Raw genomic sequence first — 72,089 nt, forward strand, 5'->3', positions numbered from 1 at the left:
AAAATAAGAAGCAAAAAATCTATTCATTCTTTGAAAATCTGGACAGTTGGGAGGTATGGTTCAGCTGGGGCTGCCTAAGTTTGCTGCCCTTCCCCCTCACAAAACCATGGTCGAATGGAGCCTCCCCCTGCAGCCATTCCAATGATCCATTACTTGGCTATTTCACTCCATTTACCATAAACACTAACGTGCATACTGATTTACTTCTATGATGATTTCAACTTCATTTGAAAGTTTTATTTTGCATTTTACAGCACAAACACTAAGACATCTGCTAAACAAACTTGGCATTAAAACTTCTCTGCCATTGAAACTCACATTCATTGAAACAACATTGAAACCCACATTCAAAGAAAATACATTTTACCCATGGCAGATAAAGATTAATTCTGGGCTGTTTTCAAATCATAGGCCCCTTGCATATGAAACATACATGTGCTCTTTGATAGCCCTTCCTATTGCTTTGAACATTTTTCCAGTAAACAATGAAACAAAACGCATGCACCAATGACAAAACTGCCCAATTCAGAACATTTCCATCATAAAAGTCTACTCAAACTTCTACAGTCCACTATTATCAGTAAATATGCACAGTTATACAGTCCACCATTATCAGTAAATATGCATAATCTCTGAAGTAGTAAAAAAGTAATCTAAATAATTCCACATTAAATAAATCTGTAATGAAGAGGTTGCTGCTAGCAATCACCTTTATATTTCATGGTTTCATCGAAAAATAAAGTGTCTGATGCCCCTGAGGAATAAATTGCCTAAATTACATTAAAAATAAGCTAGTAATATTGCAATAGGAAATGGATGGCAAACTGATAACAGGTTCATAGTTAGTATCTTAACTTTCAGTATGGCAGCATTCTCCCCTTATGGGAGTAGAACCAACAACCTTCTGCATCAAAAGCAAGTACACAAACTGTTATGCTATTAGCAATGTGAGCTTAATTAGCATAATCAGCACTAAACGTCTCTTCCCCTGCAGCTCTCAGCTCCTTGTAAAATCTACTCAATGCTCAACTGCATCTCAACTTCGCAGCACAAGAAATCTGGAAAAAGCCAAATTTATTGGGGTGGGTCAAAAGGGCAAAAACCAGGGACACATTAAACATTGCTTGTATAATCTTGGAAAGCTGCTAGAATAAAATGCTGTGTTACCACCATACATTTTACTGCCAAGGTCCCTGTGCAAAAGAGTCAGAACAACATACCACTATGCCAAATCACCTGCTTTGTGAAAGAAAAATGCTGTGTTACCACCGTACATTTTACTGCCAAGGTCCCTGTGCAAAACAGTCAGAGCAACATACCACTATGCCATATCAGCTGCTTTGTGAAAGAGAGGAAGACTGAAACTTAAATGGCTATCATTTAATGAATTCAGTTCTCACCATAGCTGTCAACCTCTTAGCACAAAACACCTGGACAAACGAGGGAATACAGCCCTCAAACATATTCAGTGAATTCAGTTCTTGCCATAGCTGTCAACCTTAGCACAAAATACCTGGACAAAGCCAATAACAGGGTAATACAGTCACAAAAATAAGGACAAATTTCAAATAGTCATCTTATAAACTTAGAAAATTGCTATAATAAAAGGTTGTGTTACTATATATTTATTGCTAGAATAAAAAGTTGTTTTACTATGCATTTTCTGAAGAATATGAAGTCTGAAATTCAAATGCCTGTCAATTTTACTTCTGATGGAACAAAAACAATTTTCAGCAGAGGCCCAGGGAGAAATACTGTAGACACATGTCTTTGTAAAATGGCAGGACACCAGAGCAAATCCACACAAACACAGGGATAAGATGCAGACTCCACACAGAAGGCACCCCAGCCAAGAATCAAACCAGAAAACCTATAGCTGTGAGGCAACAATACTGCCACTGCACCATCAAATATGTAAGGAACTAAACATTCAGAAACCTGAAGCCTGAAATTCAAATGCCTGTCAATTTTATTTAACATTTGTTAATCAGGACAGTCTGACTTGGAACAAAAAAACAATTTTCAGCAGAGGCCCAGGAAGAAATAATGCAGACATGTCTTTGTAACATGGGAGGACACAAAAGCAAACCCACACAAACACAGGGAGAAGATACAGACCCCACAAAGATGGCACCCCAGCCAAGAATCAAACCTGAAAACCTGCAGCTGTGAGGCAACAATGCTACCACTGCGCAATCAAATATCAAGCATCACAGCATTTACAAACCACAGATATTATGAAGAAGAGATCAGATCAAATATGAGGCAAAAATCTGCACTTTTTTTTTTTTACAAATGGTGGTGGGTAGGGAATTCACCTCTTTAACACCTGCATACAAGGTACAGGGTTCAAGCCTGAGGTATTTCCTACCATACCACCATAAAACCTGGGGCATTTTCACACACACACACACATTCATTGCACTTGGGCATTGTCACACACACACACACTTTTTATTTTAAGTTGAGGGGGCTGCAATCCGGCACGGGCCACCCCTGGAGCTGTTTTCCCTTACCTTTGCAAGGTACTTTGTAATCATAGGCTGTTTAGTGCCTATGATTAATTTCTCCTTATTGACAAGGAAAGCTGAGTGCTTGAATCAGTTTTAGTCTTCCTAGTGCTTTCCAGCAGGTTCTAGAGCAAGTGCTAGTCACAGGGGGTTCCAATTTTAGTGCTACTACTGAGAAACCAGCTAGTTCTAAAGGAAAATTTGAAGAGCAGACTTTCTGGCACCGGGAATAGTTTAACTGTAGCCTCGCAGTGCTGCACGATGTAAAAAATGTGCAAACATGCGTTTTTAAGCCAGAAAGTTGAAAGGGATAGAAATCAGCCCAAAAAGGCTAATAAAATTACAATTTCAGAGCTGGAAACCACTCCTCGAGTGTTAGATAGGCAGTACAATGCTCACCAGTCCCACTGGTAAGCAGTAGGACTTCCCTCTACCACAACAAGGTCTGGATAGCTCTGAACACAGAAAATAAAGTCCTGAGACAAGCAAAGCCTGGGATATGGACTGGCTAGAAAAGGTGGGAAACGAGCAAACAAGATAGCAATTTTTTGTTGCTGAAACAGGCTAAACAATGCAAAAATACAGTAAATAAACACAGAAAAAGGCTAACACACTTGAGTGTGTAGTCCTAAACAATAAATGCAATTAAAACTCTACAAAATTAGCAATTTAAAACTTTTTAAATGAAGCAAGGCAAGTGCACAACAGAAAAATTATTTAAGAGGCAGTAACACAGCAGAATAAGTAGCTAGTCTACATATACAGAGGTCTATATATACAGAAAAGCAGCTAAAACACACAAACACTTCAGATGCAGTGCAACCTAGAGCACTTGAGTTGTAGCAATATTAAGGCAATTACAGTTATAATAAATGCTCTAAAATATACTCTATATTTCCAAAATGTTTGAGAAGCACAGTCAGAACACAAGGAGATTCAGGCAACATTTTTTATTTTTTTTTTTTTTGTTTTTGCATTATGTAAATCACTTTCCCAAGCCCCTATTATTTAATTCAGGCTTCAGGGGGACTATGTGATTTAGACCAGAGCCCTTGTGAGTCTAAGAATCTATCTAGTTGCATTCCATTCAGTATTATTAATAACATCACCTAGTCTTATATCAGTCCTGGTAACCTTCAATACCTGGAATGCAAATTTGTGTTGATCCCCCTCCTGTGCTACATGTTTAGCAAGTGCACTATACTCTAGTTCCCTACTAATACAATACAAATCTTACCCATTCACTGAGATGTCTGCTAGTCTTGCCAACATAAAATTTTCTACATGTCATGCATTTAGCTAAATATACTAAATTTTTGGTATTACAATCTGCTTTAACATTAAATGTAAACTTATGCCCAGAGTCAGGATGTATAAAAATCTGATCTTCTATTATACTATGTTTTTTTACTGTGGATTTTTTTTTTAATAATTCTCTCCTTGAGCACTCTTATTTTACATATTACATGATTAATTATTGTTAATTGATGGGGTATTTAAACCTATGGTTTTTAGTTGTTTTTTTTTTGTGATCTGAAGAAGCAATTGTTTAAATTGTGAAAGCACTCATCTCTTTTTTATTAAACTGGCTGACTTTATTTGATTTTGGAGTTTCGTGTATCATCAGCCGTGGAACTGCACTTTGCATGTTTTTGTTCTGTTGAAAGTTTGGTTTTGTGCAGCTTACCGTTGTGAGGTATTCATCATTTTTTTCTATTTTGTTGCATTTTTTATCTCACATGGACATGGCTGAAGGAAATGCTAACGTGAATACACTACCTATGAGATCTTCTGGTGAGAGACTTATTAATTTTATGTGCTTGGATAACAATCCCTTATTGGATACTGATTTACAAACAGACATCCCTCTTGGCAATGAGGTTCAAGGTGAAAAAATGAAGGTTCGGAGTATAATGAAGCAGATGGAGAATGACCTTTATCAACTGAAGAGACTTCAATGTCAGAGGCTTCACTTTGAAGCATGCATATCATTGAAGGTAATACCAAGAGGGTTACGGGTATTTAATATGCCTACCTATGGTGACACTGATGCTGAGCTGCTTGCTAAACGGCAGAAAATCAATTTGGATACCAGTTACAGGTATATCCAACTTTTAATTGACGTTTTTACACCTATTGAGCATTTCTTGATTAGTAAAATACAATTAGCGCAAACTGAGCTGTACAAAGAGGCTGGTGCTGTTTTTGCTGATGTATGTTGCAGTGAACTCATTGACCAGGTATCGGCTTATGAACAACAATTGTTAACAAATAAAAAGAAGAAACTTCAGCAAGACATTCAAGACTTTAGTAACAACTGGGTCTTTACTTGGCCTAGAGAACCAATGGCGATATGCAATACATCAAGGGCGAATGAGATGAATGAAAATCCTGTTACTATAGTTACACCTATAGCCGAACAGCAGAAGGAAGTCCCGCCCTTCACTTTGAGTGTTCCATCACACTTGGTATATAGCACGCCGATTATGGATAAGGCTCTTGCCATTCTGGAACAGCAACCTGTAGACAGAGTTCAAGAACTGGAGCCTGTTGTTAGAAGTAAAGCGGGCTCCGCAATGGACAAATTTTTTCCAGTCTACCTCTTCCTTTCAAGAGGCAGAGGGCGAAGTTAGTCGAGAGTACTTCAAGGGGAAATGGTGTAAAAAGAAAACAACATTTTCAGGACAGCAATCATACCCTGAAAAGGACGTGGAACATGAATGATGCAACCTAGTATGGAATATTTCTGCTCGGGTACTCATGGAATTTGAGCACAAGGTACTAAATAGAAGTTTGTCATTCATTCCTGCCCAAATGGCTGATTTACCAGAAACTTTACTAGACTTCAGACTATTTATATGTAATTTGTCTTTGAAAGTTATTTTTAAAAATCAAGAATTTAGTGATGCTACTTGTCTTTTTAAAAAGCCTAGTGCTTTTATACCTGCAACTAATCCTGCTTTTGAAGTTTTTCTTAAACTGTGTGAAGAAGATGTTTACAACTATTTATGTAATAAGTTTGTGAATCTTTCTTCTGATGAAAAATTGGCCAGTAGCAATTTGCATAATGACAATACTATAGTTATTCACCCAGCCGATAAAGGTGGGTTAATAGTTATTATGAACAGGGCCTACTATTTTGATACCATTAAGGATATGTTGAATGATACCAACACTTATAAGATGATTGATGTGGAGGCAACAGAAATAATGAAGCTTAGAATTCAAAGAGCCCTTATGGAAATATTACGGATGGGAATTATTTCTAAGGAAATGTTTCAATATTTGATGATAGAACAACCATTAGTTCCATATTTACATGGGTTACCTAAAGTACAGAAAGACCCACAAACCCCTAAATTTAGACCTATTGTTCTGGGTACCGGTTGGTTAACAGAACCCTTTTCCATTTAGATTGAAAAAAAAGTTAAGACCTGTTTTAGATAGATATTATTTAGTATTAAGAGATAGTAAACAATTTCTTGAAGAGCTTTATATGTATTTGAATTCTGTAGAGTTTCATGATTTTTAATTTTTGTTACTATGGATGTTGCTTCTTTATTTACCATGATCCCTAATTTAGAAGGGATAGAAATGATGAAAGCATTTGTCTCAAGAAATAATGAATACAGTATGCAGCATCTTGACCTTATATGTTTTTTACTGGAAATGACTCTAGAACATAATGTGTTTATCTTCGAACATCAGTATTATTTGCAAGTGGCTGGCATAGCTATGGGCACTCCTTGTGCCAATAGCTACACCAGCCTTATAATGGCTGAATGGGAGTCTCAATATATTAAATGCTTAATAGGAAAGCATATATTATTTTTTCATCATTTTGTAGACGATCTTTTCCTTTTATGGAAGGGAACTGAAGTAGAACTTTTACAGTTCTCTGAATATGTGAACACTAGAGTCAGTTTCTTGAAATTTACCTTTGAATATTCTCCAGATATTTTGCATTATTTAGATGTACAAATTAAGAGGGATATAGAAGATGGCACCATCTCCACAAATGTTTATAGAAAGGAGTGTTATGTACCTTCTTATTTGCAAAGAGATAGTATGCATCCGGGACACATATTTCCTAATATTATAAAGGGACAAATGTTACATATTTCAAGGTGACAGCTGATTATGTTGATTCTGAAGAGAGCTTAACAATGCTCACTAAAGATTTTGAGCATAGGGGCTATGATAGTTCTGAGGTTCAGAAAGTGAGCGAAATAGGAAGGAGAGGAAGAATTTTGGTAAACCTTATTTCTCCTCACCACAGAGTAGATATAGAGATAGAAAATTTTGTTTCAGTTTAACATACAGTAGTGAGGTCAATGTTTTTAAAAATATAGTTAGTAAGCATTGGCATGTCTTACAAACAGATGACAGTACAGCTAGTGTTCTTGGCATTAAGCCCTCTTTTGTTTATAGGAACAAGAAATCGTTAAGAAGACAGTTATGTTATCCTAAACATGAAAAATATGATATAAATCAAATACTGACAGGCACTAAGAAATGTGGTGCTTGCAATGTTTGTACAAGTATAATAGAATATCCGATTTTTATACATCCTGACTCTGGGCATAAGTTTACATTTAATGTTAAAGCAGATTGTAATACCAAAAATTTAGTATATTTAGCTAAATGCATGACATGTAAAAAAATTTATGTTGGCAAGACTAACAAATGTCTCCGTGAATGGATAAGAGACCATTTGTATTGTATTAGTAAGAAACTGGAGTATAGTGCACTTGCTAAACATGTAGCACAGGAGGGGGATCAACACAAATTTGCATTTCAGGTATTGGAGGTTACCAGGACTGATATGAGACTAGGTGATGTTATTAATAATACTGAACGGAATGGAACTAGATGGATTCTTAGACTCAGAACACACAAGGGCTCTGGTCTAAATGATGTAGTTCCCCTGAATCCTGAATTAAATAACAGGGGCTTGAGAAAGTGATTTACATAATATTTGTGAGTTTTTTATCTATTATATAGAGGGTGTTGATCTGTATGACAACAAAGTTTACTGTGACTTTGACTTTGGGAAGAAAGTATGTGTACTGGTCAAATTGCCGACTATTGGAGACTGTTTTGCAACTCCGTTGATGTTTTAAAAGTCACATTCCTTTAATTCAATCTAAAACAGAGGAAGTTGGGTTTCAGTGGTGGACAAATGAGCTTGAAAAATAAGGAAAAAGAAGAACCACCTTGGGAGGGTCTATAAATGAAGACTTCTTAAGAAACTATATAGTAAATATCTGAAAGCTAGAGATAATTTCAGAAAAATATTGCAAGCTTCCCACAATAAGTCTAAGAAGTCACATGTGATTCATACTTCTGATAACAATAAAGCATGTAAGACAGTTCAGAAAGGAAACACCAAAAAGTTTCAATATTTCAGAAAATGATTATTTAATTTCAGAGTCACAACATCTGGTAAAGATGTTTCTAGAAATAGGTACTCATATTATGTCCCTGAGTGACATCCCTAGTCCTAGCGAAACCTTTGTAAAACAAGATCTATGTCCTCACAAGGAAACCAGACACTTCTGACCTTCTCGCACACTTATTAATTTCAAACACAAATATTAACCGTTTTCGTCCTGCAAACAGGGCCTTCCTCAGAATACACATTCAGAATTAGTCCACAAGAATTTATACACACCAACAACCAATTACCAAAAGAGCTCATGAGTTAAATGCTAAAACCATTTAAACAAATATACCACATTTTAATACATAGTAGAACACTTCCTATTAAAAATAAATAGAATGTGAAGTAAAACAGTAAATGTCATGTCCTTTACTAGTTAATAGGTTGGAAAACTATTAGTAAAAACTTGTTTAACCTCCATATAATATAAAATAATGTGAGAATGCAAAAGGTGGTGATAAATATCGTGTAAAGTGTCATTTAACTACCCTTGACTTTAGATGTATCCAAGGCTGAATACTAATATGTTCATTTAACCTTGTGCCATAAGAAGCCCTTCAATGTTTATTTAGCTGTTTTTATTTATTTTTATAAATTTACAAGATCTATGTCCTCAAATTACAGTTAACGTCTTAAATAAGGCCTTAAGGGTTGTCATATCCTCAATAGCAGCAGGTCCATATGGGTTAAATAGTTTCTTTTTGTCAAATATGTTATAAAGTATTAAAGGATGTTAACTGGTTTCTTTTCCAAGGGTCCCTAAAAGCAGTTTATGTCCCAGACATTTGTTTCAGTTCATAGGAGGGAAGATGTTGCCTCGGTAAATATTGGCAGACCAATAAGCTTTACCTGTACGTTGGCTAAGTGCTTGGAGAGGGTCCTAAAGGAACTACTGTCTGCTATGTAAGCTATGAATAGGCATTGACCTCTAGCATCACAAATGCACTGAAAATCGATTATGAATCACAAACACATTAAACTTTTATCAACAAGTCTGGGACACTATGAGTACCGGACCCTCTGTGGATATTTTACTTAGACCTAACAAAGGCATTTGACTCTGTATCCCACTGTGACATATTCAGATTGCTGGCCAAGTACTAGGTCAAATGGTACATTAGACAGTGGATAGCGAATTAACTAAGTAAAAGAAAATGTAGACTCAAAACTGGAGATTGTTACTCTGAATATAAAATCATGCGTGCTGGAGTTCCATAAGGATCCTTTTTAGGTCATATTTTATTTACTGTATTAATATTTAGTTCCCCATCTGTCTGGTGGGAGAAACATCAGCAAATTCATGGATGACATGAAAATCGAAGCAGTTGTCACCAATATAACTGATCAATCCAATATTCAAAATTATTTTTGATAGGTTAGACACCTGGTCCAAATATTGCTGTATGGTGTTTAATGGCAAGAAATCTAAAGTAGCTCATTATGGCAGCAAAAATCTATTGCGTTCTGTCCTTATGCCCCCAATACCATTCTGGACAATTAGGCCAAATAAGAGATCCTGGTGTCACTACTGATAGTAATTTCTCATGTTGTGTACATCTGATGAAAGTAGTTAAAAAGTTTTACTTTAAACTAAAACTTATGTTTAGAACTGTTTGTAGCAGGGACCCTGAAGTGTTATTACTAATTTACGAACCAGTAATTAGACCAATAATAGAATATGGAGCCTCCATCTGCATTTTCAATCAGACTTTTATAAACAGGATGAAATAAAATACAGAAGCTCCATGTGGCTTATTTACAGCATCAAAAATTTCAGGCATCTGGACACACTAAGAAAAGTTTCCCTATTTACCATTAATTTTAGACTGGAAGGGGAGAAATAATCTTAGTATATAAAAGTAAGCACAATGACCAACTAGGATCTACCATAGGAATCTCCTTTAGTGTGAATTCAGTCAAGACTAGAAATTTGAATAACTTCATGGTTGTTGCAAGAACAATCTCCTTCTTCCATATGAGCATTTTTTACATAAGGCAGAGAAACTGGTGAAACTTTCAGACTTTGAGATTAAAAAGGAAGGGCAGTCTATGTACCTTTGAAAATAGTCTGGACGAATAGCTGAGTGAAAGGGTGTTTGACCCTACTATAAAAGATGGTAGACTATTTGAATGCCTTTAATAGGCTCGGAGTCTGTTAATACAAAATACATTGAAAGATTTACAAAACAGTAATATGGATTATAAATGTAATCTTGTGGAGTCTAGCAGGTGTAATACTATTATATAAAAAAGTTCAGCAAATTTTCTGAGCAATTGCTATACAACAGCGTTGCTTAGTCGCCTAGTTAAATAATGGGAAGAGTCAGTCAACATGGCTTTCATCCATCCCATGGTATGCATGCTGCTCTAGCAGCCCTGCCTGAACATGTCAGGAAAAATCCCAACAAGGAATCAGCTTGAATGTGTTGTATTTCTGGATTTGTTCATAGGTTCATAGGTTCATAGGTGGGTACTAGGCTATCGGCCCAAGGGCCTACGTAAGTCTAGCCAACAAGGTTCCCTGGCTTACACCACCCAAGAAAGTTATTTTCCTGTGCAACTGTTGAGCAGAGAGACAGAAGTGATCCCTGGGGTGTATTTCCTATTTCCTATCCACTCATCAACATTTTTCTTGAAGAGTACTAATGAAGAACTTTGCTTGACATAGATGGGTAACCTGTTCCAGAGTATGGGAAGTCTCTGGGACAGGAATCTATCCCTCCAGCATGTCCTGTTTATTGTGGTGACAAGGTTTAGGTCCCTAGAGTGTGTAGCTCAAAGGGATTGGGATTTCTTTAGGTGTAGCATGTCCAACAGCTCTGGGTTTGACATAGCTTTATATGTTAGGCAGAGATCACCTCGGAGTAGACGATATGCTACGGAGTAAAGCTGGAGTTTTTTGAGGCAGTCAGTGTAGAGCATTTGTTTGAGGCCAGTAATCTTCTTTGTAAAGTACTTCTGTGCCTTTCCAGCTGCTGCAGATGTCTTGTGAGGGCGTTGTACTCTATAATGGGTCTAATGAGTGTCGAGTAGATGGGAACAATGACCTCTTTTTTCCTGGATGAGAACCCTTTTATGATGAGGTGTGCCACGTAGAAGGACCTCCTAATGACTGTGGTGATGTGAATATCAAAGGAGAGACTGCTGTCCACCTGGGTGCCAAGGTCTCTTATCACGCATTCGGTGTTAAGTAAACTGCTGTCTACGTGGTAGTTCATGGGTACAGAGTTTTTACCAAAGGGGATGACACTGCAGTTTTTGACATTGAGCTTGAGGCTATGGCTCTGACACCAGGCATCTGTCTCAGTGAGGCCCTTCTGCAGGATGTCCACATCATTTGGGGACTTGACTATGGCTCCTAGTTTGCAGTCATCTGCAAACTTCATTAGCCAGAGGCCTTCTGTGTTAGCCTGTACTTCAGAGAAGTAGATACCAAACAGGAGAGGTCCCAGGATGGAACCCTGTGGTACTCCACTTGTCACTGCTTTGAGGTCAGATTTGGAGTCTGCAACTTTCACAGTGTGGGTTCTGTCAGTGAGCCAGTTGGCAACCCATCTTGAAGGGTACAGATGACAATTGTGACGTAGGGATTTAAACCTAGTTTAGTGAGTTTAGCTATAATTCCAAAATAGGGGATGGTGTCGAAAGCCTTGCCGAGGTCAAGATAGGCTATGTGAACCACCTTATCCTCATCTACGGCTTTGGTGACTGCCTCAAAGAAGTTGATCAGGTTCAGGAGGCATGATCTGCCTTTCACAAACCTGAACTGGGTGGGATCCAGAGTCTGGAGGTTACCAATGTCTTTGTTTATGAGTTCCATGATGATACATTCCATGGCCTTGCAGAACAGCCTCATCAGGCTAATAGGTCAATAGTTCCCAGGACTGGTGGTGGCTCCCCCTTTGTGGAGTGGGATAACTGTTGCTGTGCACCATTCAATGAGCACAAAGCCTGATGCGAGGCTATTATTGAGCATGATGCTTAAGTGGGGAGCCAGTTCGTTCTGAAGTTCATGTAAAACGCAGCCTGGGATGTTGTCTGATCCCATGGATGCTGTTTTTTTGGCTTTAGAGAGTACAGCTTTTACCTGCATAGTTGTGATCACAGGGACTCTGCATTCTTCCTGCATAGATATGGGCCCTTTAGGGGGTGAGGGGGGGGGGGGTAAAGTTAGCACTGAACCTATTTGCCAGGATGTTGGCAATATCAGTTGGTTCTGTAATTTTCATTCTTTTGTGCTGTAACTCAGAGCAAATCTGGGTATTGCCATCAAGATTCTTGACATAGCTATAGAATGCTTTGTGGTTGTCCTTGGATTTAGTGGCAATTTTGTTTTTGTAGCAAGCTTTGGAGGATCTTATAAGGGATCTCAGCTTCTTACTGAGGCTGACCAGGGAGCTCCTCCACTCATGGGATTTTACTCTCTTTTGCAACAGTTTCTTCCTTCTGTTGTACAGTTTGTTTATGGCAGGGGACTACCAGATTGGCTTCCTTTTTTTTGGAGGATAGCATCTTGGTTCTGTTTGGGATAGCATGATCCATGCACTTGAGTAAGTGCTTATAGAGTGCATTTGTGTAGGATTCAGCAGTTGTAACTGTATTGTCCATCTGCATGGGTGTCATGAAGTTCACCACGTCTGTCTTAAGAAGCATGAAGTTGGCTTTGAAGAAACTTTTTACCATGGTTTCCTTAATGGGGGATGGGGGCGGGATGTGGATATCAAGGGTGATAAGCTTATGGTCGGATTATATCAACGAGGAGTTGACTTCAGGTGTGGAACACTGGTCACTCATGTTGGTAATGACTAGGACTAGGATATTGTTGCCCCTGGTGGGGGTGTGGATAAGTTGATCTAGGGCATTGGAGTTTATGAATTCCAGAAAGCATTGAGCTAAGGAGTCGGTACACGAGTAATTTTCCCAGTTAATGGTGGGGTAGTTGAAGTCGCCCATTATTAAGGTGTTTGATTGAACCCTAATATTTTCCAGTACATCAAGAAAAGAGGAGTGGGAATCCTGGGGCATGGTGGGGGATCTGTAGCAAGCTACAATTTGGATTGCAGTTTTGCCCAGAGTTAGTTGCACTTGGATAACCTCGGATGCATTATGCTGAGCAACTAGCCTGGGAGTGTGGATATCCTTAATGAATATGGACACACCTCCGCCTTTGGTGTTTCGGTCCAGGTTACATGGCTGAAAAGTGTGGTATGAGTTATAGCCTGGTAGTGCAGGGGTGCTCTCTGGAGCCTTGAACCAGGTCTCAGTCACTGCACAGATATCGATATTCTCCATTTTAAAGAGTGCCTCGAGTGAGTGCATTTTGAGATTTAGACTTCTAGCATTGAGTAGCATTACCCTCAGTTTATGTTTGCCTGTTCCTGTTCTGGTGGCAAATTTGAAATTTGAACCCTGCCTAAAAAAGGCACTATAGGGGCAGCAAGAGCCTTAGCCAGTATCCGAAATCCCAGCAGAGACAGGTGCAGGCCATCTGTGGCAAAGCATCGTGGTCTGTCGACCATGTCATCCCAAGCAGGCAGATACTGGATCCCCTTAGAATGACACCAGAAGCTTAGACAATTGTTGAAGTCAATCATTTTGTCCTTGTACTGAGGTATCATTCTGCAAATGTTTTGGTGTTACTATGTGTGGATTTTGGTGGTGTAGATTTAGTTGGACTATGTGATGAGTGTGGTGTGGTGCAAATGTTTACCTGTTATAAGTTACATGTTAAAAGTTTTTGACACAGTGAAGCACACTCTATTACTAAAATGCCTGAATAAAACTAGCATTAAGGATGCACAGCAGAGATGGTTTAAAATTGATTCTGTGATCACTGACAAACATTGAAATAGAATTGTGCATTATTTTTTTCTGGCAATATACTATGGCTGGGATTCCACATTTCTATTGCATGTCACCACCTACAGGACCACACCTCTTCAGTTTGCTGAAAATGTCAGTGTTCTATAATCAGGACTAAATATCTGATCTGTAGAGGACAAACTTCAATATATCTTTTACTGGCATCCAATAGTGGCTAGCAAATTCAAACCAGAACCTAAGGTCTCTAAAATAAAAACAATGATTTCTTTAGTCTACTGAAATGCTGCACTAACTTCTTGTGCTTATAAATTAAAGCTGATCATCTCAGATAAGAGAATCACTGCTCCTACTGATGACTACAAGTATCACAGAATTGAGGAACACTAGCATTGTCACCTCACAGCAAGAGGCTCTCCGGTTCGATTCTCGGCTGGAGTGCCTTCTGTGCAGAGTCTGCATGTCCTCCCCACAGTCGAATTCATTTTAAAATACATGCAGGCAGGTGTGTGTGTGAGTAGGTGTACCTTCCTTGAAGGTTGGGCACCAGGCTGGCAACTCAACACTGTAAAAATTCACTGCCAGTCATTAGCGTACCGGAGTTCCACTGTGGCGACCCCTAACCGGGGAAAAGCCGAAAGACAGAAAGTAGATTTTGTAAAACAAAGTAAAAGTAGTCCATACAAAACAAATTATTGGTAATACTCTACAAGGTATAATTATCCTAATTCCAAAAGTCAGAATTCTTACTACCTTAGTTATTTGGACCTGTTTTCCTGACTGACTATTCTCTGTAATATCGGCATACAGTTATGTACACATTGTATAAGTAATGCCCAGATGAAGAATCAACAGACGTGATATGCTTTACTCCAACAAGTGAACACTAGGTAATCACATGGCATGCATCCTTTATTGGTAGCTCCCTCTTAAAGTTACACCTACAGTATCACTGATACATTTATCTATCTATCCATCTATCTATCTATCTATCTATCTATCTATCTATCTATCTATCTATCTATCTATGTGTGTGTAAAGCCTACGTCTGTTGTAGTAAATTAAAATATAGCACTTGTTGATTCTGAATTCTTCTTCTTCTTTCGGCTTTTTCCCGGTTAGGGGTCGCCACAGCGAATCACCTTGTCCGCACATTAATTGGCAGTGGAGTTTTACAGTGTCGAGTTGCCAGCCCGGCGCCCAACCTTCCACAGAAGGCACACTCACACGCACACCTAGGGCCAATTTTAGAGTGTCCAATCCACCTGCAGCATGTCTTTGGGATGTGGGAGGAAACCGGAGCACCCGGAGGAAACCCACGCGACCACAGGGAGGACATGCAGACTCCGCACAGAAGGCACCCCAGCCGAGGATCGAACCGGAGAACCTCTTGCTGTGAGGTGGCAATGCTAACCACTGCACCACCGTGGCCGCCCCACTTGTTGATTCTGAATAATACACTATAACTAGATAGTATGCCATTTGGGATAAGATAATTCAAATTCAAAACATCTGAAAATTTAGAAACTTTAGTATCAATGTGGAAAAGAAGTCATTTTGAAAAATTCACAGCCACTTCACATTATATATAGTCACTACAGAGATTTGTTTTTTAAATCAGTCTCGCTAGACCTTGTCTAGCTGCAACCTGATTATTCTTCAGAGAATTCTATAAAATAACACATTGCTTAGGAATGATATGTCAAAAACATCATTAAGAGCATTTTTAAATGACATCTTAAATGTGCTGAATTTCTGTAGCAGCAGAAGGATTATATTTTTGTTCTCCAGGAGGATGGTAATGGTATATCTGGTTATAAAACAATATCACTTGGTGATAGGTATTGAGAAGCAAATATTTCTGATTGACAGACTTTCTCAATTTAGAACATGAACAAAGATTTCTGATAGAGCTTCAATTCTGTATCAAGACTTCCTACAGAATAAGATCTAGGCTCCCCTGCTTGACATATAACTTTAGCTAGGATATGTATCTTCTGAACATTAGCTGTAAAATCAGTATGCATCGTTACTCCTTCTATAGCAGTCATTCATTCATTCATTTATTTATATTTCCTTGCCGCTCTACCATAGAAATACTTTCACTTACATTGTTTCTGTTTTGAAAGATTGATGACGCTTCTTTAATTTTTCCTGAAATAGCAAAGAATAAGTAGCTGGTAGTTTAACTTTAAGAAGTATGCTCATCAGTAACTGTACTGGAAACAGGAGCATACTCTGTAGAGAAGAATTTCTGTAGAAATATAGCAGTTAAAATCCTCACAACGTTCATTTTTTTCATGATGATTGCAATCATTTCTACTATTTTATCTGCTTGGCCATGGCCTTAAACATATCTAGGACTAGAGCTAATAAATACCCACCATTTAGCATAATTGTGAATTCTTGATATATATATATATACAGTGAGACATTATTGCATACAGTTTTCCTGCTATTTAATATTTACCAAAGATAGGTTTCAACAAAGTAATAACTTGTAGTTGCATACTGTAACACAGTTTGTCTATTTATTTATTTACTTATTCATTCATTTATTCATTTATGCATTCATTGAATCGTTTATACATGACAGAACGCTTATCTTATTGAATCATTTCCAAACACAGCCTGGGAAGACAGGGACATTTTCTCTGTTGAGTACATAACATCATGAATGTTGGCAAAATCAATATTTACAAAATTGTATTAATTGTTTGAAAACTACAAAATAGACTTTTGTCTCAACTAATAGAAAATCATGCAAGCTATAACACTCACTAAATAATAATACATACTATTTACAAAGCATGTCTAATGTCTCATAACTAATAAACAACAGCTTAAGAAAATAAAACCTTACATGTTTTACAGTTCATATATTATATCAATTTAAATTTATAAATACATGAAGTATCTTTTTGCATTTATATAGATCAGACCAATTTCAGCCAAAATTCATAGTTTGTAGTAGTATGCCTCCCTTTCAAATGTAAAACATCAATTTATTTCTTATAGTTGTGATATTAACAAAACCAAAAATGAGAATGAAAAAGTTTTTTTTCTAATTCCGTTATTCTTTTTCTGACAGTTGTCAATGTCCATCAGAATAATAATATCTGGTTTCTACTAACACATAAGAAAACGGGAGAATTAAAAAGTGCCAAATGTTTTGATATTCAGAAACTGTCCATAGATATTGAAAACATTCCTGAAAATTAATCTGAAATTCACATATTATATCACATTCACAAAAGATATGTTGCCGCTCAAGTTAAAAAACAAACTTTTCACACCTCCAACAAAAATTATTATCCTTAGTTGTTAATGTTTCAATTATACATGAAGTATGAAAAGCTTGATGGTAAGATTTTCATGTAAATATTTTCCATAATAGAGGTATTCCTGTTTCACTTAGTGGTTATAGTATTACTCCTTTCTCATCAGAAGTCAAATTTATGCAATTTATCTACTTTAGAGAAATGCCATATGACTCATGAGTTTGAATTTTATACTTCAACACAAGCTTAAAAAATACAAAAGTACTGACTTAGAAAATTACTGGTATTTTATTACAACTGAAAATTCTGTGTCAGGTGTATACATACCTTGTGTTTTAGATATGTCTGAAGTATTCACTCTATGCCCATTGTCTTACCTCTAGTTTATATATAATCACAATACCATCCACTGGTAATATCTTTGCATTTAAAATAAAGGAATATCATTGTATTCGCAATAAAGTTTAACTAAAAAGAAAAGGCTTTCTATTTTGTTTTGTTATTTTATCATGGTTAGATACTTCAATAAATACTACTGTGGAACAAAATTGATATTTAGAAAATAACCATTTTTTATTCAGGAAGATTAAATATTATATTTTTAATGTTTCCAATATTATACTTACATAAGAAAAAGTAGGCTTAGGAGCAGAGAATTACAAATCATTAACTAAAATTAACATTTCATTGCCTAATATATTTAGATTGATTTATGACTTTAAACAATTATTATTACATAGTTCCTTTGTATGTATTATGTAGTTCCTATGTATTCCTTTCCATTATGCTAATTATGTCACCCCACTGAACTGCTACCTTTCATATGTAGACCAAGGGCAGGTAATTTAATATTTGGTAACCCTATTCCACTTTTTGCCATGTTCTAATATGATTGAACTTGGACACTATAGAATACATTTAAAAATGTTTTTTCCCTTAATCTGCAAACTGCTTTGCTAATAGTTATCCCATTATTTTAACATTTATATATGCTGCTAATAACAAATGTACCCAAAGGAAGATGTAGACTCAAAGCACTATAAAAAGTCACTAAAATATAGTTTAACAATGGGACCTGAAACAAAAGAAATTAACTTCTGAAGAATAGCTGAAAACTTAAATTACTTTATAACCATGTAATAAAAGGATGTTATCTTTCAGTTTCAGTGCAACAGGAGACATAACATCTAGAACTAGAATTTTTTGTATTGTCTTTAAATGTGGAGGAATGTAAACTATTTTACTACTTCTACCATTTGCCAAAGATCTGACGTCTTTGTGTTTTCACAGGTGGATGCTAAATGCTACCAGCTGCAGTGGGGGTTTTAACCTGGGAAAGTCAGATAACAAGAAGTGATGTCATGCTGCAAGCTACTCCAGCAGTATTATTTGAAATATTAATTTAAGAAATCTATGAGAGAGAGACTGGGTATTATGTGTTTTGTAAACCAACTACTAAAATTACCATTTAGGTGTGAAAAAACAGGAACACCTCTCAAACTATAAAAGTCACACCTGACCAACACACTCCACTTCTTATTAAAATATATTTAATGTGACACTTGTTTTAAAAAACATACAAAAGATGTAAACATAAATGTTGTGTCTTTCGGCTTATCCCAGTTAGGCGTCACCACAGCGGATCTCCGGTCCGCTAATGTTTGGTAGTGGATTTTTACGTGCTGAGTTACCAGCCCTGATGCATAACCTTCAATGAAGGCATGCCCATTCATGCATGCCTCCACACAGAAGACGCACTAGCTGAGAATCGAATGGGACAACATCTTGCTGTGAGGCGACAGCGCTACCGCAGCACCACTACCGCAGGAAAAGATGTAAACATAAATAAAAAAAAATAAAAAAAAAAAAAATATATATATATATATATATATATATATATATATATATTCACTTCAGAAAGTCAAAACGAGACTAAGAAGCCAAATCCACATAACAACGAAAACTAAAAACCACAAAATTCAAAACATCGAATAGCGTAGGCTTTGAATTTTGTGGTTTTACTACACACACACACACACACACACACACACACACACACACACACACACACAGACACCATCCTCCACACAAACACACACAATCACTCTATTACCCACACACCCCCTACTTAAATATTCTCACTCCGAGGTCGCACTACATACAAACACACACAAAACACCACCACACAAGCTACATTTTCCTCGCACACACACCTCACAGCAACAAAACACATTGACACACACCATAGCCCCTACCCAAACCCCTTAACACACACACACACTTACCTGAATACATGACCACAGCAGAAGTTTAGAAGCATGAAATTCAAAACCTCCGGTATTCGAGGTTTTGAATTTCACGCTTCTAAACTTTCACTATTATGTGGATTCAGCTTCTTGGGCTCGAAATACTGAAATTTGAGATTCAGTATTTTGAGCTTCTGAATGGAACCCATATATAAACATATATATATATATATATATATATATATATATATATATATATATATATACACACACACACACACACACACACACACACACACACACACACACACACACACACACACACACACACACACACACACACACACACACACACACACACACACACACACACACACACACACACACACACACACACATAAAAACATTGTATACATTGTATGTGTTCTTTTTCAAATCTTGACCACAGCAAGTATATGTGTATATATAAAAACATTATATGTATTTTTCAGATTTCAGCTTCAGCATAGGTTGCAGGTTAATCATATCATAATACCGTAGGGAAATTTTGCACACAGTTTAATCTGCCATTTAATCTTCCTTAGTTCAAGGAGTGTTTTCTGATCTCCACCTCTGTGCTTGCTTTTGACTTGTTCTAATAAGGCAAATTTAAATCCAGCACATACATGAGAAGAAGACAGATGTCTAAAAAGGGCATTGTTAATATTTTTGTCCTTATTTGGTAAGTGTGCTCATAAATTCTATTCCTAAAGGCTCTGTCTGATTTGCCCACATAGAAAACTGGACACTGGCAACACTTTGCTAAATAAGCAAGCCCATTTGTCAAACAATTGCCTCTGTTAAAACTAATCCTGGACTGTACTTTATTCTCTAATGTGATTGAATCTGCCTTCAAAACTTACTGGCATTGATTACAAGATCCACACTTGTAAGTTCCCTTGATATTACAAGAGCTCAATTTATTACCTTCCCATTCAAAAAGCTGTTTAAAATTGAAAGATGTTTTATACACAAGAGTAGGTGACAAATCCACTGCTCCTAAAACATCAGCGTTTCTAGAAAATAATGCTCACCTTTCCAAAAAAATCTAACTTTCTTAGCTTGACCACCATAACCCAAAATCATTGCCTTCTCATATGTACTAGATTGACATTTTTGTGAGGGTTGCAGCAATTCCTCCCCTAGAAGAGGCTTATATTTGTTACCCCATTGTGACAAAATATTCTCCTTTGTATCATTGACAAGGGGCATGGGGTATCCCCTAGCTAAAATATCTTAGCTATCAAATCCAACTCAGCTTTAACATCTTCAAAGTCAGAGGTCATTTTCAGTGCTCTAATCATTTGACCTTTGACAATACTCTTTTTTTTTTGATGGGGTGGATGGCTGCTACTTTATTCCAAATAAGAATTACTGAAAGTGTAAGTAAGCTAACTAGGGTCCAGTAATTTCTCTTAGATTCGGTCAGGAATATAGTAAATTTAGTTTAGATGTTTTCTGTATTTATTTGAGACTGTCCTGCAATGTTTTAAGTATTTCCTGTGATTTTGAACTCTAATGTAACTGCGATTATATGTTGAGTATTTTCTTGTTCTTTTATTATTTATTATTACATATATTTAAACCTTTCATTGTAGATGACATTTGTGAGACATATTTAAGGTCTGAGAGTACTTGTAAATTTATTTGGTGACACTGTGGGGCACTCCTAATAGCCTTGCTCTTGGTCAAACTACCATTTGTATTGATAGTAATGTTATACAGTAAGATTGGACACCCTTTGTTAAGGACATTAAAGTAGCTGATAAGGACATGGCTGGTGGCAGTAATAACTACATTATACTCTGGGAAGAAAGGATCATAGCTAGTAAACCTGTGCCAGCCTTTCCCAGGTATGTGTGTGTGTGTGTGTGTGTGTGTGTGTGTGTGTGTGTGTGTGTGTGTGTGTGTGTGTGTGCATGCATGCGTGTGTGTGTGTGTGTGTGTGTGTGTGTGTGTGTGTGTGTGTGTGTGTGTGTGTGTGTGTGTGTGTGTGTGTGTGCATGTGTGTGTGTGTGAGATAAGTTGGGGGAAAAGGGAGATCTATACCTAGCAAGCAGGACATCACTGCACAGGAAAGGGATACCCAATGCTGCTTATGAGTCTAAAGGAACTCATGGTGGGCAGCCTAGACTGCCCCATCAGAGTCTGCCAGTAGCAGGAGAAGCCACTAGTCCAGGTACACATCCAGACCCAAGGGTTAAATGTTTTAAATGCAACCAGTGGGGCCATGTAGCATATAGATGTCCATGAAGGCAAGGTGGGGAACAAAAGGTGGGACAGCCAGTAAGTGAGAATGACAGAATGCCAGCAGTGAGTTGTGTGGAGACAACAAGGGTACCTAACTACCAAAAGAGGTTATATCCTATCTTAGTAGATGGAAAAGAGGCCACTGCTAAGAGAGACACAGTTGCTGGCCTAACCATTGTGAAGCCTGCAATGATTAAAGAGGAGCACTACTTGCTGGGCAATCTACTCCAGTCAGAACTTTAGGAGGGACCCCATTCCAAATACCTTTCGTTAGGGTTCACCTTAAAAGCGAGAGCAGAAAAGGAAGCAAGCAAGTAGGTGTGTTTGAGGATATACCTGCAGATGTCATGATAGGGAATGAGTTTGATAATGCAGTACTGTGTGTGCATGCAGTTACATGCAGTCAGGCTTGGAGACAAGCATGTGGGTCTGGTAGCCTGGGGGAGACCCATATAGACTGCAAATTTGAAGCCAGGAGCAGTGTGGTGGTTACTTCAGAGAGGGAGCTACCCTGTAGCAGTGAGACTGAAGATGAGCCACAGCTGCTTGTGGGTAGTGATGTTCCCTTGGACAGACTGGCTGCAAGGGCAGAGGTGAGTAGTAGTAGTACCCATGCTGACAGTGAAGCAGCTGTCAGAGAATACCACAATTCCTGTGGAAGGGAAGCTGGGAAGGGTTACAAAGAGTTGAGACAGGCTCAGCTCTCTGACCCTACATTACAAGGCCTGAAGGAAGTAGCTAGTGAAACACCTGATTCTCAAGAGAAGGGGGAATCTGTATACTGGGTCAAAGGATTACTGTATAGAGAATGGACCACTGATGGAGGGCTAGAGGGTGAGAGAATACAGCAGTTAGTAGTGCCCAGAGCCTACTGTCTGGCACTTCTAGCCATAACCCATGATATTCCCTTTGCATGGCATATGGGTATAAAGCATAACAAGAGATGCATTTTGCAGGACTTTTATTGGCCTCGGATTTCCAAAGATGTAGCAGGGTACTGTGAGCAGTGCCAAAAAGTATCCAAGGCAGGAGACAAGGGGAAAGCTCCTTTGATGCCTTTGCCTGTGATTGAGGAGTTATTTCAGAGGGTAGCTATGGATATTGTGGGGCCTCTGAGTACTCCAAGTTCCACTGGGAAAAAGTATATCATGGTGGTAGCAGATTATGCTACCAAATGCCCTGAAGTGGTGGCTCTCTCCTCCACTGAGGCAGAAAAGGTGGCACGTGCTTTCTTAGAGATATTCAGCAGGGTAGTTTTCCCAAAAGAAATATTGACTGACATAGGTGCTAATTCTATGTCAGACCTGCTGGCTTGTCTGTGGAGGTACTGTGGGGTGAAGAACCTAAAGATCACCCCCTATCATCCCCAGACTAATGGTCTGGTTGAGATGTTAAACTCTACACCCAAGACCATGCTACAGGCATTCGCAGACCAGTTTAAGAGGGAGTGGGACAAATATTTGCTCCATCTGTTGTTTGCTTACAGAGATATGCCCCAGGAATCCACGTTTTTCACCCTTTGAGTTGCTGTATGGGTATAGGGTGAGGGGACCTCTAAATTTGATTCGTTATGAGTGGGAGGATGAATGTGAATACCAGAAGGAGTTTGTTGTGGTATATGTCTTCGACGTCCAGGGAACGCATGGGCTTGGCCCAGGAGAACCTGGCAGAAGGCCAACAGCAGTAAAAGGTCTGGTATGACAGAAATGCTTGAGCTAGAGAGTATGCTGTAGGGCAGCAGGTTATGGTTTTCATTCCTGTCAGAAATAACATGCTGCAGGCAACCTAGGAGGGACCCTACATGATGGTAAGGAAGGTCAGTGATGATAACTACATGGCAGAACTGCCAGGCAGGAGGTGGGGCCACAAATTGTATCATATTAACATGATGAAACCTTACCATGATAGGGAGGCCCTTGTGCTGAGTATTTACAGTGGATGGCAGGAGGAGGAGTCTTAGGGGGATCTGGTGACTGATCTTCTCAGTGAGGCTCGTACTAACACCTCAGTGGAAGAGGTAGTAATGTCCCAGCAGCTATCCCCTAACCAGGTTCGAGAAATCAGAGCAGTGTTACAGGAGTTTGGGGACATGTTCACTGGGAAACCAGGATGCACCCACCTGGTGCAGCACCGTGTAGATACAGGACCCCAAAGGCCTATTAAGCAGGCCCTGTATAGGGTGCCTGAGAGAGTCATATGGACTCTGAGGGAGGAGATAAGGGAAATGTTGGAACTAAGGGTAATTCAGGAGTCCAGCAGGCCCTGGGCCTCCCCAGTGGTGCTGATACCAGAGAACAATGGCAGCATCAGGTTTTGTGTGGACTACAGGAAATTAACTACTCACACAGAGTCAGATGCTTACCCCATGCCTAGGACAGATGAAGCCCTAGAGCAGCTGGGTGGGGTTAATTAACATACCACCATTGATCTTACCAAGAATTACTGATAGGTGCCCCCGACTCCCAGTGCTAGAGAGTGGTCAGCATATGTGAATCCTTTTGGCTTGTATGAGTTGACAATGATGCCCTTTGGGATGAAAAAAGCCTCAGCGACTTTCCAGAGGCTGTTAGATTGCATCCTAGCAGCAACAGGAGATTTTGTCCTTTCTTACCTAGATGATATTGCCATCTACAGTCATTCCTGGCAAGAGTACCTTCAGCATGTCAGGGAGGTGCTGGGCAGACTACAGAGGGCAGGGTTGACCATTAAGCCCAGAAAATGTCAGGCGGGTATGGCAGAGGTTTCCTATCTGGGACATAGACTGGAGAGTGGTAAGATCAGGCCAGAACCTGCCAAAATGGAAGCCATTCAGGCATGGCCTGTCCCTACTACCAAAAGGCAGGTGAGGGCATTCTTAGTGATAGCAGCATACTACAGAAAGTTTGTCCACAATTATAGTACCATATCTGCTCCCCTCACAAACCTGAAAAGGAAAAACAAGACAGATAAGGTAGTGTGGACCCCAGCATGTAAGCAGGCATTTCAGAAGCTTAAGGGAACTTTGTGAGGACCCCCTGTGTTAGCCAGTCCAGATTACAGCAAAGAATTTGTTGTGCAGGTGGATGCTTCAAATCATGGTGTAGGGTCTGTACTTAGCCAGGTTTCCTCAGAGGGAGAAGAGCATTCAGTGGTTTATCTCAATTGTAGGCTCGAACGAAGGGAGCAATGCTATGCAGCTATAAAAAGGAATGCCTAGCCATAGTGTGGGCACTGCAGAAACTTTAGCCTTATCTGTATGGAAGGAAATTCACTGTAGTTACAGACCACAATCTCTTAATTGGCTACATCGAGCCAGCCAGAAAAATGCCAAGTTACTAAGGTGGAGCCTAGGGTGGTAAGCATATATGAGAGTGCAGCATCACAGTGAGGTTAGCAATGCCAACACAGATGGGCTCTCAAGACAGAGAATTGGGTAAGGTATTCCCAGATAGGCTCAACCCTCTCAAGTAATGTTTCTCAAGGGTCACTTGAAAACCTAGCTTGAGTTTTGGGGAGGGGTGAAATGTGACATTGCCAGCTCGGCTATTTGGAATTTTGTAAATAATTCTATGTCATTTGTGAATATTGATATATGAGTTATACATATACAGAACTGTATGTTATGTACTGAGCTTCAAAAATTTAACCACAGCATACCCTGCTGGAACATAGAAGATTAACTTAGAAAACTTCAAGAAAATAAGTTGAAATTAAGTGTTTTACGATATGCTATAAAAGTTAGTTTCAATGCAGCAAGAAGACATGATGTCTAGAAGTTTTACTATTGTCTTGGAGAGGAGTATTTACTATATTTAAAATGTAAACAAATTTTATTGCTTTATGATTTCCAGGCAGCTACACATCTGAGAGATATGTATTTTTAACACAGAGATGTTAGTTTCTGAGTTAGCTTGGGAACTTAAGTCGGGTGACAAAAAGTGACGTCATCCAAGGTAACCCAGCAGTAATATGTGATATTGATTTACAAACTTTCTCAGAGAGAAAGACTGGGCATCTTGTATCTTGTCTTGGACCTAGAAACAGCCATTCAGCACTTCTGCCTGAGTGTTGTCTGTAGGTAAGACTTAGGGTATAGTATCTCTCTTAGAGATAGATAGAATATAGTAAAGATTAGTTTAGATGTATTCTGTATTTATCTGAGACTGTCCTGCAATGTTGTTTTAAAATATTTCCTGCCATTCTGAACCCTGAAGTCACTGTGTTGATTTATTGAGTATTGTCTTGTTCTTTTACTATTTATTATTAAATATATTTAAACCTATCTTTGTGGCTGATATTTGTGAGACATATTTAAGCTCTTAGGGTACTTGCATATGTATTTGCTGACATTATACAGGAGACTCCAATAGCCTTCCTTGGTCATACTACCATTTGGATTAATAGTGACATTACACAGTAGGATCGGACTACCTTTGTAACGGCCTTATAGTAGCTGATAAGTAAGGGTGGCTGATGGCAGCTGGCACTACCTTATGGTCAGCACAGAAGGGGGCATAGCTAGCAAACCTGTGTCAGCCTTTCCCAAGTGTGTGTGTGTCTGTGTGTGTGTGTGTGTGTGTGTGTGTGTTTGCATATCAATAAAATCTCAAAGTGTGTGTGTGTGTGTGTGTGTGTGTGTGTCAGCTACTTGGGCAGGGACACAAAGCACTGGTTGGACAGAGAGGGTGCTGAAGGTCTTAGCTTGGCCACTCAGCTGAAGTCTTAACCCTATAGCTGTGCCAGTCTTACTGGGGATCTGGTGAAAGAGGGAGAAACCGGCCCCAGACTGACTGTGATCTCTGTGTGCTTTTAAGGGAAATTGTACTTTACTGTGTTTGTGTGTGTGTGTGTGTGTGTGTGTGTGTGTGTGTGTGTGTGTGTGTGTGTGTGTACTAGTCATCATCCCATTGTGTACATCCCTCACTGTTGCCAGTGGTGAGGACTGAGGCTTATTGATTACTGGGCCTGTGCAGGGGCATCGCAGTCACCTTAATGTACTTCAGGTTTGTTTCATACAAATACACAGTAGTCATAAAATTTGCTTGAGACAAATACATATCAGTACTGCAAAGCCATAATAATGACTGTTTAAACTGAGCAAATGAGAAAATGATCAGATTCTTTTACCCAAAGGCAGCCCCCATCCCATAGATATACTTACTTTGTTGACTGTGTGTATATATATATATATATATATATATATATATATATATATATATATATATATAAGACATAGTTATGATAAAATAATGCCCACAGTAATGTTTTCCAGATTTGTTTCATACAAACAGTAGCCACAGTAAAGTATTCCAGTTTGGTTCACTCAAGTTACATTAGCTTTGCAAAGGTAGAATAATGGGCAAATGATAGTGCAGCAGGGTCTGTCATTTTCATCCACAGACAGCACCCATATCCAGCAATTATAGCTAATTTGCTGTCTGTATACATCTTCCATGCCAAACTTCAATTAAATATAAATTGAATAAAATAAGGGCCACAGTAATTTATTTCATCTTTGGTTTACATAATGCATAGTTGCTCGTCAGCCTCAGGAATGTACTCTAATATTAGCCTTGCAAAGTTCTAACTGTCCCTATCTGGTTGTCTTCCAGAACTGCCAGAATTAAAAAAAAAACAAAAACAAAAACAAAAGCAAACTTACTTCGCAATGTTACTCTTTCCTCTGCAGCTATCACATCCACTTTACTGCTTAAAATTAGTAGGCTTTCTGCTCCTTATTATCCCACAATCTAAATAATGAATCATATAGATTGTGGGGAAGATTGAGCAGAAAGCCACGCAAACTGAGTAATCAGGTGTACAGCACTTCCTCTCATAAGGTGCCAAAGTTCTGTCTGCTTTAAACAAAGATGCCATGGGACATTAATTAATTATTACGTTATTTATTTATTTTAAGACAATAAATGCTGTTGTCTTGTTTCTTTGCAAGTGAATAACTAAATAAAGAAATAAGTGCATGTCAGAAAAGTGCCCCCAACCAAATGGCACCCTAGGCAACTGATTTGTTCAACTACTGGTAAGGCAGGCCATGTTTCCAAGCTCAAGCAAACTATGCACCTGTCACAGTGTATCCCAGAATGACCTTTGTACAATTAATTCATAGATTCCTAGGTTCATAGATTAGTACTAGGTTAACTGCCCTTGTGAGCTAGTTTAAGCCTAGCCAGTTATCCCTTGTGAGACTCAAACCCTGAACATTGTGTTTGTAAGGCAAACACCTTAACCATTAGGCCAACCTCCCAACCCCTCTGTCACTAGAGGAAACAAATGCCTTATTTTCCCAGCATCTCTGCAAACAGCTTTCCAAGGGGATCAACCCTAAATAACCACTTTACAACACCTTTTATGCATTCTTTAAATAACAATCAATTAAACAATTAATAAAGTATTATGAATTTAAAGCAACGAGGGCATAAAAATAATGTTACCAACATGCTATTTTACTTAAACCTGCACTGATATACTGTATTATTCTATCCTGAATTTTATTTCTTAAATGTATAATGTTTTAAGAAATCTTCTAAAATACTTTAAATTATAGCAATGCATGCAATAGTACTCTTTATTTAATCCACGTGTAGACAATACATTCAATTTTAAACTTAAACGCTCAAGTGTACTCAGGGACACTGATTTTTATTTTTATTTATTTATTTATTTATTTGAAAAATATCAGTAAAACCTGAATTTGGACTGTCTAGGAATTTTAAAAAAACACAGGATTTTCGTGGAATTTGGCATTTGTGGCAGGGAACTAATTCACCACAAGATGTACTTCTGCTCATATTTATTATTGAGTGTTCTGTGACAAGAATCTATTTTAATTTTCAATATATCTTGATACAGAAGAAAATTATAATGAAATTACAGTAATAAACAGAATTTTCATTTAAAACTTACAAGTATATTTACTAAATTTCATCTCATGAAAACAGAATTTAATTATTTGAAAAGTGAAAATCAGTCTCCATGCTATTAATTTATCCCCACCTCTTGAGAGTGATTTCTTTGTTTAAAAGTAATCTTATATATACATACAGCTTTCTCTGTCTTGCAGATAAAGACATATAAGAAGGCCTGAACACTACAAGAGTATACAAAAATAGGTGACTGTATTCATTAACATAGTACACATTCATATAACTAACCTATTGTACTGTCTTTAGTACATGGCCATGTCATTAGCATGAGCCATAAACTTGGGTTGTGCCAAGGACATGGTGGCATAACAGTTCTTGGAACTAAACACTCTGACCATTAGTGTCTGAGATGCATCAGTAGCTCTCTTCTTCTTTCTGTATTTAACATAATGTTATTTAGTCTGGATTCCTATTGTCTCACCGATGGCAATGTCTAAAAGGCCTGACCAGTTTAACACAAAGCACTGAAAATAACCTTTAGCAAACCAAGAGGAATGTATTTTTCTATGGCTTTAAATGAAGGTGTGTTGACTGCTCCAGGATGTGATGTAATTTGAATTCCTTCCTTTAAATTCAGGTGATGAAAGTAACAAATTGTATCTGATGAAGTCGCTTCAACTTATTTAAAAAGGAGACGAAAGCGCTTATACATTTGGATATTCTACAATTTTAACCTTGGATTATAATACAATTTTGGTGTGTTCATATAAACATTTGCCTACTCCATTCTACTTTGTGATTGAATGTATTTTTCTATTGGTAGGCAAACCATACTCCAATGGGGAAAAGGCAAGGTCTGGTTAAGTGGTTTTCAGCACATCATGCTAAATTCACTGGTTATCACATCAGACATTGTGTTCTCTTCGGTCCTTCCATTGCCTTACCTGAGGTACAGTCAAGCAGCATTTGCATATATGTACTTTTCTTACTCTATAATAATATGCCTCTGTCGCAATGATGCTGATCCCAGTTATTACTTATATTATTTTTTATAACTTTTCATCCCCACTGGCTGACCATTGTGCCACTAAGCACAGTCATCACTACGCACAAAATCCCATCCTGGCAGCACCCCCCCCCCACACACACATTTTCATATTTGCATGTTCTCCCTTCTGAGAAAGCCCCTGGCCTGAGGAGGACCTGATTCCTCACAAATGTTCTAATTGGTTTGAGTCCTATCAGGCAAATGAATAAGAAGGTTCAGAAGCAAAGCCATTATAACACCATGTGATTGAGTTTTCCCTGGCCTAAATCCCCTCCCTTTCTGCTGACATCATTCTGTGGGGTGAGTGGCAATGAGAGCACGCCCCCCCCCCCAGCCACATAGTAGTTACAACTGTCTCTGCATCCTCCACCTCCCCCAGCTCAGCATCTCCTCGTTTTGAGTCCTGACCTCCACCAGGACTCTGTGGATGATATCTAGGACCATCTCATCCCTGCTAGGAAAGGCATATCCATCTTCCCTGTCAATCTGTTAGGTGCCAGCGTTGCTAATTGAACTCCGGTCATATGGGCTGTAGTCAGATTTTTATCCCGCTACAACACCAAATTAACATATCTACTACTTATCATTACTGCAAATAAGGAAATATTACATGCCCTATACACAACCGTATGTGTCTCTTCGTGTAGCAGCAGATTCTCCGGACTTCTACATATACATAATTCACATAAAATATCCCTTCACTTATAAGTCCAAAATATGTGATGGCCTGTCAGCCACTTGACTTCCTGCCCTGCACAGATATATTGAATGCATCTTCTAGCACTGCTTATTCCAATAATGTCTGTACAATTGCCGACACAGACCTACAATGTACTGTAATGTTTTATTTTATGCTTCCTGGTGTTTCACGGTCACAGCCAGGTATGATTCAAAAACATCTCTTGCACTCTGGCCATGAGCATGGAAGCACTGGTAATTTAAATATATTTTAAATTAGGCAATATACCACCAATATAGCTTATTCCCTTTGATGGGACAGACATGCTGCAACTATGTTGAAATGTTAGCAAGAATGACAGTTACCCAGGTTTCATATATGTGACAGCACATTGCAATGAGCACCTATAATTTTTTATCAATCATACACTGTAACGACACTATAGCTACATGGCAGGCTGATATTGTACAATAGTGGTCTGTCTCACAAACAAAGGTTCAGTTTTCAGGTCACAATGGTTGTTGTTGTTGTTGTGTCTTTCGGCTTTTCTCGGTTAGGGGTCGCCACAGAGGAACTCCAGTCCACTAATGATTGGTAGTTGATTTTTACGTGCCGAGTTACCAGCCCTGACGCACAACCTTCAATGAAGGTACGCCCATTCACGCATGTCACCACGCAGAAGACGCTCTAGCTGAGAATCGAACCGGACAGCGTCTTACTGTGAGGCGACAATGCTTCAGGTCACAATGGTAATATTCATTATTCCGTTTGTGATGCAATCTTCAGTAGGACTACCCCATGTTCGCAGCTCCACTCAACATCTGACTCCTCATTCCACACATTTCTGAATTATGGGCATTTTCTGGGCAGATCATTTGCATACTTATTGCATACTCAGACTTCTCCAGGTACAAAGTTGTGTATGTTCATACTCCATGGCATTTAGAGATGGTTTATGATTTTCATAGAGCTTTGGCATATGTTTTTGTCTTCTGCATACCAGCCCTCTACAGTTATATATAAAGTTTAGGAATACTACAGCAAGGCTTACCTACCATGACATCTTTTATTTGAATACATGATGTTTAGTCTCAGCAATTATACAAAATAGAGGTAAAAAGGTCACATTATTATTTACTGGTTGGTGAACAGTGGTTGCAATACCTGGAAAGTAAAAAAAAACAACTGGTTCATTCGTGGGATTAGAGAAACTCCATGATGTATGCTGTAACATAGTAATCAGCTGATACACACAGAAAACAACTTCAAGCTAATTTTATATAAATATATATATATATATATATATATATATATATATATATATATATATATATTAAATCATCTAAATCAAGGGAATATGATTTATTTTAGTACAATATAATGATAAAAATTAAATACTCACATTCTGAGCAAAACACAACTCAATATACAGCAATCTCAAATCTGAGCTGACATCTTGAAGCTGAGGAAATTATTCAGTATGAGCTACACACCCAATAATTTAGATCTAAAACCACAGCTTACATTGTTGAATCATGTCCAGTGCTTGAATGAGATGATGAGAATGATTCTAAAGTAGATTATATTTAGAGATCAATTTTTTAACTTTCTTGTTATTTAACTTATTTACCTGCTAGCTAAATGCACTGTTGGTATATTAATATTCATAAAATGCAGATGTTGCTGATTTTGGACAAACTGGATCACCAGTCTGGTGCCTCTGCCAGTAAATGCAAGTGTTAATGACACATATATAAATGGTGGTTATTATCATTTGGCTACAGCTTATACCTGATGGCTTAACAGTAAACCACATAACATTTCCACAAATGAAAGTTTTATGTGGAATGCATATGTGTTTTTCAGTTATTTTGTTTTGTTTTAAATATTATTTTAGTGTGTCCCTCCAAGAAACACTATCAATTTTAAGTGTAACTAGACATTCACCATTTAAGCCAGAGGGTACAACTTAATTTTGTGAGGGCAACATTTTGCCTAAATCATGGATACTACAACAAGATTCTACCATTAATCTAAAAAAGAAGGTACATCTGTCCAAACTGATAATCCATCCATCCATCCATCGCCCCTTTTTCCCATTTTTGCACATGGGGTTGGGGTGTTACTTCAACAGTGACAATCATCTAGAGCCAAAGTTTACACCACTTGCACGCACACTCACACCTATGGTCAGAGTATCCAACAGGGGCGGCCCATGCTATTGGACTGCCGGACTGCAGCCCCCTCAGAACAAAAAAGAATTAGAAATAGAAAAAAAAATTTTAAATTTTGCGGACTTCGCACATGCGCAGTAGTCCCGACTACTGCGCATGCTCCAGGCAGTCCAGCAGTCCCCATAGGGAAACACAAGGAGACGTCTGTGCACTTTTAAAGTGCACAGACTCACTGGGATAATGTATCGGGGCCGGACTGCAACAGCAGCAGTCGGGAATGACAGAACAGTCTCATCGGGAGGTTTGATTTCAGGGATCTCGTGGGTCTTTGGAGTATTGCGCGGGCAGGATGTACGTTAGCTGGATATTATGGAGAACTAACAGGTAAGTGTATGGTGCTTTTTACTTTTACAATGTATGGTACTTGCTGCTTTTATACTTTGTGTGTGTATTGTACTTGCTGCTTTCATACGGGGGTGTGTGTGTGTGTGTGTGTGTGAAAATGCCCCAGGTGCTCATGGTGTGGTAGGGAATATCTCAGACTTGAACCCTGTACCCTGTATGCAGGTGTTAAAGACTTGAGTTCCCTACCCACCACCATTTGTAAAAAAATTGCAGATTTTTGCCTCATATTTGATCTGATCTGTTCCTCATAATATCTGTGGTTTGTAAATGTTGCAATGCTTGATATTTGATGGTGTAGTAGTAGCATTGTTGCCTCACAGCTGCAGGTTCTCAGGTTTGATTCTTGGCTGGGGTTCCTTCTTTGTGGGGTCTGTTATCTTCTCCCTGTGTTTGTGGGGTTTGCTTTTATTTGATGGTGCACTGGTAGCATTGTTGCCTCACAGCTGCAGGTTCTCAGGTTTGATTCTTGGCTGGGGTTCCTTCTTTGTGGGGTCTGTTATCTTCTCCCTGTGTTTGTGTGGGTTTGCTTTTATTTGATGTTGCACTGGTAGCATTGTTGCCTCACAGCTGCAGGTTCTCAGGTTTGATTCTTGGCTGGGGTTTCTTCTTTGTGGGGTCTGTTATATTCTCCCTGTGTTTGTATGGGTTTGTTTTTATTTGATGGTGCACTGGTAGCATTGTTGCCTCACAGCTGCAGGTTCTCAGGTTTGATTCTTGGCTGGGGTTCCTTCTTTGTGGGGTCTGTATCTTCTCCCTGTGTTTGTGTGGGTTTGCTTTTGTGTCCTCCCATGTTACAAAGACATGTCTGCATTATTTCTTCCTGGGCCTCTGTGAAAATTGTTTTTTTGTTCCAAGTCAGACTGTCCCGATTAACAAATGTTAAATAAAATTGACAGGCATTTGAATTTCAGACTTCAGGTTTCTGAATGTTTAATTCCTTGCATATTTGATGGTGCAGTGGTAGTATTGTTGCGTCACAGCTATAGGTTTTCTGATTTGATTCTTGGTTGGGGTGGCTTCTGTGTGGAGTCTGCATCTCCTCCCTGTGTTTGTGTGGATTTGCTCTGGTGCCCTACCATTTTACAAAGACGTGTCTGCAGTATTAATCCCTGCGTCTCTGCTGAAAATTGTTTTTGTTCTGTCCGCAGTAAAATTGACAGGCATTTGAATTTCAGACTTCAGGTTTCTGAATGTTTAATTCCTTGCATATTTGATGGTGCAGTGGTAGTATTGTTGCCTCACAGCTATAGGTTTTCTGGTTTGATTCTTGGTTGGGGTGGCTTCTGTGTGGAGTCTGCATCTCCTCCCTGTGTTTGTGTGGATTTGCTCTGGTGCCCTGCCATTTTACAAAGACGTGTCTGCAGTATTAATCCCTGTGTCTCTGCTGAAAATTGTTTTTGTTCTGTCCGCAGTAAAATTGACAGGCATTTGAATTTCAGACTTCAGGTTTCTGAATGTTTAATTCCTTGCATATTTGATGGTGCAGTGGTAGTATTGTTGCCTCACAGCTATAGGTTTTCTGGTTTGATTCTTGGTTGGGGTGGCTTCTGTGTGGAGTCTGCATCTCCTCCCTGTGTTTGTGTGGATTTGCTCTGGTGCCCTGCCATTTTACAAAGACGTGTCTGCAGTATTAATCTCTGCGTCTCTGCTGAAAATTGTTTTGTTCTGTCCGTAGTAAAATTGACAGGCATTTGAATTTCAGACTTCAGGTTTCTGAATGTTTAATTCCTTGCATATTTGATGGTGCAGTGGTAGTATTGTTGCCTCACAGCTATAGGTTTTCTGGTTTGATTCTTGGTTGGGGTGCCTTCTGTGTGGAGTCTGCATCTCCTCCCTGTGTTTGTGTGGATTTGCTCTGGTGCCCTGTCATTTTACAAAGACGTGTCTGCAGTATTAATCCCTGGTCTCTGCTGAAAATTGTTTTGTTCTGTCAGCAGTAAAATTGACCGGCATTTGAATTTCAAACTTCATGTTCTTCAGAATACATAGTAGCACAACCTTTTTTCTAGCAATTTTCTAAGTTTATAAGATGAATATTTTAAATTTGTCCCTATTTTTGGGACTGTATTCCCCAATTATTGGCTTCGTCCAGGTTTTTGTGCTAAGGTTGACAGCTATGGCAAGAACTGAATTCACTGAATATGTTTGAGGGCTGTATTCCCTCATTGCTGGGTTTGTCCAGGTGTTTTGTACTAAGAGGTTGACAGCTATGGTGAGAACTGAATTCACTAAATGATAGCCATTTAAGTTTCAGTCTTCCTCTCTTTTACAAAGCAGCTGTTGTATGTAGTGGTATGTTACTCTGACTGTTTTTGCTCAGGGACCTTGGCAGTAAAATGTATGGTGGCAACACAACATTTTATTCTAGCAACTTTCCAAGATTATACAAGCAATGTTTAATGTGTCCCTGTTTTTTGGGCTTTTGACCCCCCCCCCCCCAATACATTTTGGCTTTTTCCAATTTTCTTGAGCTGCGAAGTTGAGATGCAGTTGAGTATTGAGTAGATTTTACAAGGAGCTGAGAGCTGCAGGGGAATAGAAGTTTAGTGCTTTGCCTAGTTAATACTATAGCACAACAGGTTGTGTACTTGCTTTTGATGCAGAAGGCTGTGGGTTCTACTCCCACAAGGGTGGATGCTGCCGTACTGAGAATGTTCTCCTTGGTGAAGATATTAACTATGAGTCTGTTATCAGTTTGCCATCCATTTCCTCTTGCAATATTATTACTAGCTTATCATTTTTAATGTAATATAGGCAATTTATTCCTGAGGGGCAACAGACACTTTATTTTTCGATGAAACCATGAAATATAAAGGTGATTGCTAGCAGCAACCGCTTCATTAGTTACAGATTTCTTTAATGTGGAATTATTTAGATGACTTACTTCAGAGATTGTGCATATTTACTGATAATGGACTGTAGAATTGTGCATATTTACTGATAATGGTGGACTGTAGAATTGTGCATATTTACTAATAATGGTGGACTGTGGAATTGGTGCATATTTACTAATAATGGTGGACTGTAGAATTGTGTATATTTACTAATAATGGTGGACTGTGGAAGTCTGAGTAGACTTTTTTATGATAAATGTTCTCAACTGGGCAGTTTTGCCATTATGGGTGCATATGGTTTGTTTCATTGCTTACTGGAAAAATGTTCAAAACAAATTTAAAACACCCTCTAACAAGTGTACTGTATTGTACAAGGAATATAATTTTAGTACAATGAGGAAGGTGTATCAAAGAGCACATGTATGTTTCATATGCAAGGGGCCTATGATTTGAAAACAGCCCAAAATTAATCTTTATCTGCCACTGGCAAAATGTATTTTCTTTGAATGTGGGTTTCAATGCTGTTTCAATGAATGTGAGTTTCAAGGGCAGAGAAGTTTTAATGCTAAGTTTTCATTGTGAGACTGCATTGCTTTGTTTAACAGATGACTTAGTGTTTGTGCTGTAAAATACAAAATAAAACTTTCAAATGAAGTCCAACTCATCATAGAAGTAAAGCAGTATGCACATTAGTGTTTATGGTAAATGGAGTGAAATAGCCAAGTAATGGTTCATTGGAATGGCTGCAGAGGCTCCATTCAACCATTATTTTGTCAGGGGGGAAGGGCAGCAAACTCAGACAGGCCCAGCTGAACTATACCTCCCAACTGTCCAGATTTTCAAAGAATGAATAGATTTTTGCTTCTTATTTTTGGTTTGTTCTTCATAAAATTTGTAGTTTTCTGGTAAATCATTTAGGAATTAAGTCACTAAATAATAAGTTTCAGACTTCATAACCTTCAGAAAAATGCATGTTAAAGTAAGAGCTGTTCTATCAACTGTCTCAATTTATACAAGAGCAATTTTAGTACTGTTTATATGTGCCCCAATATATTTGGCCTTGTTCAGATTTACTGCATTAACAGGTTGAGAGGTACATGCAAATAAATTGCTTTATAGAATTAGGCATAGCCAACCTCTCAACTGTCCCCAATTTTGGCTCAAAATGTTGCTCTTCCCCTAATAATCCCTCTGCAAAATAGCAATTTTGGAAGAAAACATGGAGGGTTTACAATTAAGAAATAACTGTAATAATCAAAGTTATAGATTACTTGAAATGCATGTAGATTATTTTATTTTGTCAGCTGCTCAAGGTAGCAGTACTAATATTAAAGTGTCCCTTCTTTGACAGGTAGCAGCTGTATTGTGTGTCTATTTTATATTTTTGCATCACATTTTTGGTCCATTTTTCATAAAGTTGTGTTTTTTGGCAAATTAGTGACAAATCACTAAAGACTGAAGTTAGAAAATGACAGACATTTGAGTTTCAGATTTTATACCCTTCAGAAAATTCATACTAATGCAAGACCTATTCTATTATCTTTCTAAGTTTATTAGAGCAATATTTAAAAATCGTCCTTATTTCTGGGCCTTTGCCCCACTTCTGTGTATGGCTTTGTCCAGATTTCTTGCTCTTGAGGTTGAGAGGTATGACAAATGTGTCAGGGCCATCACAGTCAGCCAGAGAGATTTCAAATTGTGACATGCTTGTTACACCCCACTCCCCCATGTAGTGACTCTGGATGTGTCCAAGCAAGGCAAGGAGTAGTTGTATCTACCTTGGATGGGGAGGACACACTGCATAAGTACTACAGTGGCTTTTCATCTGTCCTTGATTTTGCAGAATGGTCTGGTTTCTGTCATATTTTTGTACTGTTGATTTATGCTTATTACTCAGATTTATGCTTATTACTCAAAGTGCCTGTTGCTCTGTGTTTAAGTAGCAATGCTTTAATGACCATAAGGTAAGCTTGTCTGAGATCGTAAGATGCAAGTAAGCTTTAATAAGCATACTGTTAAAGAATTGCCAACACTGAAAGCCTTTCTGTTGTTGCCATGCAGAGAATACTTGACTAGATAATGTATAAGCCTTGGGTATTAAAGGACAGGATTCCATTATTTTAAAAAGCTCATTACACTTGTTGGAGACTTCCAGTCATCTCTACAGACTTTACCCGTAAACTAAACAGAATGCCAATCATGTGTGGTCCATAACCTGTACAGTAATCCTTTAAGCAATGTATCTTGAGCTTGTTTCTTGTTTGCTTTTCATTTTTACTTTTATCATGTTTTCCCCATGAAACAAGCTGTCAGGCAGCAGGTCTTTTTGGATAAGAAACATTTTTACAAGTGGGGGCATCACATAGATTTCTACTTTCAGCATGTTACTTGGTACTTTAATAAAGCTGAATATATTATAATTAGAACTGCAGTGCAAGGAGAAGTGGTTTGAGTTGAGTGCTTCTGGTTTTTCTTATACTTGATTTTGACTGGCATTCCAGTAATGTATTTAAAAAGTAATTTATTTTTTCATGCCTCACAACCTTTTGTTTCCATCTAGATATTAAGTAAGCTGTCATGCAGCCAATGCATTGAAATATTTTTATTCTTCTACACTTATTTTTGTCTTGATTGGACTTTCATAATGATGGTTTGCCACCCAGGGCAGCGTATTTAATTAAAGTTAGTTTTTTGTGGTTTTGTGCATAGCTCCTCCCCTTTCTGGTTGACCACACCCCCACCCCTTGACCCCACCCATTCAGCTGTCTCCTGCAGCCCCCCTGTAATTTGACGTCACCAGCCGCCACTGGTATCCAATCCACCTACTGCATGTCTTTGGAATGTAGGGAAAAACTAGTGCACCCAGAGGAAACCCATGCAAATACAGGGAGGATGCACAGACTCTGCAGAGAAGGCACACCAAATGAGGATCAAACTGGGAAACATCCTGCTGTGAGGCAACAACACTATCTGCTGTGCCACTGTGCCTCCCCTATAAATAGATGATTTATTACTAGTTCTTCATTAAGATCCTTCTAATAAGAGACAATTACTGTATGTACTTCATACTATAAAACAGAGGAAGGTTTAATTGGAGCAAATAGCAGAAAGCCCTGGTATATGATCAAAAATGTATTTCCATACCCACTGGGGTGACTTATGACAACTACCCATGGTAACCAAATATCAGATAATGTGAGCCACATGATTGGAAGGCCACATGACTGGGAGGAGAGCAACATTCTAGAAGATCTTAAGGCCTGGAACAAAAAACAATCCCTGTCCTGATACTAGCAAATCTGACTCAGAAATTGCCACACAATTCAATTCCTTCTTTACCTCTTCAATAGCTGAGCTCACTAAGGCATTCACCAACAATAATCCTCCTCCCCTCTCTGCCCAATCCTCCCCTCTCTCCCCTCCCTACCCTAATTTTGAACTTAAACCGGTCTCCATCAACCAAATAAAAAAACTCCTCTTTAAACTAAAGCCCTGCTCTAACGCCCCTGATAGCATTCCCTCCTCCTTCCTAAAAATAGCATCAGATGCTATTGCTCTGCCTATCAGCATCCTGATGAATAGATCCATACTCAAGTCCTATGTTCCTAAACTTTGGCGTACTGCTTATATTTTCCCTCTCCACAAGGGTGGCAAAAATAACATTGTATCTAACTTTCGGCCCATAGCCATCCTCTCCTCTCTCTCCAAAATTCTTGAAAAATGCATCCATCTACAGCTCTTACCATTCCTTACCAAACATCAACTACTTTCCCCCACCCAGCATAGTTTCCGCCCTGGACATAGTACTAACTCTGCCCTGCTCTCCTTCTTACATTTCATCAATTCAGCCCGTGACTCTGGAGATTTAGTATCTTCTGTCTTGCTAGACCTTTCTAATGCCTTTGATACCATCTCCCATACCCACCTCCTAAACCATCTCTCTAAACTTAACCTTTCCCAAGCAACCATTTCTTGGTTCTCTAGCTATCTTTCTAACAGGTCCCAAGCCGTGAAATGGGGCCAAGCCACTTCCTCTTTGCTCCCTACTCCCACTGGTGTACCCCAAGGTTCCATACTTAGTCCTCTGCTATTCAACATCTTTATTAATGACTTCCATAAAGCCATTCCCAACTCCAAAATTGTTCAATACGCTGATGATTCCACTTTGATTTGTAGTGCCCCCAACCTAGCTGAGCTCCAATCTCTAACCCAAAATGCCTTTTCTACCACCCAAGATTGGATGCTCCAAAACCACCTCTCTCTTAATGCCAACAAAACCAAGATCCTTCTATTCTCCCCCTCCAAATCTTCCCCTCTAGATGAAAACTCCCTTCACATCACTAGTCATAATAACTCACAAATAGAGATTGTACACTCTGCCAAACTTCTTGGTGTCACCATAGACAGTCAGCTAAAATTTAACTCCCACATTCAGCAGAATATCAAAGACACACACATAAAACTTGGCCTACTTTACAGAAATCACCACTTCCTCTCAGCTAACTCTTGCCACTACCTATCCTCTTCCCTCTCTCATGTATGGCTCTCCCTTGCTCACTAACTTATCCTCCTCACTTACCTCCAAACTAGAGATATGTTACAACAACATTTCTAGATTTGCCACAGGTGTCAAATCCTCCTCACACCATTGCAATTCCCTTCATTCCCTTAACTGGCTTGAACTGCCCAACCTACTTGACTTTCACCAACTAACCACAGCACACAAATTAGTATTCCAACCCTCAAACTGCCCTGCACTATCCAACATACTGCAACCATATTCCCCTCCCAGACCTCTTAGATCCTCTCACCAAAACCTGCTGACCATTCATAAACCCAAGCACCCAGCTGGCCAGCTACTCTTATCCTGTACCCTAGAAAAAAAATGGAACTCTCTTCCCTCCAGCCTATGGACCTGCAATAACCTCAATAGCTTCAAATCTCAACTTCATTCCTACTACTTAATTAACAGGAAATGCAACTGCTCTCTTCCTCCTTTGCCTCTCAAACCCTCCTCTCTCCTTACCCCTGGCTAACCTCTCCTTACTTCTCAACCTCTCCTCTCCTAACCCACTCTTAATTATTAATTTGTTTCTTATAACAATTTACTTCCGCCAACTTCTATACTATATACTCTCTTCTTCTGAACTATTTGTTCATTCTGCTGTTTGTTTATCACATTGACATTGAATCAAACTGTTTGTGTCTTTTGTTTGATATTTTTATTATGTACTATGTATTTTTTATACTATGTATGTTTTACTTTGATTTTAAAATGTATCTAATTAGATTTGTGGAGCTTTTCTCCCCAGGCCTCCACTGAAAACGGTCTCCCTGAGCCCAGTGGACCTCCCGGTCATCAAAATGGAAATACATAAATAAATAAATAAATAAATAAATAAATAAATAAATAATTCCAAAGATCCAGGCTACACCCTTTCCACACACACCTAGCAGCTCAAGTCATGCAGATTCAGAAGCTGCATTCCATGGTGAAATAAACTGCCCCACCCCCATACACATACCTCCAAGTAACCAACTGTATCCTATTGAATTATGTGCCCCTTTCCTCCAGCTCTGTCTTTTCAATGTTCACTAATTAATGCCAGAGAGTACCAGAGCTCAGATCATATCAAGTAACACAAGGAGCTCTTTATGAAGTGTCTTAGATGGAAGTCTGTCATCCATTCAATAATAGTGATGATTTCCTCACATGGACCATACTTGCAATGACATTAATGTTTTATGGTGTTCTATAATGTCACAGACTTTGTGGCATTACAGAAGGCTGGTAAAAGGGAACCAGTACAGACACATACACACACACACACACACACACACACACACACACACACACACACACTGTCATATTTTGGTGCACCTTCTTTCTTACTTTTTTCTTCTCAATAATATCCATCTCCACTTTATTTTTTATAAGCTATACTTTGGAAGACAGGAAAATGCCTCATGTTAAGAAATCAAAGTACACTATTTCGCAAGTATTGCGCATCCTTATCCTCTTAGTGTAATTCAATATCCATCAGAAATTTGTAATTTAATTATATGGTAGGCAGCTTCAGTTTATATATAAATAGTGTAAATTCTTTAGATCAATATCCCTCAGAAATATGTAACTAAATTATGTGGTAGGTAGCTCCTGCTTATATATAAATAGTGTATAGTTTGTACTAGTGAAGAGCATAGCTGCTTTACTGTTCATTTAGTTCTAACATTAAATTGTGCTACTGCATGGTTTGAGTATTTCACACATGAAATAACTTTGTAATGTCTCTAGAAATAACATCACAGCTTTTTTCTGCGACTATCTTAGTTTACAGCATACACACGATGTCACTGCCTTTATCATCCAATACAGAAGATACTCATGTTATAGTCCAGACATAAATACAGGCCAGTTACAACATCAGATTCATCCTCTTATGTCACATTGAGCTCATGATAAGAACAAATTAGGCTTCTCAAACAAGTAAGGAATGGTCTGCAAGAGCAGTAAGTAAGCTGTCTCATGGTAACAGAAGCACCCAAGTAAGAGGGCCCAAACTCCATCTTGTGCCACTACATACAAGTCAGGTACATAAAAACTGTGAACACGGAAGTCTTTTATGGGACAAAACACTCAGTCAGGGAAGTGATAGAGTCAAATGATGTACAGCTCAGCTAGACTACATGTTGTCTTGCGTTATGGTGTCCCAGAAAATATTCACATGAACATGGGCAGCAATGCCTCAGCAACTACAGCTAAAATTACATAGTACCAGGTTGTTAATCAGTTAGATCCATTTGGATTCACCAAGAATCCTGTAATAAATACTGAGATGTCAGATCCCACAATATCATTTGAATTCAAATATTTTTTTGCTGAGAGTAAAACTGATAACATTGAAGACAATATGCACTGAATCCAGCAAATATGATGAGGTGAAATTTAGTACTCAAATGTCACTTCAGCTGTCTCATATTCCCTCTTGAAACAATGTCCTCCATCTGAACTTTGTGTTACAGAAAGCTGCAGAATGGCATGCCATAAATCCTTCACTAGCTTAGCTGCACTTTGCAGTGTACCAAAAGACAAAACACAAATAAATATGTAGAATTAGTCCAAGGAGGAGAGGATATCAGTCAATGTGAAGTGTGTTTGTACATTTTCAAGAAGGACTTAATTGTCTGCATATAATTAACACACACAAGGATTTGGAGACATGAAAAACAAAAGTCTTATAACATGCAACCACAATGTATTTCAAAATGACAGCGTGTCAGAGCTGTAAAAAGAAGTAGCCATAAATGTGAACAGTTCATGTGTCCTGGCTTCTGTTAGTTCTTTCTCTATTGCTGTTATGTGGGTGAAATTAGCTAATGTAATCTGATGTAAAGACTGTGTGTGAAAGGAACTAAGGTAATCTCATGTAAAGACGGTGTGTGAAAGGAACTAAGGTAATCTGATGTAAAGACTGTGTGTGAAAGGAACTAAGGTAATCTGATGTAAAGACTGTGTGTGAAAGGAACTAAGGTAATCTGATGTAAAGACTGTGTGTGAAAGGAACTAAGGTAATCTGATGTAAAGACGGTGTGTGAAAGGAACTAAGGTAATCTGATGTAAAGACGGTGTGTGAAAGGAACTAAGGTAATCTGATGTAAAGACGGTGTGTGAAAGGAACTAAGGTAATCTGATGTAAAGACTGTGTGTGAAAGGAACTAAGGTAATCTGATGTAAAGACGGTGTGTGAAAGGAACTAAGGTAATCTGATGTAAAGACGGTGTGTGAAAGGAACTAAGGTAATCTGATGTAAAGACGGTGTGTGAAAGGAACTAAGGTAATCTGATGTAAAGACTGTGTGTGAAAGGAACTAAGGTAATCTGATGTAAAGACGGTGTGTGAAAGGAACTAAGGTAATCTGATGTAAAGACTGTGTGTGAAAGGAACTCAGGAAATCTGATGTAAAGACGGTGTGTGAAAGGAACTAAGGTAATCTGATGTAAAGACGGTGTGTGAAAGGAACTAAGGTAATCTGATGTAAAGACGGTGTGTGAAAGGAACTAAGGTAATCTGATGTAAAGACGGTGTGTGAAAGGAACTAAGGTAATCTGATGTAAAGACTGTGTGTGAAAGGAACTAAGGTAATCTGATGTAAAGACGGTGTGTGAAAGGAACTAAGGTAATCTGATGTAATGCAGTTGCACCTGTTTTTATATTCTGTAAGAAAGGAAATGATGTAGTCTGGTGATCCACTGTTTCGTGTGGGAATAGAGCTGATGTGACTATATTTGAAGTGAAAACAAGGAACTGTCATAGTCTCAGTCTTGTCTTTGCAGGGGAGATCTTGATACATTCATGTAAGTGCTGCTCTGCTTTGTTTTAGTTTTCCTAATGTAGAATAGTTAGGGCCAGTACTTCTTTAGCAAGAGCCAGATAGACCACTTATTTAGCTGTACACCAGAATGTTCTGTGTACATATGCCATCTATACAACTGACTGTTATTTGTATATTCTCTGTGCATTGTTTTGACCTCTGCATATTTAATTGGTATTAGGACTGCCTTCATTGTTTAAATATCATTTTATTTATTCCTCTCTAAGATCTTGTGGAGGATATTTATTTTTCATATATGTATTATTGTTAATTCTTACCTGAGAAGAGGGTTATTATTATTATTTATCATGGTTAGCTGCTAAAACTGTGGTTTCTGCCTCCATTTAGCCACACTGCTCAAACATACTACCAGTGAAATATCCTTTTTTATAATTTATATTTGACAAAATCAAGACTGACTGGTAGATGGTGTGTTTACGTCCCCAGCCATATCTAGGATGGTGACAGTACTACTGTGCTAAGAAAAAAACTATCAGAAGTTGAACAGTTTACCTGTCTTCCCCTGAAGAGGTGTGTGTGTGTGTGTGTGTGTGTGTGTGTGTGTGTGTGTGTGTGTGTGTGTGTGTGTGTGTGTGTGTGTGTGTGTTTATAACAATAACAGTTTGAAAACCAGTTACCACGAGTAAGGGGCACTAAAAAGTATTGTGGTTCATACAGATAATGGTGAAAAATGGGCCTAGGATGATTTTCAAAAACCTCAGCTCTGTAATTGATTAATGTATAGTCTTAGTCTGAATGTGGATATTAAACACTCATATCCAGAACAGCAGTGCATATTCTCTTTGTGTTTCTGAAGCCAGTCTGCATTTGATGAATTGATAAATTGTAAAGAAGACACAGAAAATGGTGAAGGAAAAAAGTCTCACTCCAGCATGGATCAGGCAGCAGTTTATTCACAAAATTCACAGTTTCACCTCCTTGTGACTTGGTCATTTGATGAATTGGTTACTGATTAAGATTTATGTCTACATTTTCTTTTTTTTAACCTGTTATGTACTGGTTGTGTGACTGAAGGGACTATCTTTTTGGTTACCAGCAGACCTATTTGTGACAACAGTCCAGATCCATGAACAATAACCCTTATCCACCACTTGAGTAGGTGGCACATTGGTTGGCAGTGGTTGGATTCAAACCTTTATTAGCACCAGGCATCCATCACATTTTGGTGACAGTAGTGCCATAAGTGACAATTGGTAGCAGTGGTGGGATACTGAAATTTAACTTTTTTATCCTAAAGCACCTTTGTTACCAAAGGTTTGTGTATACCTTCTCTGCCACATTGTAAGTATACAGATGTTTAGTTTTGTACATAAATTATTTTTCTTTTAGTCAGTTTAGTTTAAGAAACTGAAAAAATAGCTCTTCTGATAATTTAGAATGTTAGTGACATAACTGACAAAGAAGTACAAAAGAAAAGGTATCTAGCATGTTAATATGTCCAAGGTGGAGATTGTATGCAACTGGAATGCAAACTGGAGACAACCTTGCAGGAGGTGTGGGTCCCCATGAGGCAGACAAAGGACAATCTGCTCCATACCAGGAGGACTTCATAATCCAAATGGAATTACAGAGTTTGTCACTGGAGATGAGGTGTCTGGAACTTAACATAGCTGAGACAATGCAGTGGATGATGACAGACGAGAAGGAAAAAACAGCACCAGCACTAAAAGGAGATGATGATCCCTTGCCAGAGACATGTAAGTCATAGGGAGGGGTAACCCAAACACTAGAGACTCACAACAGGACAAACGTTGTTCAACTGTTTAAGGAGGGGATGATTTTGGTTTCTTTATGCAAGCATTTGAAAATGTGTGCATACACTACCGAGTTTACGAAGGGCTATGAGTCAGGTTTTTAACTCCTTTACTCTATGTTAAGGTTAAGCAATGTTTATTGAATGTTTGACTTCAGAAATGTACAGAAAAAAATTAAGATAGCACAGAAGAGTGGCAAATTACAGTGTGACAGAATATATTGCAAACATCAGCATTCCTTTTCATAGATGGAAGAGTGGATGTAAGTTCATCTGAGGATATGAGGATTTGGTTGGCATACAAAGAGTGTACCACTGCTGGAGAGATGGGGATGAATGAGACTCCTAGCTACTAGGTTGTCTCTACATAGGATATTCACTGCTGCACATTGATACAAAGGAATCCATGAGAGGCAGACTAAGCTATCATAGCAGGTTATATAGGAAAAAAGGGAGCACATGATTTTTATTGCATGGTAGGTTTGAGGTTAAATGTTTCATATGTATCCAAAAGGAGCATGTACCATTTCACCATCCACAGAGGCAGGGTGGTGAACAAAGATCTCAGGAAACAGGCAAGCACTACTACAGTGGTGGATCATCTGGAGATAACAGCTGTGCCTAACTATCACAAAAGTCTGCATCCTATATTGGTAGAGAGGAAGAAGGTCATTGCCAAGAGGGAAACAGTCTCAGACAAAACCATAGCCAAGCCTGTAGTAGTCACATAGGAGCAATACTTGCTGGGCAGTCCACTTCAGTTTGGACCTTGGGAGGGGGACACCCATTCAAATACCTTTGGAGAGAGTTTATCTGGATTGGGAAGGTGTCAGGGGAGCAAGCAAGTAACTGTGTTTGTGGATATCCTAGCTGATGTCCTAATATGGAATGACCTTGACAAAGCAGTTCCTTGTGTGCATGCTGTTATATTCAACCAAGCATTATGCAAACACTTGGGAATGGCAGTAGAGGGAGTCCCAGCTGGAACTCATACCTTCATTGAAGGCTGGTAATGTGGCTTATTCAGAGGGGAAGCTGGTCACTAGCAAAAAACCATAAACTGAGTCACAGCAGCTGAAAGGCACTGGACTTCCATTGGAAGATAGCACTTCAAGGGGAGAGTTAGGTGGTAGTAATTAGCCAGAGTTTAAGGCACCACTGACAAAAGGAACTAGTCTTCCTTTGAATTGGGAATTGGAGGGGTCACTAAGAAGTTGAGGCAAGTTCAACTCTCAGACCCTAATTTACAATTACATAAACAAATGCTCTGATGGAGATGTTTAACTCTACATTGAAGACCATATTGAAAGAAGTAGTAGGCTGTTTCAATAGGAAATAAGACAAGTACCTTCCTCATTTTCTCTTTGCATAGAAGAAAATTTCCACTACAGGTTTTACACCATTTGTGCTGATGCATGGCCAAAGGTTAGGGGGGCCCTGGATTTAAATTTTGATAAGTTAAAGGATAACTATGACCACCAGAAGGAGTCTGTTGTGCAGAATGTCCTAAACTTCAGGACTAGGCTTAGGGTGCTCATGGGTATCACCCAAAAGCACCTGGCATAAGCACAGCAGCAGTAAAAGTCTGGGGTGACAGGACGGCCAGAGCAAGAGTATTATACTGGGCAGATCTACTTGGCACTGTAGACCACATCGAAGGACTATACATTCATGCAAATATTTCAAGCATGGGCATAAATGCCCTTCTAGCTTGCCAATATACCAAAACACTTGTTGCCATAATAAGTGTCCAGGCTGTCCTTAAAAATATCTAGACTAGTGCTTGCTTTAATGTAATTTTGTAGTCTGTTCCATGCATCAGCTACTGTCAGAGAACCAATTAGTGCACTTCTCATTCCTATAGAATCTTCTCCATAGGTGATCTGATGATTCTCTAGTACTGTTTGTTAACCCCAAACATTCCCAGAGGTAGTTGTCACTAAATGCCCTATATACCTGAATAAGATCTCCTCTTAGATATCTGTAAGAGACACTGTACAAGTTCAGATATTTTAGTCTTTCATAATAACTTAAATTTTCACATCCATGGATTCCCTTGGTATATTTCCACTGTTCTCTTTCCAGTTTACTCATGCTTGACTTCTTATAGGGTTTCCATATTGTTATTCTATACTCATGTTTGGGTCTAATGTAATTAACAAACAATGACTTCATTATTTTTAATTTCCTAGACTTTATAAATCTTTTTATACAACCTATAGTTCTATAACTATCATTAACCAATTGGTTGATATGATTAGAAAAACTTATAGCTGAATCTACCCATATACCCAGGTCCTTAAATGAGTCTAGAGTTTCAATCACTGTGTGCTGTATTAAATATTCACTTTCAGTTTATGTCTCCCAAATCTCATATGCTTAGTTGTTGATGTATTTATCAACATATTATTGTCCTGTGCCCAAATGGTCAATTTAGGCAAGTTATTTTGCAAACATGCCTTATCTGTAACACATGTAATCAGTTTACCCAATTTCAGGTCGTCTGCGTATAGACTGTAGAACACCTCAGATGAAAAAGACTGTAGCCCTTGTCCCTCACATACCGGGATGACACTCTGGTTGGATGTTATGGGATTTAGACTCCCATCAGTGCTAGTGATTTGTCACATTTTGCTGGCAATGGTATCATTCATAACAGTAGTATAGCATTAACAAGGTATCCTGCTCCTCCCAAGTATATGTGTTCAGCTGCCCTCCTGGATGGTAGGTTCATAGGTTCATAGGTTCATAGGTTTATACTAGGCTATCTGCCCTAAGGCATTTATAAGCCTAGCCCAAATTTTTGTGGCTTACGCCACCCCTTATATGAAAAAATACCGTGCCCATTAGTTTGTTGTGCCTCTGTCTAGCAGTGACACAGAGATGATTCCCAGGGTAAACCTACGATCTCCCATCCACAGGTCAAGATTTCTCTTGAACAGAGCCAGCGAGGTGCTCTGCCTCACATGGACTGGGATTTTATTCCACAGCATAGGGAGTCTCTGAGTGATAAATCTATCCCTCCAGCACGTCCTATTTATGTCCATGCTAAGGTTTAAGTCGCTTGCTCTAGTGGTTTTGGTGGATTTGGATTTTTTGAGGTGGAGCATGTCCATTAATTCCGGGTTGGACATGGCCTTGTATGTCAGGCACATGTCACCTCTGAGCAGACGGTATGCAACTAAATAGAGCTGGAGTTTCTTCAATCTGGCAGCATATGACAGATTTTGGAGTCCCTTTATCCTTTTGGTGAGGAACTTTTGGGGTCTCTCCAATTGCTGCAGATGTCGTGTGAGATACATCCCGAATGGGGCATTGTACTCGATCATTGGTCTGATAAGTGAAGAGTACAGGGGAACAATGACCTCACTAGATCTGGATGTGAATCCCTTCATGATCAGGTGGGCAATGTAGAAGGTCTTTCTAACCACTTTAGCAACGTGAGTGTCAAAAGAAAGGTACATTTGATGTAATAGCTATAGTTCATAAATCCTCCTTTACCTATTCAACATATCCACTACAGCAAAACTGTGTTTTCTCTTTAGTGAAATTCACCAAATGTAGAGTGGATCATAATATCATGTTGTAAATAAAATGGAGAAAATGTTTAAACAGATTAGACAGAGATGTGGTGTTATTAGACTATGAAATAATTCCTGACATCCATCAGCAAACTCTGTACATTACTTTACACTGGCCATTCATATTTTGAATCGTTCATTGCTGCATTTGTATGGTATGGTATGCTCTAAGGACATATCCTTAAGGTGTTCACTCTCCATTTTGGATGGCATGGTATTGGACGGTGACTGTCTTTTCTAGAGAATGTTGGTGACTATTCTTAATACCACCAGTTTAAATTCATGATGGGCATACCTAAATTTTAATTTAGTGGATCTTAGCAGTGTGGTGCAAGTTATGCATTCTGTTCTTTATGACGTAGGTCCACACATTAGTTGCACAACTCACAAACCTTTCTACTAATATTATATAATATACACAGTTCTGTGATGCTTCTGTTTGTTTATACACATTACTTAACATTAACTATGTAATGTGTCATATTCTACATACTGAAGATCTGTTAGACGTACTGTAGAAAATGTGCAATGAACAGAGATATTGCAGCTACTCAGAGTGCTGTGCCACGAGCAGGTGTGGGCCACATCTGTCATCCTGATGGAAACAGCGCCATTCCTTTTCTTCCTGGGTGGCCCATTTAAGTGGTGCATGAACCTGGATATTTTGGTGTGCTAGTACAGCATAAAGGTATATACACATGTATAATTTGTTTTCTCTGTTAAGGACTAATGCACAATTGCTTGTAAAACTAATCCTCTGTCATAATTGATCGAGAACTTATTTCCTATACTACCCACCAACTAACATCATAATAAGCATGTATTTGTTGGATGGAAAGCCCACCATCTGAACTTTCTAACTTCAAGGCTGTACAGCAGTGGGGAAAAGAGTAACTCCCCATTAAAGTGAGAAGCAGACTTGCACAAATAGCAGTCTCACGGTATTTAAAAATACAGCAGTTTAATTTATGAAAAAATGTGATTAAAACCAGTTGCATTTGGGAAGTTAGAACATAAGCAACTAATCATCAATCACCTGTAGTGTCAGCACATACCACATTTAGACAGTTTAAAGTATTTTTTCACATAGTTGCTATAGATGTTACTGGTGCAACTGCAAGGTCAGCAATGTATCTACAGGGAAAACTGGCCAGGTACATGTTTCTCATGTCACCTATTTTCAGGTTCAGATTGTATACTTGTCAGCTATACTATCAGCAGTGTAATCACAACATATACATTGCACTGTAGGAATATCTGGTTTACCTTGTGCTGTTTTGCTGATGGGGCAGGCAGTGGTACATAACAGTGTTGCACAGTTGTGGTGTAGATATGTCCATGCAGCACATATTACATATGGGAAGGGGTTCACATCTCATATCCATGTGTTGCCTGTATATTGTTGGTGCTACAGTTTCACCAAGTGTGTTGCTGGAACCACAGTCGGGTCTTTATCACTTCCGCAAAGTGACAGTTCAGTGAACGGTATTTCATCGGAAATGCCGTTCATCAAAATCCATTCTTGTAGGGGGGCTGTGCCCCCCACACCCCCCACTAATTATATATACCAACTCCGAGATCACACTACAGTGGGGAAAGGGCAAATTTCCCGATCCTCACTATACCACAATCTCAGTATGAACAGTTCGACAAATGGCAAGTTTGATGTAAGTGAACTGAAAATGCCATTTGCTGAACTGAACTTTTGCTGAACTGATATAGACCCCCACACTCTCATCAGGTGACAGTTTTGCTGCAGTTAGCACACAGGGTAATGATGATGCTGGCACTGTAACTATAGCTGCCAGTGACAATGCTCCAACTTGTGTGGGTGGGGAGCTTCATCTTATCAGACATAAACATCAGACACAGCATCTGACATATGGGGTACAGTACCAATGTGTATGTCGCAACATGGTGAACTGGTGTCATCCAGTAGGACAGGGGACAAATGATCTGTACTGAGAGTGTCAATACATGTATTGCTTCTGTGCCTAGCTCCTCAGGATAAAGCATTCATTTATTTACTTTTGTTTGCTCACCAAACATCTGACAGGCCATAGCCCATTTTTAGTAGAGTCCCAGGGAGAAGACCTCCATATACAAATTACAAAATTAAGTTATTTACACAGTTAGTTTAATAGTCATGCAATGCAGTCTTCAGTACAATATTTATAGTAATATGATCAGTTGAAGCAGTCATACACCTTTAAATTCAGAGAAAGTCTTCAATAACATGTATGTTTTCTGTTCGCAATGCAAAAAATATTATTCATCATGTTATATGCAACACAACCTTTGTAAAGTAAAGAAAATAAAATGAAATGCTTTGAAAGCAGTTTCAAAAACTAATATATGACATTTACATTTATTATTAAACCTAGACTTTTCAACATGTGTATGTTTTCCTCTGCATTCTCCAGTCATACATCCCTATGTGTCTCATAGAGTGACAAGATACTACATCTCAGTGCACCTGACTGCTGTCTACAGCACCATTGCAGGTAGATGACTTCTGGGGCTTCACTCCTTCCTCATGCTTCCCATGGGTAAATCCTTCAATGCCTCTGATAGGAGCCTGTCATATCATTCCCTGAATGTGTCCTCTGCCCTGCTTGAGTGTGTGTGTCAGTGTGTGTGTGTATGTGTGTGTGTGTGTGTGTGTGTGTGTGTGTGTGTGTGTGTGTGTGTGTGTGTGTGTGTGTGTGTTTGTGTAAGACAGAGACAGACAGACAGAAACAAATAAGAAAGACACCCATGACATAAAACTTTATGTTTTTGTTTAATGTTTGGTAATACCAGATGCATATTTTGACAATTCATGCATTACTCAGCATTGCCTGGACAGATCATAGCATGATATCACCCTTTATGTGCAAGCTGCTCTGTGAGCCTCAAGCACATTTGAGAAGCATGGGGCATAATTCCATTCCAGACAATATTAGTTTACTTGAGATATTGTATACTTTGTCCTCTGTGATGATGATGGTAGCTGTGGTTCTCCTGCAGCCTCTTGGCTTTCTGCCTTTTCCTAATGGTGGTATTGGTGGTGGCACTGGAACTGTTATTTTATAATGCAGGTCTGGTTAGCCCCCCCTTCTGTCTGTGAACATACTGTACAGCATGGCACACAGCAAGATCATCTAAGAGACCAACTGTATTATGTAAAGCACCACTGGAGGTGTCAAAGCATCCCAGCCATCATTTAGATTGCCCAAATGCATGCTTCATGATGGCTGTTGTCTGGCTGTGAGCAGCAGTCCATCTGTGCTCTGCACCTGTTACTGGGTAGTGTATTGGTGTTACAAGATATACCTATAATAGACACTTGGCAAAACATGTAGTGGAAATAGTGTAGGGTGTGGCTGTCCCAGCTTTTATTTTCATGAATACTGTATCTTGTATCACAAGTTAGCGATGGTCTTATTTATCGTTCAGATAGCAATGTGTAACATGGCCTTCGCAAAACCGGTAGTGTACATCTTAAATATAGGCACCATGTAATCTGCCATTGTAATATGCATATATACTATTGGTGGTATATTTGGTATTGTACACCACCTGGCCAGTAATGGAACAAAACTCACAGTTTACAAATGCTGACTGGAAAATTCATTACAGTCAATGACTACCTTTTAACATCTCATAAGTAGAGAATCGCCCCTGAGTATTGTGAAATTGTTACTGTATATCAAACTTATTATTAGTAGTAGTATTATTATTGAATATTGTAAACAGTGATGTTTTACTGAAGTTTGTGAACTGTGTAGATGGACTGATCCAAAATGGAATCACTTCAGACATGATCCAGACTGCAGGCAAAGCATAAAGTACAAAACAAATAAAAACAATGAAAGAAACGTAATATACATAAGGCATTATACATAAGAAAGCAAAAGTAACCTGCAGTATGACATTTTTTCATAAAAGTAATACAAAACAAAATACTGTCAATAACAGCCATAAGCTTAAATAGGAAAAATAGAATACAACAAATGAATAATAAGAAAGGAAAATATTTAACAAGAGAAACAAAACGTATCAGAAGACTAGGAATAAAATAAAATATAAGGGGTTTATAGCATTGTGAGGAGGAAAGAAAAAATAATATATACCCAGAAGGGAAAAATAAATAAAGTGCAACACAAAAGTATGTGACCATACATCTCAACTAACCAGACTGTCACAGAATGTCCAGATTTTTACTTCATATTTTTGGTCTGTTTCTCATAAAAATGTATGATTTTCTGGATTTTTGTAGCAAATCAGTGATGACTGAATTTGCAAAATAATGACAGTCATTTGAGTTTCAGACGTCATATCCTTCAGAAAATACATCACAATGCAAAACCTTTTATTCTAGCAACTTTCTAAATTTATAAGAGCAATATTTAAAATGTGCCCATAATTGGGGGGTTTGTCCCCTCATTATTTTTGGCTTTGTCCAGATTTTTTGTGCTAAGAGGTTGAGAGCTATGCATATGACACACAAATAAATCGATAAAGTGATATAAAGTTGAAATATATGAAAGTAGCAGGATTATCAAAAGAAAGTTAATTTTATAGGTTCATAGGAGCCTAGTTAGATACTAGGCAATTGGTCCAGTAGATCATTTGCAGCCTAGCCAAAATACTGGTCAGTACTTGTTCCCCCATCTATGAGGGACAGAGGAGCAAGGCCATAGGATTAAGTTACAGATCACAATCCGTCATCCAGGTTATTTTTAAAGAGAGAGTAAAGGAGCTTCTTTGTTTGTTGTGGACAGGGTGTTTATTACATACATAGAGAATTCTCTGGTTGACATAATATCACAATGTAGACTTAAGTCCTTAGAGCGGGTATTTGTGATGTTGTTACCAGTTTTTTGAAAGAGTGACAGAATAAGCAGGATCTAATAATTTGCTACCAAGAAAGCCAGGCAGGTGTTTGTAACAGACAGAGAGATAGGGCTTTTAGTCACTCATTGTGGCTTAGAGAGCTCATACCTAAGGGTTTCATTCTGAGGAAACTATGAAATTTTTCTTGATGGGTGATATGTCTGGATAAGTACATGGTACAGGGGGATTGTATGTGACTGATGACACAGAAGTATAATGGAACAATTACTTCTTTTGACCTGGAGGGTGCACCTTTAGCAATTAGCTGGATTAGATAAAAACTTATTGCACTCAAAAATAAATGTAACTCTCTAGATGCAGAAAGTTATCTTGCTAATCTAATTGGGGAATTCTGAATCTTGTTCAATCAACCAAAACCAGACATGAAGTGAAATTAGCCAACCAGGTAAAGGATAACCACAAAGCCTTCTTTAACTGTGTTAGAAACATCAGAAATAACACCCAGCAGTGTCCAGAGCCAATACTAAAAGATATCAAATGCTGAGATGCAGAGGTCATTGCAAATCTACTACCAGGCAAATTTAACAAAAACTTCACCCACCTCTTCACTCCAGTATTCTCAGATCACATACTCATAATTATATCCCACTCAAATTTCCCAAGAACATGCCCTGAAGGTGCTATCTAAAGCCAAGAACACTATTTAGGATTTGTCAACATGCCAGGCTGCCTACTGGTCAGCTTGAAATATGACTTGTTAAACCTCCTACAGAGGTTTCTCCATATCAGCCTCAAAACAGGCTAAATGACAGATGAATAGAGAGGACAGCAACAGTCATTTTCTTGCACAAAGGTGAGGTTTCAATGGATCCACGTAATTATAGATCTACAGACCTGATCAGTATTATCTTTAAAGTTATGGAATGGATCACTACAGGATTAATAAAAAAATATATAAGTCACGTACAGACTCTCTACCTAAGCCAGGTTGGCACCATCAAGGACAGATCCTGCCTACTTCACTTGGATGAATAATTTTTAGAAAGTTACTGTAACAATGGATGAGGGCACATCAGTACATACCAGACATCTCGACCTCAGAGAGACATTCAACACCATCCCACAACTGGGTATTGTAGATAAACTCTCCCAAGCTAAAGGTCAGCCCTATGTAACTAATTGAAAGCAAAACCCTTCTCTTACTATATTCAAATGTAATTTGGATGAATGGATGAGAAACCAGAAATTCTCTCCAGTTTAGCACACTTGTCCTTCATGAAGAAGGTAACATGCAAATGTCATAAGATATCCTTGTTCTGTCCATCTCTGGGTTATTTGTAAACAAAATATAAGAGCTAAAAACTACCATGGGAATGAAACACTAGGCATCTTAAGATACATACAGATCAATAGCTTATCAAGTACCTATGACCTTAATAGCCTAAAGGCAGTCAAAATGCAGTCAGTTGAGATTTTATCACCCACAATTGTGCCTCTGTAAGCCAATTATCTATCTAATGAGATATGTAGGGGTTCACATTTAACTGGGTTATTTTAATTAGGCAGGATCTACCTTTCACAATGCCAAACTGCTTTTGGTCAAGGGCCTTTGAACTACCAGAATCCTTATGTATGAGTTCTGTTATTTTACAGATGACACTGGTAAGACTAGTTGGTTGGTGGTTCTCAGGATCAGTGGTGGGGCTGCCATTGTGGAAAGGTACCAAAACGGCAGTTCTATGACCACCAGTGCATACCCTGTGGAAGCACTAAGAATGAGTAACCCAATGAAAGATTCAGAGAGGCAGTGGTTGACACCAGAAAGGAAACTGCCTGGAACTGTTATCTGGACCCATAGAGCTGATGTTATTAATTTTGGAGAGGGCTTTCTGGACTTGTTCAGGAGTAATTATCAGGGAGTGCTGACTGGATTGTGTAAAAGAGAAAATGGGAGAAGAGGAGAGACATTTGAGATAATCTTCTTTATTAGAATATTTGCATTTCTTTGGTTCAGAGTGAGTGATGTCATTGAATATTAGCTCAGTGCAATGCTGAAAATTGTTGCTGAGATTCTTAAGAAAGTTACAGTATTTTTTTGCAGTTGTCCCTGGATGAATTTTGCCTTGTAGTCTTTAATCCTTCACCTAAGGGTATTTTTTTTGTTTGTTTTTTTTTAACCCTTCTGAGGTAACTTTTAATGTAAGTGGATTTAAGATTATTGTTTAAGGTAAATTTTTTTCTTGTTATTGTAGAGTTTATTGATACTAGATTTCCATCACAGGGGCTTGTATTCAACTTGGCATTATGTTTGTGGCAGATGGGAACATATGGCTTGATACAAGAATTCTTAGCTGTGCATAGAAATTTGTGGTAGAAGTGACTGTTTTACCTATGGGGAACACATGGGGTGGAGAGCACTTAAAACTCATTTGGCTTTCAGACAGCAGTAAGAAACTAGCCTTAGAGAAGTCCCTGAAGACAGACAGATTTGTGCATATCTGGGCGTGGTTCTTATGGAGACTATTATGCATGATGTTCTGATTTAATCAGTGATAGGATAACAGTAGGTGTTGAGTGAAGCTAAAGTTGTAAGAAATTAATTGAGTAGGTTTCTGCTAATAGTGGAGGAGAGTGCAATGTGTTTGAGAGTAGTTCGCACTGATGACATCCAAGAAACACTGTGCATGTTTGTTGCTTGTAGTGTATGTTTGCCAGTTTATGGACAGATAATTAATATCTCCCAGAATGTTTGTGCTAGAATCAATAGTTAGGGATTGTACTTTGGCAAGGTAGATGTCATGGACTATGAGGGGTCATGGAAAGGTTCTGTAATTAGCAATGATGTGATGTGATATGTGGGCATGCTTATGCATATCATGATATGCAGGAGATCTAGGCTATTATCTTTTTCAATTATTCATACACTGATGAAGTTAGGAATAAACATGGATACTCCCCAGTAGTAGTAGTATAGCCACTCTCAGTGAGGGCCCTGAATGACTGGAAGGCATTAAACACAAGTAGAGTGAGACTGAGTTTTATCACTGGATATTTTTTGAAAAAGCTGTTATTAGATTTTAATTAAACAAATTGATCATGATAATAACTGTATTCAGAAATTTGTGAACATAAAAAAGGAAGATATGAACAAGAACAAACAAGAACAACTATTTACAAGAGTATCTACTAACAATGAAGATTGACAAAAAAAACCTATACATTACAATTAATATAGGTAGAGCTATTTTTATCAAGCAGTTCCTTGAAATTTGTCTGAGTATTATAATAGGAGGTGGTAATAGTAGATCTTGATTTAATAGTGATAATTTCCAGATGACATACTTCAGCTGCAATATTTGTGAATTCTTTGAAAGATGGTTGTAGCTTCATTCTTACAATTCTTGGTTATAACTTTTCTTGCAATTGATAAAATGGACAATAAAAGAGAGTATTTCATTTTTTTAACACAAACATGACTAGGGTTATTAAAAAGAATTAATGACTTAGATAAAACAAAATTGTCTCCAAATAAATAATGTAAAACAAGATAAATTTTATTCCAATAAGGTGTAAGTACAACTCAATCAAAGGGCATGTGTTGCCAATCTACTTCCATTTCCTGTTTACATCTCTAACAAGCTTGCTTCTTTCTAAACATTAATTCAATGTAATGAGGTGTGAAGAAAGATCTATTCAAGAATTTCCAAGTAAAAGGTTTCCATCTAAAAGAAGAAGTTGTCTGTTTGGAAGACATTAAAAATGATATTGTATCATCTTCATCTGGAGGTCTGTTATTAATATGAGTAAAATAGTTCCAATAATTGTCATTGCAATGTTTTGTTTCTTTCCTCACCACTCTATATAATTTTTATAAAAACCCTCTCCCAGTGTGTTTTGTTGTATTAATAGTATAAAATTCAATTAATTTGGGGATAAGATTTCTTACCCTTGGTTGCATTAACTTAATTTTACCTTCTACATATTGTCTGCAAGATTGTACATCCAAATACATATATTTGTTTAATTCATTTTTACTTATGATATAGTCAACAGAATGCAGTTCTTTGCTTTCCATTCATTGAAACCAATATATCAGATTTTTTTTAAAAAAAAAATGTAATCAGTGTGTCTAACTTTGAAGTGAAAATATTATTTTGAGTGTATACTATAGGGATAAGAAGAAAAATCCATGCCTTATATGTTGGATTTCTATAAATTAAAATTCTAAAAGTATTTAATATAGTAGAAATAAAATAAAAGTCAGTTGTCTGGTGACTCCTTTCTGAGAAGTAATATTTTAGCAACCAATGTAAACTATTGTGTAGTATAAGATTATGATTATAGCTTATGTTATCTTTAAATTTTATGAAAAGGCATCCTAGAAACTCTTTCCACATGGCTGTACAAATATTATTTATCCAAAGAGATATTGTTTTTATTATTAATGATAAAAATATAATTCTAGATCTGGTAGTATAATATCTCCTGCTGTCCAGTCCCTCAAATGATGATTTAAGGCAATGATTGGTTTGTTGGGGGACAAAATACATTTTAAAATTAATGTATTAAATTCTTTAATCCATGTTTTAGATGGACACAAAGATAATTATTGAAAACATATATGATTTTTGGTAAAATAGTAATTTTGATTATGGGCAGTCTCTCTTCCATTGTAAAGAAAATGTGTTGCATTTATTTGTCATATTCTTTAGAGTGATTACGTTGTTTGTATAATTGCATTTTATTATACTGTTAATGTTATCTGTTACAATTATCCCTAAATAATTAATTTTTCTCTCTTTGACAATGTATTTAGTAAATCTCTCATTTATCCTATCACTAATGACATTTATGGATAGTATTTTTGTTTTGTTATCATTAAAGGAGATACAAGATTTTTTAAACTCATCCATTGCCTTAAAAACAGCAGAAAGGGAACTAAAACTGTCACTAAGTGTCAGACTAATGTCGGCAACAAATAACTGAATTTTAGAAACCATATTTGCATTTATGCTAATGCCTTTTATGTCTAAATTTGACCTAATAAAATTAACAAAAGGTTCCATAATTAGAGTGAAAAGCAGGGATGAAAGAATACATCTTTGTTTAGTTCCCTTCAAGATTTGTATTGAATCAGAAGTAAAAGTACCTATTTTAACATATATATAAACAATTGTCAGAAAGAAGATTTATAACATGTGTAAAATTACTTGAAAACTTACATTCCTGTAAGACTAACAAAAGATATTTCCAATTCACAAAGTTAAAAGCGTTATCAATGTCTAAATTCATTAATGTTTGATTCTCTTTTGTTTTCTTTACATAGTCAATTACTGTGATTATTCTTTTGATATTATCATAAGTATTTCTGTTTAGAATAAAAACAGTTTGATCCTCATTAATTATGGAAGTTAGAATATATTTTAATTTATTAGCATGAATTGCCATGAATAATTTATAATCTACATTTAAAAGTGAAACTGATCTGTATGATGAGCATTCAGTTGGATGTTGGTTACTTTCTAAAATTGGGGGAGATAAGAGTATATTTCCAGGAGGGTGGAACTTTTGTTAAGTCTTTATAGGAAAAAAACGTTGTGTAATATGGCTTTTTTAGGTAGCAACATGTAGAGTTCTGGTATAATTCCATCATTACCTGGTGCCCTGTTATGTTTTAATTTGTTAATTTGAGATTAAATTTCAGACATTGAGACAAGTATATTAATTTAAGTTGGTCAACAGATAATTTATTTTTTATATTTTTTATAAAAGTTTTGATTATCCCTTCTGAGACTTTTATTACATTATATTGATTGTATTGTAATAATTTCTAAATTCTTTTAAAATATTATCTATTTCTCTCACTTGCTCTTTTCTCTTATGTGAATAAATCTCTTTAATATGGTTAGACTTACTACATAGTTTTGTTCTGTTAGCTAACTTATGCACAGATTTTGGGTTAATAGAGCAATTAATTATCAGAAACTTTTCTAGATTATTCCTAGTTTTAAGATTTAAAATTTCCAAATACTTATGTAGATTATTAATCTGTTCTATGTTATTATTGTTACCTGTCTAATTTTCCAGTTTTAATTTGTCAAGTTTTTCTTGTATCTTGTACAATTCTTTGTCCCATTGTTTTTTCTTTATTGATAATCAATAGGTGAATCTACCAACAATATATGCTTTTAGTGCATCCCATATATAGATTTCCAAAATATCTCCTATATTCTTAATTTCTATAAAAGAAAGAATTTCTTTAATAAAAAAGTCCTTAAAATTCTTTAAGCAAGTTATACATGTTGGTATCCTCCTGATCTTAATATTATTATTAGATTTTAAAAATAGTTCAAAACTGATTGCATCGTGATCTGAAAGAGGGAAAAATACCACTTTAACTTTGCCTAATTTATATATCAAGTCATTGGAGACATGTACTCTATCAATTCTGGATTGTTTTCTATGTCTATGTGAGTAATGACTAAAGAAAAGTGATTCTGGATCTAAGAAATCATTTATATCCCTAAGGTGAAATAATTCAGTAAACTTTAACAGTACCTTTGTTGATGCCTGTATTTTCCATTTACCTGTTATATTAGTATCCTTTGATGACACTATGCAATTAAAATCTCCTGCTAGTATAATGCTGCCTTTTGAAATTTGAATTACTTGTTCTAGAAGTTGTTCAATAGTTTTAATTCGTATTCCAGGAATCCAGTATAAGTTAATAAGGGTTAATATTCTCTTATTATATTTTAGGGTAACAGAACAAAGCATACTTTTATCATTCATATATGTGTCAATGATTGTAGGCATGGGCAAATAATTTTTCCATAATATAGCAACTCCTCTTTTTTGATTATATTGTGAACTAGATAATATAGAGTAATTCTTAGTATTAAGGTTGTCTTTATCTTCTGTCAATAGGTGTGTTTCTTCTAAAAATAAATTGTGAGTTAAATAACTTCAAATATTTGTCTAGACTACCCCTCTTGCAACCATTATTCAATCCATTAACATGTAAGAAAATACAAATAATAAATGTCATTTGTCATACATGTCAACCATGTAGATATAACTCTCTTAAAATTAACTATATGGACTTAGTATATTATCTCTTCTTTGTTAAAGAACCTCTTATTAATAGTCATTAATACTGAAAAGCTTAATTGGATACATAATAATTGTTATTGTAGACACCCACAAAAAACAAAAACTTTTAATGTAACTAAACACTTACTTTTAAAATCCTTCAAACTCCTCATGGAGTCTAATACTCCCTACTCCAATAGTCTAACCATCCAAAAAAAACACCCATCTACTATTCTAAAAAGCCCAAACCCCTCTGCCTCAACTAAACAAAATTGTCATTTACAGCAAAGTGAACATAGGTCTGTATCCATTAAAACTGGTATATATGTGCAAAAAATAAGAGGCGTATTATATGTCCCAAAGTTATTTAACTTACTTATTTCTCATTTTTATATGTTCATCAAAACACTAAGAGATAAATAAAATTTCTTATTATTGTTCGATAACTAGATACAATCTTGAATCTCATCTACTGCTATCTTGAAAAGGTGAGAAACTGCTGTACTGCAGTAAAAGATTAATGTTATATACCTCACAAAAATATCAGTTTCCTTCCTGAATCATCTGTTTTCATTCAGAGAAAATGTAATACTAATAGATAGATGTCATAAAACATTTAAACAATAATGTATTGCTATTTGAGCTCATCAGTATACTATAATAAACAAAGACATCTTATGTCATTCCTATTAAACATAAGGTTTGCTTCTTTCTTTGTTTTGTATATGATAACTTCAAGTGTAATGATAATATACTCTTGACATTAACATCTAGATTCTAATAAAAAGGTTGCCAATGTCATATATATGTCTATGTCACTAATAATGTAATGCGTCTATGAAACCTCTTAATATGTACATTCAAATATAGTCTTTAAGAAATGTACTCAAGAATATATCACAGTACATGCAGCATTAATTTGTTTTCCTTATTCAGTCATAGAGAGTATCTCTTCTGACAGATCTTAATGTAAATATAACATTCACCAAATCTTTGGTTTACATGCTTTGCATAGCTTTCTTATCATTTGTCTTATGCAACAAACTATACTGCTTTATATAACAGAAACAGTATGTTCATATGGTTATTTTTCACTCAAAAAATATATCAAAACTAATCATCTAGAAAGAGAACATACTATAGTGTGGTGAATTATATTATTAAGCTACAATCTCTTAACAGTACAATATAACCTAGATTTTAGCCAGAAATTAGAGTTTAAGTGTCTTATTGTATCCCCCATTCACAACCATATGGTTTTATTGACTATGTTCAACTGAGAACATAGTAACATTTAAGCTAATGCATTATTCATTGGTAATATGAAGAAAAAACAACAAAGGTCTGCCTCATAGATAAAGCTGGATTTAACAAAATCAACACAAAAAGTAAGAGAATGTAAAGTGGGCACCGTGGTACTCGTTAAAATCAAGAGACTTTATTGAATGTTGCTAGAACTACAAATACTTTCACCTTCAAGGCTTCCTCAGGCACATAGTCTAACAAAACCATCAATCACACTTAAATAAAACTTAAATAATTTAGGTCATATAACCTTAGTCCCTAATTACTAACAGTTCATTTAAAGGAAAGTGTGCAATATAATACATATTTTGAAAAAACAGGCTACTATATTAATAAATGCAATAAATGTTATAGATGGATAAATAACTAACACATTTGAAATATGTATACATGTACGCACATACACACACACACACACACATATATATATATATATATATATATATATATATATATATAGTTCCCCTTTAGAATCTCGAATTGCTGAAAGCTCGAAATTCATAAGCTTGAGCCCAGAATCTCGAGTTTTCAGCAACTCAAAATTCTAAAGCGTGCCAAAAAGACATTGCACAAATGTCTTTACAATGTTTTTGCAAGGAGGCAATCCCCCCTGCACCCCCCCACACCCCCTACTTAACTATACCAACTTCGAGATCGCACTACAATGGGGATGAGGGAAATCTCCCATTCCATGCTGTATGCAGAAGCACACAACGAGAGAATTTCCATTCCTCCACTATAGTGAGGTCATGGAGCTGATGTAGTTAAGCAAGGAGAGTGCAGGGGGACTCGGCCCATTGCATACAAGTAAGTAAACTTGTTTTTTTTTAGTTTTTTATCTTCCTTTCACATTTTCGAGTCACTCAAAACTCGAGATTCTGGGCTCAAGCTTATGAATTTCGAGCTTTCAGTAACTCGATCTTGTGAAGGAGAATTATATATATATATATATATATATATATATACACATATATATATATATATATATATATATATATATATATATGATGTGTGTGTGTGTGTGTGTGTGTGTGTGTGTGTGTGTGTGTGTGTGTGTGTGTGTGTGTGTGTGTGTGTGTGTGTGTGTATATATATATATATATATATATATATATATATATATACATATATATATATATATGTATATATATATATATATATATATATATATATATATATATATATACTAAATCATTTAATTATGCATTTCCTAAATCATTTAATTATGCTTTTCCTTCAGTGTGGGTTTAATGGTGATGCTCTCATTAAGACCTAGGGGTTGGTGAGCTTTAAAACATAATACCCCATACATACATAATAATGGAGAACATCGATATCTGTGCAATGACTGAGACCTGCTTCAACGCTCCAGAGAGCAGCCCTGCACTACCAGGCTATAACTCATACCACACTTTTTGGCCATGTAACCTGGACCGAAACACCAAAGGTGGAGGCGTGTCCATATTCATTAAGGATATCCACACCTCCAGGTTAGTTGCTCAGCATAATGCATCCGAGGTTATCCAAGTGCAACTAACTCTGGGCAAAACTGCAATCCAAATTGTAGCTTGCTACAGATCCCCCACCATGCCCCAGGATTCCCACTCCTCTTTTCTTGATGTACTGGAAAATATTAGGGTTCAACCAAACACCCTAATAATGGGTGACTTCAACTACCCCACCATTAACTGGAAAAACTACTCGTGTACCAACTCCTTAGCTTAACGCTTTCTGGAATTCATAAACTCCAATGCCCAGGATCAACTTATCCACACCCCCACAAGGGGGAACAATATCCTAGACCTAGTCATTACCAACATAAGTGGCTGGTGTTCCACACCTGAAGTCAACTCCTCGTTGGTCTGATTCGACCATAAGCTAATCACTCTTGATATCCACATCCCGTCCCCACCCCCATTAAGGAAACCATGGTAAAAAAAATTTCATAGCCAACTTCATGCTTCTTAAGACAGAAGTGGTGAACTTCATGACACCCATGCAGATGGACAATACAGTTACAACTGCTGAATCCTACACAAATGCACTCTATAAGCACTTACACGAGTGCATGGATCGTGCTATCCCAAACAAAACCAAGACGCTATCCTCCAAAAAAAGGAAGCCAATCTGGTGGTCCCCTTCCATAAACAAACTGTACAACAGAAGGAAGACACTGTTGCAAAAGAGAGTAAAATCCCATGAGTGGAGGAGCTCCCTGGTCACCCTCAGTAAGAAACTAAGAAAACAAAACTGCCACTAATTCTAAGGGCAACCACAAAACATTCTATAGCTATGTCAAAAATCTCGATGGCAACACCCAGATCTGCTCTGAGTTACAGCACAAAGGCACGGAAATTACAGAACCAACTGATATTGCCAACATCCTGGCAGATAGGTTCAGTGCTAACTTTACCCCACCACCCCCTAAAGGACCCAGATCTGCTCTGAGTTACAGCACAAAGGCAAGAAAATTACAGAACCAACTGATATTGCCAACATCCTGGCAGATAGGTTCAGTGCTAACTTTACCCCCCTCTCACCCTCTAAAGGGCCCATATCTATACAGGAAGAATGCAGAGTCACTGTAATCACAACTACGCAGGTAAAAGCTGCACTCTCTAAAGCCAGAAACACAGCATCCATGGGACTGGACAACATCCCAGGCTGTGTTTTACATGAACTTCAGAATGAACTGGCTACCCACTTAAGCGCCATGTTCAATAATAGGCTTTGTGCCCACTGAATGGCACATAGCAACAGTTATCCCACTCCACAAAGGGGGAGCTACCACTGATCCCAGGAATTATCGACCTATTAGCCTGATGAGCCTGGTCTGCAAGGCCATGGAACGTATCATCATGGAACTCATAAACAAAGACATTGGTAACCTCCAAACTCTGGATCCCACCCAGTTCGGGTTTGTGAAAGGCAGATCATGCCTCCTGAACCTGATCGACTTCTTTGAGGCAGTCACCAAAGCCGTAGATGAGGGTAAGGTGGTTCACACAGCCTATCTTGACCTCGCCAAGGCTTTCAACCCCATCCTCTATTCTGGAATTATAGCTAAACTCACTAAACTAGGTATAAATCCCTATGTCACAAGATGGTTTGCCAACTGGCTCACTAACAGAACCAAAGATGCTGTCCTTTTGATACATTAAAAACTGTGAGATTCTATGATTTTGATCAAAAAAACACCAGGAAACAAACCCAAGAAAAGGCCTAGGTCTATTCCAAAATCCTCTGACAATACTTTAGCTAGTACCTCAGGGGATGACTCATTTTGCACAGACAAGGACTGTAATAACTATCGAGAATCACCCAGAAGCAAAAAAAACTAATGTTCAGTACCCTTTAGACATACAAACAAGTGACGAGGGAGTCACAAGCAGAAATATAGGAATAAGATCCAATTCCATGGAAGGGCTGTTGCAAACAATGCTGAATTGACAGAATTTGAGTTTCATAATGTTTTGAACCTTTCTAATGTTCAACTGACAGATGTACAAACTAAACTACTTAATAAAGGACTTGGTTTTATTCCTAGTTTTTTTATTAATGAACATAGCATTGTTAAGGATGTTTTGTCTTTCTGTCGTAACCTGAATTTGAAATTATTCTTTTCAGACAACACCTCCCAAAGATCCCTTGATTTCAAATTTTTGAAATCAGACTTTCAGCTGCCCATGAACAAACATGTCTCTATTTTCCAACAATCTGTTCTCAGGGATTTACATTTTCATCATAATGAATCATACATTCTGGGCCAGAATATGTCACCCATGGAAAAGGCAGCCTTGGAGGAATTAAAGCATAATCGCGACATAGCCATTCTACCTGCAGACAAGGGTGGTGCCGTGGTGGTTATGAACATTGGGGAATACCTTGATGAGTGGAAAAGACAGTTAGCTGATACTAGATGTTATATGCAAATGTACATTGACCCGACTGGGGTTTTTAAAAAAGAAATAGACTCTTTTCTGAAACTAGCTGAGGATAAGGGTATCATAACAAAAAATACTGTTAAACATCTTACTGTAAAAGACCCACAGAAACAAATCTTGTATCTTCTCCCAAAAATACATAAGTCCATTTCAAAACCCCCAGGTAGACCCATTGTATCAGGGATAGGGTCCTTGATGGAACCACTATCAGCATTTCTAACACAGTATCTCAAACCCCTTTTAACATCAGTTAGGGCCCGACTACAGGACACCACGCACTTTTTACAAATTTTGGAGGATACACAGCTAGAACCAGACTGGCTAATGTGTACGTTGGGTGTTAAATCTTTATACACAAGTATTCCACACTGGGTGGTATTACAATCCCTGCAATACTGGCTTGAGAGAACAAACTTATATCCTCCGGGCTTCAACACCTTACTTGTCTGCATGGTGGAACATGTATTAAACAAAAATGTCTTTTATTTCCATGGAGAATGCTTTTGGCAGCTACAAGGGACAGCAATGGGAGCTTCCTTTGCACCCATTTATGCTGACTTATTCATGGCCTATTTTGAAGAATGTATGATATATGACAAATCACACAATATTTACATGGTGGAAATCGATATCTGGCGACGATATTTGGATGATTGCTGGATGGTGTGGAAGACGGATGAAGCATATCTAAAGGAATTTATGGAGTACCTGAAGGGTAACATTTGGGGTATTGAGTTTACGGTTACATGCAACAGGAGTACCATAGATTTTTTGGATGTTACTGTTTACCGTAATGCAGATGATACTCTAAGTACCAAAACATTTAGAAAATACCCTCAATACAATACCTTGTTACACGCCTCCAGTATGCACCCGAACCACACCATCCGCAACATCCCTAAGTCTCAATTTATGTGTATCAGATGCATTTGTTCATCTCATGATGAATTTGAACATGCCAGACTTGATTTATACCATAGATTTCAGGACAGAGGATATAGAGACATAGATATATATCAAGCTAGTTCATGGAGCAAAACCACAGACAGGAGAACATTGTTACAATACAAAAAATCAGAGCATGCTCATCAGGATTCTATCTTGAGATTTGTCACCACATATGGCAGGAACCAACCTATTGTTAGGGATATACTTAATTGCAACTGGAAAATTATTTTGGCTAATGACACTTTAAGGTCAATACTAGGCCCTCAATGTCAAATGTCATACAGAAGAGGCAAGAATTTGGGAGGGCTATTTTCACATTACAAAAACAGAGAAGGGGGAGGTGTGATATATCATCAGACCACTATCAGTGGTGATAAACTAATTGGTACTTTTCCATGTGGTCACTTCTGCTCCTGTTTACAAGTTAGTACTCTAAAAGAATTCACCAGTGCCAACACCAATCGGGTATTTAAAACCAGGGTGTTCGGTAATTGCAGCAGTACATGGGTTATTTACTTAGCTACCTGCCAATGTACTTTTTATGTTGGTCAAACCTCTAGGTCTCTTAGAATAAGGATGACAGAACATCGTAGTGACATGAGGAACAAAAAAGAAACAAATGCTTTATACAGACACATGATACAACATCCCAATGCCCAGTTTATGTTCATGATCATTGACAAAATTCAGGGAGATAGGAACAACAAACAGGGTTGGCACACCATTTTAAAACACAAGGAACAATATTGGATAACCAACCTTGGATGTTTATTCCCCCCAGGTCTGAATGACCATCTGTGAGTTTCACTGAACACTGGAGGATTTCATAAGCATGGTTACAACAACAAACATTCATGTAGATCAAGAATTAGTACCATTCAATGGTGGTTAGGCCTACCAACGCTCATATTATACTCTATAAAGCATGATAAAAAATTGTTCAGGATACGAATATGCACATGAATGGTTTGGTATTCATATCTGGCATGTTGGTGTTAAACATTGAGTATTGTACAATTATAATGTTGAACTTGTATTATCTACAAGCATATTATTTCAATTTATTATAATCTATAATATAGCTGAGAATGAGGCCACTATACTCTTTTTGCCTTATTTTGTAATATATTATATGATCAGTACTTGGTTCATTATTATTCAGTTCTTTTGAACTTGTGGTTATCACCCTTCAAAATATATATATACTAGTGGTATATATTTTCTGCTTTTTTACACTATGATATGCATTCACAAATAGTGACTATGGTATTAGTCTATTACCTTGTAATATGTATGTCATATAATGGCTTACTTCCAGAGCTTTGATTTTTATCTTTAAAAATATGACTTAATATCTACACCTCTGGCATTATGACTTAATATCTACACCTCTGGCATTTTTATGTCACTGGTCATATGCTTTAATCAAAAATGGAACATGCACTTTGTTACTCCAGCCACTGGGTGGTGCTGTAATATTGCTTCCAGGTAATCAGAGACTAGTATAAATGTAGGCTGCTTCATTTCATTCAAAAAAACTTTATTGTATTCATTGATAAAGGCTGAATAGCCGAAAACGGTCTGGATTTGAAGGAATTATAAATAAATAATCCTTATTTCTTCATTACTGCGTGTTCACTATTGTTTTTTGCTGGTCGTTGGTGGTTTACATTGTTGGCTTGACCCTGCATGCCATCCTGGTTGTTTGCTCACTGACAGAACCCACACTGTAAAAGTTGCAGACTCCAAATCTGACCACAAAGCAGTGACAAGTGGAGTACCAAAGGGTTCCGTCCTGGGACCTCTCCTGTTTGGTATCTACTTCTCTGAAGTACAGGCTAACACAGAAGGCCTCTGGCTAATGAAGTTCACAGATGACTGAAATCTAGGAGCCATAGTCAAGTCCCCAAATGATGTGGACATCCTACAGAAGGGCCTTGCTGAGACAGATGCCTGGTGTCAGAGCCATGGCCTCAAGCTCAATGCCAAAAAGTGCAGTGTCATCCCCTTTGGTAAAAACTCTGTACCCATGAACTACCACATAGGCAGCAATCTACTTAACACTGAATGTGTGATAAGAGACCTTGGGACCCAGGTGGACAGTAGTCTCTCCTTTGATAGTCACATTGCCATAGTAGTCAGGAAGTCCTTCTACATGGCACACCTCATCATAAAAGGGTTCTCATCCAGGAAAAAAGAGGCCATTGTTCCCCTATACTCGATACTCATTAGACCCATTATAGAGTACAACGCCCCTTTTGGAATGTACCTCACAAGACATCTACAGCAGCTGGAAAGGCCACAGAAGTACCTCACAAAGGGGATTACTGACCTGAAACAAATGCCCTACACTGACTGCCTCAAAAAACTCGAGCTTTACTCCACAGCATATCGCCTACTCCGAAGTGATCTCTGCCTAACATATAAAACTATGTCAAACTCAGAGCTGTTGGACATGCTACACCCAAATAAATACCAATCCCGTTGAGCTACATGCTCTAGGGACCTAAACCTTGTCACCACAATAAACAGGACATGCTGGAGGGATAGATTCCTGTCCCAGAGACTTTCCATACTCTGGAACAGGCTACCCATCTATGTCAAGCAAAGTCCTTTATTAGCACTCTTCAAGAAAAATCTTGATGAGTGGATGGGAAATAGGAAATATACCCCGGGGATCACTTCTGTGTCTCTGCTCGATAGTGGCACAGGAAAATAACTTTCTTGGGTGGCGTAAGCCAAGGAACCTTGTTGACTAGGCTTATGTAGGCCCTTGGGCTGATAGCCTAGTATCTACCTATGAATCTATGAACCTGTGAACCCATTTATTTTCAATACCATCAGTATAATTATATATGTCACCTCCTCTTATATTTTCATATATATTTTGTAGAATGAAAAAATTTAACTTTATGTGTAATATCAGTTTTCCTGCTTTTGCATTATTCATAGGTTCCACCAATTATTTAATTTAACCCTCTCAAGATGTCCACTAATCAAAATCATAAGCTGTTAACAGCCCTGATTCTCTTCATGGGTGGGAAACTTCACAGAACTCAAGCTGTTTACCAGAGAAAGCTTCAAGTGTTTAAGTAAGATGTGAAAGCTCAAGCACTACAGAGAAAAAAAACTTTATTTCTACTTTTTACAAATATACCTTGTAACCAGACAACCTGTTTCTCTAATTCTCTGACAGTGTTTCATGTCATTATCAAGACTAAGGAATGCATATAAGAAATCTATAAGGAGGGATTATTTTAATCTATTCCAAGCATCACAGCCCCTTCATTTGCAAACTAAATATATCCACAGAGAATGGAGTTATCCCCCTCCCCCAAAAACAAACACATAGCAATCCATCTGGTAAGGCACAACAGCTACTCATTGTCAAAGCCCATACACCAATAAGGTAAACAACTTTCAGGTTATACTATTAGTAATGGTAAAACATTACATTCCCAACCACTCACTCAGATCCAAAAACCAAAATCTCCTTCAGGTGCACAACCTCCTGGCCATCTATTGCTGTCCTACTCCTTAGCTAAATGGTGGAACTCTCTCCCCACACAACTATGCAGCCTACCTAACCATACAAATTAGAAATCTCAGCTACTCTCTCATCTTTCTTCCAAATTGGAATGCCCTTGCCACGCTCCAACTTAAACCCCTCCCCCTCATTCCACCTTGCACTGACTCATCCATCTACCTCTATTATTACTTCATCCCATCCAAAACAATCCCTCCCCTACTAAAAACTAATTTTCTCTCTAATACCTATTGTACTATACTCTCCAGTCTCAAATATACTATTATCCTCTTCATGCATAATATTTTCCTAACCTACTAATGGCTAGTAGCTATATATTTTGAAATGTTAAACCTACAATTGAGTTTGTAACAAAAATATTCACTTTATGTAAATGTTAAAATTTCTGTATTGAATTATGTCTTTTCATTTTTGTAACGTTGTGACAAGCTAATTGCAAATATCATGGAGATTATCTGTAAATGTTTAATTAACTGTATGAACTATGTCCTTTTATAACACGTGAAATGTAACTTGCAATTATTGTGGAGCTTTTTTCCCTGAGCCTCCACTGAAAATGGGCTCTTCTTGGCCCAGTGGACTTTCCCAGTGACCAAACTTAAATAAATAAAATAAATAAAATAAATAAATAAATAAAAACAACTCCTCAAATGTTACACTGAATTACAGTCAAGCAGGGTGACATTTACATTTATAAAATATGCTTGTATATTTATCCCCTCATAGGGCATTTTTTCACTGTTAATGCTTTTAATACACAAAATGCAACTTGAAGCACAAGCCCCATTTTTGTAAATAATTTCCCATTTATAGGGATAAGAAAACTTAGAGAATTATATATGCAAGCTAATGGAATCAAACTCAGTGCAACTACAACTGACACACAGGCACAAACATGCATTAGTTTAATGGTAACCACTGTGAATGCAAAACCACAGTGTACATTTTGATTTAGGAGCTAAATGATTCTTTTAAATAAGGATTGAGACTAAAAAGACCTAATAATATTTTGTTATAACATACAAAGAAAGTATTGGTTGTTTAGAAAATAGGCAAGTATAACATACAAATGTTAGGTTACCTTATAACAGCAGACTT

The sequence above is a fragment of the Protopterus annectens genome, chromosome 9.part0 (assembly GCF_019279795.1).
Source record: "Protopterus annectens isolate FY-2018-M chromosome 9.part0, PAN1.0, whole genome shotgun sequence".
Classification (NCBI taxonomy): Eukaryota; Metazoa; Chordata; order Ceratodontiformes; family Protopteridae; genus Protopterus; species Protopterus annectens.